The following is a 54,771-nucleotide window of genomic DNA, read 5'->3' on the forward strand; positions in this document are numbered from 1 at the left end:
AAGAGCAAAGAATAGAAAATCAAAGAAAAGTAAATACAAATCACAAGATTAGATGCTAGAAATGAAGCAGCATCAGGGATTACAATACATTAAGATGGAATAAATTCTCAATTTAAAAGATAGATTTATAGATTTTTATATATTTATCAGAAACAAAGCAAAATTAAAACTTAAAACAGATTAAAATTTTAAAAGAACATACAGAGGTCAAAAGTTAGAGAGAGAGAAAAGATATATCAGATAAATACTAACCAATGGAAGGAATCATTCAAGCCTGCCACAGGTTTCCTATTTATTTGAAAGCCAGCTTGGTCTGCCACTTACTAGCTCTGCACTTGAGCAAAATATTTAATGTCCCAGAGCCTTAGTTCTCTCACCTGTGAAACAGACACAGACACAGACACAAGGTCCTCTCATAACATCATTTTGTTCAATGTCATTTAGTCTTAACACTGATGAGAAAAAATAAATCAATTCCTGGGTAGGGCCACTGTCTCTATGGAGTCTGCATGTTCCCCCCATATCTGCATGGATTTTCTCTGGGTACTCCAGATATTTGGGAACAAATATGTTTCCTAGTTTTATAGGTCCACAGATGGAAAATTTTCCCCAAGGCAATCATACCCAGGTTCTCACTCATACCTGCCTTAGATGATTAAGATGATGAGATATGGGACTTTTGAGCTGCTAAGATTTAGACTATATATTGGACTTTGAGCTGATACTGTAATAATTGAAACTTTAGAAGATATTGGGACAAGATAAGTGAATTTTACATGTGAGATAGATATAAATCTTTGGGAACAGATTAGCTGTGGAAGTTAATGCCCCCACCCGCCCCCCGCCCTGAAACATGTCCATGTCTTTCTCCCCAGAACCTATGAATGTTACTTATGTGGCGAAGGCACTTTGAAAATGTGATTAAGGATCTTGGGATGGGAGATTATCCTGGGTAGTCCAACATAATCACAGTGGTCCTCCTAACAGGCAGGATGGTCAGAAACAGAGACGTAAAGTAGAAGCAGAGGTTGCTGGATACAGGGCCATGAGCAGCCTCTGGAAGCTAGAAAAGGTAAGGAAATGGATTCTTCCCTAGATCCTCCCGATGAAACACAGCCCTGATGATACCTTGATTTTAGCCCACTAAAACTGATTTTGGACTTCCGCACTCTAGAGTTCTGAGAGAACAAATCTGTTTTGCTTTAAGGTGCAAAGTTTGTGGCACTTTGTTACAGCAGCAAAAGGAAATGAATTCAGGAATCGACATGAACATAAAGCACACACTACCTGCTGTGCTGTAATGAACTTCTTTTCTCTGACCCAAGGGTCTTCTGCCAGCACCCAGAAAGCTGTGCCAGGCTAACTTGTTAGCTTCAAGAGGGGTAAAATCCTAGATCCTTCACAGTTCTTGACATTTAGTTCATAAAAATGATATAGTCATGGGTGTTTTTCCAACTTTTAAATGTTCTTCAGTCTTGTAATAAATCTATTTCTAAATAAGTTACCATTTAAATAGCTTTGAATCTTAATAAGAAATAGCTCATGGGTTATATTTGGTTAGGTAAATTATGAATAATATTCATATTCGTAGAAGTTAATAAAATCAGCATTCTTCACTACTCTTGCTCTCTTTTCTGAAAATAGTCATAAAAACAGCAAGTTTTTTTTTTTTTGCAAAAATGTGTTAAAGCAGCTTTAATTACAAAAAATATTTCACTCCTTGCTTTGTTTAGTGTTAGAGTCTTAAAGGATGATATTTCCCTCCAAAGACATTATGGAAAAGGGATTTCTTTTGGTGGGATAATTACTAATTATAGAAGTTAGGAGGCATTATAAACAAGGAATAATTTTAAGAAGGAAATAAAAAACCTGGATGTATAAAAACAAAGAACCAGAGGAAATTCTTGTGCAATCAAATACATTTATTTTTTAGCAAGACAAGTGGTGAACAAATTCATAATGAAATGCCACCCAGAGATTAGCAGCTGGCCGGCCATGCATGCAACTGACAGAGTGAGAAACCAACCAATTGTTTCTGATACCAGTGTGCAGGTTTAACTCTATGTTGCACCAGGCCACTCTGAATATCTGTTGGCGGGGTATTTAGCACCCATTCACCATCTCAGCTCAAAGCCACATACTAGCCAGATGACCATCACCTACACATCTACCAAATAAATAGGCAGCATGCAAATGCACTTTTCTTGTTCAGTAGCCAGTGGCACAGCAGTGTGACCAGAGGCAGATACATCAACACAGAGATACACAAAAGTCACCCCCTTCACTCAGCTGATAATCTTTCCTACATTCCTTGGGGACAGAAGTGCCATGCGATGTAACATGAATTAGGACTCCTTGAGGGCAGGGGGTAGGGCCGACCCCAGGTTTGAGCCTGGGTGGCAGAGATTCTCAGAAAAGCTGTTTCAGCACAACCAACAGAAATGTTGCCCACAGTGACTGTGTGAGACGAGTCTCCTGATGTCCTAGTAGAAACTCAGGTTCCTAATGAAAGCTGCAATCAGTTAAGAGTGGAAGGTGCAGACATTTGGGGGATCCTACAGTAAGAGGTGGCAGCACCCTCATTTCTAATGCTTTATGTATATATCCCAGCCTTGTCTGGATACAAACTCATAAGTTCATAAAATATTAGAGGTGGGATAGATTACCTACTCCAGACTCCTCACCTTACAGTTAGAAATGTGGCAGCCCAGAGGTGTAAGGCAACTTGCTAAAGGTAGAGCATGGTAGCGGCAGGGCCAGAGTGGAATGCAGTATGATAACTGCCACCCCGAGGAATGCTGACACTGAGCATGTGGCCAAATTTTTCAACAAGATGAGACAGTGTACTTTATTCCCAAAAAAAGTCCCAAATATGTAAAGGCATAAAACATGGCTTAATCGGCTCTCTTCTGAGGGGCTCTCTGTCTTTCTCTCTCTCTGTCTCTGTCTCTTTGTCTCTTCTTTCTCTCACACACACAAGCATGCACACAATTTATTACCCTTGCTGAGTGGAGTTTTCTTGGTAGACACACACAGATCCAACATCTTCAGGAAGACACTTTACAGAGCATGTTTCTCAATCCAGGTCTTTGTGTGAGCTCTGGGAAACTGGCTTATTTTCTAGAACAATAGGCGGTTCTGATATCAGAAGATCATCATCTCCAAAGGAGGAGTTCTGGTCCGTGTTTACAAAGTTGGGGATGTCAAATTTCATGAGCCTATTCAGCTCCTCCTCTGGCCGCTCGCTGCTTCTGATGACTTCCTGGAGTTGAACGTCATTGTCAAGGGCTGTGGTCTGCTGACAAATTTTGGCCTTATCCAAGTGTTCTACTTCATTAATGTAGCAATGAAAGAGAGACCTGGATTCCTCATTGCCCTGTCGAAAAAACACCTTATCTGGCTCCAGTGGTCTTCCAAAGTCTGACACAAAGCTGTTCATTCTGAATCTCTTCTCTGAAGACTCTGCATTGCTGTGAAGAAAAGTGAAATAAAAGATGGCTTACACTCCAGCCCATTCTCCTACAGAATCCTGGTTGTCGGCATGTAGGTCAGGCTGGCATATTTCCACTGAGCATGTATTGAGTGCAAGTCCCTGTACAGAGCATGCAGACAGACATCAGAACTGAGAGACAGTATTTCTGAACATGTACAAATAAACCCAAGGCAAAAGCCTCAAGATGAGGGCCCATGGACCTTCCTGCAAAGAGACATCTTGCTGAGGGATCTCCTGATATTCTCCATCATACACCAGCATTTCTCAGCGGGACTCTTCAATCATCTGTATTGTCATTACTTGAAGTCCTTCTTAAAAGGTAGAATCCTGAGTTTCAGACCCTCAGAATTTCTGGAAGTAGAATCCAGTAATCTATATTTTTATAGAATCTCCAGGATCACTACTCATGCTCAAGTTTAGAGCAACTGACCTACATCAGGCCAGTCTAAACAATGACAATATTATCTCGCAGAGATGATTTCACGTTTCTCAAAGTACTGTCATATACATTTATCTCACTCGATTTTCAAAACTGACCAGTGCAGTCACTTAGGGCAAAAATTACTATACCAAATTTACAAATGCACAAGCTAAGGTAAGGAGCAATCAGATTGCCCACTTCAGTCTCACAACCAGTTAGTGACAGGAGTGGGAAGAGCATAGATTCAATCTACAGGTCTGGAAAATCCGATCATATTTACGAAACAATAAGTTATCAACTGTCACCTGCATTTCAGAGATCAATAACCCTAGAAATTTTGCAGTCCATCAGATCGATCTCCTACCGTGATTACCAGGGTGATATCACACAAGAAATTTCTCTCAGAAGCCTGAGATTTTCCTTTTAGTAATAAGTCTAGTGAACAAATCTCACTGCCCACTGAGCAGAAGTAATGTGAAGATCATTTATTTACACAAGAGTATGACATGCAGTAGGTCACGTGTTCAGAATTTAAAGAACAATCACTTTAGGAAGACTCTGAATGACTTCTGCTCTCATGCAAATTTAAGTGGTCTTACATTTTAGTGGGTGATTTTCTTTCCTTGTCACTTCACTCTTGTTTAAAAGATGTTTGAGAACAGAGATGAGGGTGCCAGCAACCCGTGACCTAATAAGCTAAAATGTTAGCTGGCAAAAAGAAGGGCTTAAAACATTTGGGGAAAAAAAGCATGAATAAGATTGCTGGGGCCCGCACCATTCCCCAATGGCAGGGCTAAGAAGCTCTGAGTAATAGCTTTTCTGCCTGTCTGGAGCATCAGCTGAGTGTGAACGCGGACCCAAAAAGCCATCTGTGTGCAGCAGCCCTTCCATCACACAGGCCACATTTTCTCAGGATTAAGAATTGGGTCCATTAATTACCCTTGCTGAAGAACAAAGGCACAGAGAGCTTTATCCCTCCCTGGGACATAGCCAAGACAGCACCCACCATGATCTCTTGGTGTGATGGCAATGCAATTGGTCTGATTCTCTCTCTCTGAGAACAAGAGAAAAGTTCATCTTTGTAGTCTTAGACTCTGGTAAGCATTAAATACTCAATAGATAGTCTTTTTATTCCTCTTTCCTTGCCTGATAAACTAAAAGACCTGTATGTGAAAACCCGTGACCACGGACACAGCTTGCTTCAATGCAGTTTCTAGTCATCCTACCACTGGGTAATATTTACATACTGAAACTCACAGATCACAAGTATAAAATTCAATATGTTTTTATTAATTTATATACCCATGTAACCACTACCCTCAATCAAGATATACTGAATATTTCCTTTATCCTTCCATTCCATGTCCACCCCCTTTAGGATACACTGCTCTGATTTCTTTTTCCATTAATCAGCTTTGCCTGTTCTTGACCTTCCAGTCCATTTCCACTTCCAACAGGCAATCTGTTTGGATTTTTATCACCGCAGATCAGTGTAGCCTGTTCTTGAAATTCATACAAGTGGAATCAATATATAGCTTTTTGTGCCTGTATTCTTTTCCTCAGTGTTTCTGAGGTTCATCTATGTTGTTGCACTTAACAAGTTTGTCCTTTTCCTTGCTCAGTATAATTCCATTGTATAAATACACTACAATTTCTTTATTCATTTTCCTGTTAAAGGCCATTTGAATTGTTTCCCATTTAAAGTTGTAAGTAAAACTGCTATGAACTTTCTTGAAGATTCTCTCTGTAAATATATGTTTTTATCGCTCTTGAGTACATGCCTAAGAGTAGAATTACTGGATCATTAGTACATGTGGGCTTAACTTTATAAGAAACCATGGAGAATTTTTCAAAGTGGTTGTGCTGTTTTATACTCTCACCACAGTATATAAGAATTAGAGTTGTTCTACATCCTTGTCAACATTTGGTGTTGTCAGTCTTTTTAATGTTAGCCATTCTCATGGGAGTGAAATGTCACCTCACTGTGATTTTAATGTGTACTTCTCTGATGTATAATAATATCAAGTATCCTTTCATGTCCTTATTGGCTATTGGTTTATCTTCTTTTATAAAGTGTCTGTATGAGTCTTTCGCCCATTTTTTAAATTGGATTGTTTTTAGTTATTGATTTGTAGAAGTCTGGTAATATATTCTGAATATAGGTCCTTTGTCAGAAATATATATTTATTCCAAACATTTTCTCTTGTAATATATCCTGAATAAAAGTCTTCTGTTAGATATATTTTTTGCAAACATTTTCTCTTGATCTGTGATTTATATTTTCATTTTCTTAAAAATGTCTTCTGATGAGCAGAAGCTCTAAGTTTCAGTTAAGTTCAATTTGTTAACTTTTATGTTTATTGCCTTTATATCCTCTCTAATAAATAATTGCCAACCCTAAAATCACGAAGATATTCTCTATGCTTTCTTCTAGAATAATAGTGTCCAATACAGTAAGTACCCACTTGCCACAGGTGCCTATTTAAATTTAAATTAAGTAAAATTAAGTAAACTTTAAAACTTGATTTCCTGGTATTCACATTTCAAGTGCTCAATAAGCACTTGTGACTAGTGGCTACCTGATTGGACAGCACAGAGAATGTTTCCATCGTCACAGAAAGTTCTATTGGAGCTTTCTGGGTATATGATCTATACTGAGATAGGGGACAAAGTTCATTTTTTCCTTATGTTTATCCCAGCACTATGGTTATAAATTGATCTTATATAAAATTCATTGTAGTATTTCTACATACTAACAAACAATAAGAAAACTAAAAAAATAATTCCATTTACAATAGCATCAAAAAAATAGAATACTTAGGAATAAATCTAATGAAGAATGTGCTTTGGTTATGCCTGTGAAAATTAGAAATTACAAAAACCAAACATCTTAAATTTCAGCTTGATTAAAATTGTGGTTGAAACCAGAAGCCACAAGCTTCAATAACTGCAACATTGAAATAATGAGAAACTTTGATATGTTGACTGAGCTAGCAATTAACACCTTGTTATAAGTATCATAAAAAAAAAAAAGAATGAAGAATATTTGTTCCAGAGATGAATGTATGTGTCCCTCCAAAATTCATAGATCAAAATTTAATACCCTATGGGATGGTATTGGAAGATAGGACCTTTGAGAGGTGATTAAGTCATAATGGTGGAGCTCTCATGAATGAGATTAATGCCCTTATAAAAGAGGCACCAGAGAGCTCCCTCACTCCTTCCTCCATATGAAGACACAGTGAGAAGATCGCCATCTATGAACCAGGAAACAGGTTCTCAACAGACACTGAACCTGCCAGCACTCTGATCTTGGACTTCTCAGCTCCAAATTATGAGAAATAATTTGTTACTTATAAACCACCTTGTCTATGGCATTCTGTGATGGCAGACTAAACAGACGAAGACAATTTTTAGACAATTTAGAATCACCAAGAATTTTAGTGCCTTTATTTTTGTCTCAGTCCTACCTATTCTATATCCTGTTATCATGAAATTGAAATCTAGCTGATGTATTCAGGAGTACTCCTGTGCCAACCTAACCTTTAAAAAGTTACAATTGTTTATTTTGATAGAAACTTGAACCTTAAAATTGTTTGTTTCACTTATTTGTTTTAAGAATTTATACCCCTCGTTTTCAGTTTGTTATAAGAAATGCAATTTGAACTTAACCAATGATTGCAACATCACTGAACTGCAGCAGCCAGAACAAAAAGACTCTTCAGACCGTTCTGATTCTTAGTCTTTTCTTTTTCTCACCACGGGTTGTGTCATGTATCCTCTCTCCCTGTGGAATAATCTGAACCTGAGCAGAGAGCCTTTAATGTGAGGATCCATCCTGTTCTCTGACAGTGACTTTCATTCACTTCCATGGAATTCTCCTTCTCACAAACTCTGACTCCCCAAACTCTTCTGCCTTATATTTCAGACCCTCCACCCTCATATCCGCTGGCCTTTCCAGTGTTCTCTTTCACCAGTCCTCTCAGGTCCCAGCCACATGGGACCTGACTGTCCCCTGAGGCACTCAGGACTGTCCCTCTGTGTGCCTTTGCTTGTGCTGTTCATTCTACTCCTCTTTGTCTGCCAAAATCAAACACCTTCTTCACTGTCCAATTCAAACATCACTGCCTCATGGAGACTCTCTGATTTCCATGGAGGCAGCAATCTGTCTCTCCCCTGTGCCGCTTCTGTATTTTTACTGACCTTCTCTTAGAGATTGTATCCCTTCCTGGCTCCTGTCAGAGCTATCTGTATGCAGTCTTTTCTCTCCTATCTGCTAGTCTGTATTTTATTTATCTTTGCATCTCTCAAAGGGCCTTGCAGCCATTAGATCCCCAATCGGTGTTCTGAATGGCTTATCTGCAGGGTGGTCTGAAGCCCTGATTCCCATGAGAGACACAGCCACCTCCAGTGTTTAGTGAAGTGTACCTTCCTCTGTGACACAAAGACGAATCAGATCAGGAGGACAGACTCCTCCCACTTCTATTGGCAGAGGAAAAAAAAATCCCATAATGTTCTGGGTTATTCCCCTTAGGATTTTCCAGATTTATGACTAGTTTTTAAAAATGAAGTATCTGCTGCTATACAAAGAGTCTTAGCAAGCCCACAACTCTCCTTAGGTTTGCCCTGCTCGTGAAAAGCGGTGGGCAGACCAGCTGCGGGAGTCTGGTATTTCCCGTGGACTTTTAAAAATGCGTAAGATAAACGAAGACCTAATAAGAGTGAAAGTTTCTGTACTTAACAACCTGAGAAAATAGTAATAACCACTAACATTTATGGAGCCATAGCCTATGCTAAGAGCTTTATCTCATGTAATTAGCCCAAGTAGAGGCTCCAACCAAACACTTCTCTGTGTGTAGAAGCACCATTTGGTTGCATTAGCAGTCAGTGGAACTTAGCAGGAAGATGTCAGCCTCTCTGGGGCATGGAAGATTGTGCTTCCTTAGGATGACCTTTGGCATAGCCTTGGGCAAGCCCGCAGCTGTGCACTCAGTAAACACCTCTTAAGTGATGGGTAACTAAAAGTAACTCCTGAACGAAGGTGGATAAATGAAATCAGATACATAAAATAGTCGAATTTTCTGCCTGTTGGTAGTGATAGACTTCTAGACACCTCCAAATGACAGGACCTCCTCGGGAACTACTCACTGCATCTGCATTCTGCCAACTAGTTCCTATGACCTGGGTCACTATAAACACCTTGAAAGCTGACACTTTCCTGCTATTAGCTTTTAGTTGTACTATATTCATCTTTTAGTGAATGCCATATTCAGGTAAATTGCAACTCAAGGTAAAATGTAATTTCCATTTTTACAAAGTCATGAGCCCCTAATGAAGAACACCTTCCTCCCGTCCCCACACACACACACACCTGGACAAAGTGCACTTAGCAAAGGCTACGAAGGAGGGTATATGAGATATATGACGTCTGGGCTTGATATATATTTTTTAAGAATTCCAAAATATTCAACATAAAAATGCGATCTAAGCCTTTCCTGTAACTCTCTCTCTCTGGCAGATTTATGATAATGGGGCTATAATGCTTTAACAAGACAGCAAAGAGAATAAATGGCTCTTTAGCTGAGAAAGTAGGGGAAAATGGTTCTTTAATCATCACTATCCATAAAGAATCCAGATAAGAGGTCCCCCCCCCCACTCACCCCCGTCACAGAATAGCAAATATTCCATGAGGAAAATAATCCCCATTAAAGCTACATCTTGGGCCTAAAAGCTTTTAAGAAAGGTGATGTCAGCTTTGTGATAGCATTTATCCCTCTGCGGTGTACTTCACTAGTGAGCACCAATATCTGGTTGGCTTCTCCTTCTGGATTCACAGTTTACCCTTCTGAGCCTGGGCTCAGGTGGGTGTGGCTAGTTCTGACCAATGAGCTATGAGAGGAAGGGATGAAGAACAGGGAGCAGGGGTGAGATCACCAGGCTTTTCTTGCCCCTCACAGTAATCAAGAAAGCTGGGAAGTGGGGACAATGTATCTACAAGTGGAGAAGCTCGTGCCAACCCCTGGAAGATATGTAACTTGAGCAAGAAATGAGTCTGGGTTGTGTTATACTGAGATTTGGGAGTTGGTACTGTCTCATAACCTAGTCTGATTGCTGCACATTTCCTCCCTTAACAGAAGTCACTCCGTAGTCATTGATCCCAGAACTGAAATTATTAATCTAATATGATCCCAAGACGAAAACTTCAAGGGGAAAACTTGCCCATTTTATTGTAGTGTCATTGGCTCTGCGTAGTTGAATTGATCTCAGCCCTGCAATCCAAAGCTAATAAATGAAGGTCCATCCACGGATGTCAAATATATGTTCTTTCTCAGGTAAACAGTGATTTTTCCTGATGGCTGCCTGGAGTGGTGGTTTGAAAATGATTCTGAAGCAAAGTATTAGCTATGCAGGGAAGATAACACAATTGATTAGTGATGTCTGTTGAAGGAATGGGCACACGAAGCTGGGGCAGGGGTGGTGGTCTCTGCCATCTTTGGGCCTCACCACTGTCAAAGGGATGCACATACTCTTCCCAGATGTCAGTAGTGATGAGATCTTCGTAAGCCACTCAGCCCTGCCCTGAGTTGCCTCCATGGGGAAAAAGATAGAGTTAAGTTGTAGATTCAGCACTAGTTCATTTTGAGCTTGCAGACTTGATCAGGTATCTTAAACAGAACACCGGAGTCACATTCTAAAAGTGTGCTACCTGATATCCTACTTGAGGAAGTTATCAAAGATATCCTTGGTAACTACCAAGAGAGCTTGATATATAAAACAGTCAGAATTCCGACATGTCGGTCCCTTCTGACCCATCACCATGGTCCTCCACTGAGCCTCCTTTCCAAATTCATCTTACTGTTTTACTGAGAGACACACTCAAGCTGAAGCTGGGGTTGAATGAGGCAACGTTTTGACAAGTGTAGCTGCTGCATGAATGCTTAGGACCTGGCTGTCGCAGGGGAAGATGAGCTTCTTCTCTCTCCTGCTCTTTGCATAGACATTTCAGCTCTCACCAGGACTTCCACTAACACTGAAGGGGTGAACTAATCTTCACTGAGTGCCACTGTGAGCCCAGGGTACGCCAGCAGCTCTACAGGCGTTAGCTCGCTTAATCTTTCCCAAATCCTAGGAGGCAGATACTATTTATTTTTACAGATGACGAATCTCAAACATAAAGAGGTTAAAAATCCAGCCCAAAGTTTCAGTAAGTAAATCTGGAAATGTATGACTCTGGGGCCCATGCTTGGTCCAGTATGTGATAAAAGAAAACAAATCTAATTGCTTACTAATATCTTTCATTCGATAGAAAGGGGAGGTTAAAAATTACTGATATGAAATAATTTAATGTAGTGGTTCATAACAAGAATTTCAGAGTCAAAGAGTCTTTAGTTTGAGGACTCGCTCCACAGTTTTGTTTTGTTTTGTTTTGTTTTTGTTAGTTTGTTTGTTTTTACCTGTGAGACCTCAGACAAGTGGTTCAGCCTCATTTTTCTCATCTGTAAAGTGAGAATACTTAAAAGGTTTACTACTTCATCTTCCCATGAGTACTTAATGAGATTATACATATAAAGTGAATAGCAGACCTTGGCATATGGTAATTTTTTTTTTTAAAAGCTCTCATTATTCTCAATGATTTTTAATTCTTTCCTCAATGCCTAATTATCACAGGCAAATTTAAAATTGGTTGTTTTACATTAAAGTTGGCTGAATGAAAAAAATAATATTCATTTTAGAGAAAATTTCTGCCAAATAAATGTCAAGTTTACTAAGATCTAAAAGCTTGTTTAACTGATCCATATAGGGATTTTTCCACACGTCTGTTTCTTTCAGTTTTCTATTATGATAGACTGCAACCAAATGCCATGTCTTACACTGCCTCAGACTCAAAAAAAGTATTTAAGGTGTGGCCCGAGGGCTGATCCATTATTTTACTAAAAGTAAAAAAAGTTTAGATTTTCTCCTAAACCTCATTAATAGCATGTAGAGTTACAATGACCCCTGTTCTTTGATTGAGATTTTTCAAAACCACTGTCAAAAGAGAAACCATTTGCAGTAGGCCTGAACTGCCAATTGGAAGAATGGAAATGCAAGTCACTGAGATCACCAAGGTCATCAAGACATATTAAGGAAACGTAGCAGTCAGGATTCTCCAGAAAACAGAAGCAATAGGTGAATGAGTGAGTGAGTGAGTGTGTGTGTGTGTGTGTGTGTGTGTGTGTGTGTGTGTATGTATGTATGTATCTTTCTATCTACCTATCATCTTTCATCTATCTATCTATCTATCATCTATCTGTCTTTCTATCTGTCTACAGAGAGAAGGGGAGACAGATTTATTTTAAGGAATTGGTCTATGTGGTTGTGGAGATTGGCAAGTCCAAAATCTGCAGGAAGGCCAAAGGGCTGTACACCTAGGGCAGAGTTGCAGTTCGAGTCTGAAAACAGTCTTTTGCCAGATTCCTTTTTGCTAGAGGCAGGTCAGTCTGTCTCTAGAAAAGCCTTCTGTTGATTGGATAAGGACTACCCACATTATAGAAGATGATCTGCTTTACTCAAAGAATATTGATTTAAATAATCTAATTTAAAAAAATAACCGCAAAACATCTAGAATAATGTTTGACCAAATACCTGGGTACCATGGCCTAGCCAAGTTGACATATAAAATTAACCATTGCAGGAGGTCATGTTCTATTTTGGGCTAGTGTTTTCATCTATAAAATTGCCTGCATCCTACATCAAATAAATCCGTCTCAATAGCCCTGCAAAAATCCATCTGTCCCTCAGAGGAAAAGGAAGATAATAGGGTATTATTATTCCCTGACCACTCTATGAGATGTGCCCTAATCTGAGTTTGTTCTTGGCTTCTCTTACTACTGTTGCAATTGACACCACATTTTCAAATCCCGTGGACCAATATAAGAGAAGCAAAGGCATGTGCAGATGTCTATGAGGACATGGAAAGAGAAAGGGAGAGTTCATATGTCTTTAGCGGCTTTTCAGTGGCTGTTAAAGAGATTCTCAACCATATGTCTTCATATGCTTCAATAACATGGCATTTTCCTTTCATTTAAAATGTGTTTAATCTTTTTCCAGACCCTGATGTCTGGAAATAGCTGAGTTGTAGGCAGAACTGTTCCCTTTACCCAGGCATTTGCTATAGCTCAAGTGCAGGCTGGAGACTAAACAACAGACACTGGAGACTGAGTAATGAAATACAATAACAAGAATACTGCTGCCAGGCTGTAGAGATTACGTGAGATAGTGGATGTAAAAGTTAGGATTTGTGCTAACTTTCTTCAGTTTACTCCCCAGCTCCCTTTCTACCCTTCCCCATCTTTGATGGCAGGTCTGGCTGCTGGTTGTGCTGTGTTCAGCCAATGGGAGCAATCGTGCGAGAGGAGGAAGGGGGAGGAAAGTAAGATCTCTGAGAGGTCTCATTGGGTTAGCTGTGTTCTTAGACCCAAAGTCACAGCTCCTCTCAGTTGCCCTTTCTGCAGAACTCCTGGGTTCCAGTCAGTCCCCCTTCAGACTGGGGTGGTATCTACTCAGTGTTGCGAGCCCTGGGGTGCCACCTATCCTGTAGGGTTGTCCTCCTCCCTGGCCACAACTTGTGAATAGTCTCTCCAACAAAAGCTCTTCTAATTACCTAATTTGACTATGCTACCTGTGCCTGCTGGGGTCAAGTATAAAGGGATTCAACATGTTATTTTTCTCTTTTTAAAAAGAGTTGGAATAAAAAAAATTCTCTAAAACATTTCTGAGATTTTTGCAAACCATAACTAAATGAATACCTTCTGATGTTACTCAGTGTTCTTTAAGCGCCCATGTAATAAGTTCCTTCTTAAATCTAAAGCCTAAAACAAATAGTCTTTATCCTGCTATGAGAAATCACATAATCCTTAGCATTTGCCTTTTTATCCTAATTTCAAGGAAACTCAAGTGTTCAACTCAGTGTTTATCGTCAATGATTCAGTCTAATACTCTGTAACAACTATTTCTCTGCTCCTTAAAATGTTTTTAAAAACTAGTTTTCATCTTGCTTCGCTGTTGTCTTTTTTCACTGTTTTCAGTCTGGTGAGTCACCTATTTGGGGACAAAGGAGAAATACATCTTAACAAATAAATATTTCAATATAAAAATCATGCCTGTATCAGTATTAAGACTATGCAAAAGAACAAAGAAACCCAGGTTAATAAGGGTCCACTTGAAAACAAGCTCCAGAGGCAAGCAGCAAAATGCCAGGAGAAGGCAGATCCCACCCATAAGTACCTGAGTCCAGGCAGCAAATCCATAACCAGGCCCATCTCTCCATCAACTGGAAGTAACCCCAGCCCTGGATACTATTTCGGTTTCTTCAGTTTCCTGTGGGTCTTAACAGTCATTTAGGAACGGCCCAAACTTACTCTTGGTGTGGAGCTCCTGTCTTGGTCAGCAAGGTCAGCACAAAAAACATGAAAATTACGAAGACTGCAAGACCAACCCAAAATCCAATCACAATGGAATCTGCAAGACAGTTAATATTGGGATTAGTATTTCACAGCAGCTGAAAACTTGAACATTCAAGGGATCTGAGCTTTCTGGTACATAAAATGAGAGAAGACATCAATAATCTTATGATGCGATCTTTTCTCTTTTTTTTTTTTGGTAGAAGCTTTATTCATAATAGCCACTCCCTCCCCCGCCACTCCCTCCCCCACCCCTAACCTCCCCCCACAAAAAAAAACCTGGAAACAATGTAAATCAGTATGCGAAGGGATGAACAAATGCGGTCTACTCATACAGTGAAATACTACATTGTAGTATAAATGGAAGAACTGCTATACATGACTTTATGAGACAATCTTGACCCATCCCTCATCTGAGGACATATGAGATATACGGAATGAGAGAGAGTGAAGTATCTGTCACCGCTGGGTTTCTGTCTCAGATAACACTAAGAGACTTTGGCCTTACTGACTCTTGGTTTCCACATCCCGGTGAAGGAACCTAGGCTGTGTAGGTCTTTAAGATTTCACTGAAGTGCCTTGAGCTAGCGAATACAGTTTTTAGTAGAGATTGCATTTCCATTTAATTTGAAAATGCAAAATTAAATACAATATGAAGTTTTAAAAGAATTCTTATTCAAAACAACCCAATTTTGTAATTTCACTTCTGTTCACACTGGAATAGCTCAGGTCTTCATTATCTTTTGCTAACACGTGAATGGCGTCCTGCGGGCTCTGTCTTCTATCTTTCTGTGTGTTTCATCTCTGTATGAACCTCCTTTATCACAGCTCTGATATCTCTTTTATGAAAAATTCTTCAACAAAGATGAAATTGACCTTTTCCAGATTAAAAAGGATTCCATACATAAAGCGCTTTATACAATGTTTGTCATCTGAGAAGATGGTATCCCACATTTTCCAGCTATTATTATTAAAATTATCATTTTCTTCCAGCTCACCCCTACTTTAAATCCTATGTTTCCCATCAGACTTAGGGACATTGTGTCCCTGTATTTACCTTAACTCTTAGCCACAGCTTCCTAAGACCCAAGCCTTTTCAGGGGCTCTTACCTTTACCTGGCTGGAAAACCCTGCCCCCACCTAGAGCTGATAAAAGTCCATCCATCCTTCCAAGCCCATTCCTTACGCCACCTCCTTCACCAAGGACTAATTTCCCCACCTGAGGACTCTCTCCTTCCTCTGAGTCTCATGACATTTTGGTCATGTGCTTCTCTCCATGGCCCTTCCTTGGCTAATAGTCACAAGTGTATGTCTCTGGGATAGGAATGAGACTGGACTATCTACAGAACCTGGCATATACATAATAGGGTCACAAATCTGGGGGAGACAACAGAGTTGAATCATTTTATATTTTCTGACCTATTCTAATAAGTTTATCTACATAGAAATACAGTGGGGATGCTTACCGGTTGAAAAAATTGGAGCTTATATACTAAATGTGATTAAATGCAAAACATTCTCTGTATACATAACATTTTTCCTAAAGTGAAGAAATCAGATTAGAAATTTACTCTGCATATTCATATTTTTATTCTCCACATACTATTGCTTGGAGGTTAACAACTTTTATTTAACAACATTTATTCATTACTCTGGATGCAAAATGAATATATCTTTCCTGGAGTTAAGCGTGCCAAAAAATAGAAACTGTAGACTTTGTCTTATAATGGAAACGAGGCCTAAAAAGTTCATAAGGTCAAATATCAAGAACACATGTATACAAGTGCAACTAACATATAACAGTAACATCTCAATTATGGGGGTACTGCTCATTTATTGTACAGATAAATGAGAGCACACTGTATTTCAACTGCTTGCATAGCAAAAACAAATTCTAAAGTAATACACCAGCATTAAATTCTCAATTGAGGATTTAATCTAGTCGTTTTGATTCATTTTTTAAATGTTTACTAGGAAGGACATCTTTCACGCTGCAAATGATGCCTGCATCCCCTCCACTTCCTAAATCCAAGGTGGGCAGAGGTGGAGAAAAGGTGCCTTTAACCCAGCCCAGTTCCCTCCCCTTGCCCTGCTAGTGCCCCAAAGCAACAATAATGTGGGACATGGGAGGTTCGCAGCCCTCAGGGAGTTGGGGGAGCAGAGTGCAGATGAGGAGGACTGTGGTTAGAATTTGAGAATCCCCATGATCCAACATTTCCAAATGTTTTCTTGATAATGCGGTATCTGTTTCTCATCACGTTTCATTTAACTTTGCTTATATGTGTTGCTTTGCTTATTCACATTCCCCCTCAAATGAAATTCTGCTTCTTTAAATTATTTCTATTACTTCTCTTCTGCTCATCCTCTGCCAAGTGGCCCAACCCCAGGGTACTTTCTCACCCTGAGCCCCTTTCCAATATCATGGGAGATTCCCCATCTCATCCCAGGAACATCCAAACTCTCTTGAAATTTTATTTATATGCCAAGTTTCATGAGCATGGGCACTGTAGTAAAATAGGAACATGCAGCCCCTGGTCTTCCTCAAAACACCCTTTCTTGGAAGGAAGTCAGAATAGCAGTTTACATAGAGAGAAGCTCCAATGAGGCCAGTGGTTAAGGATGCCAAGAGAAGCCTTCCATAGAGGGTTCTAATGGAGCCAAGCGGCCACCCTGTCCTGTCTAGAAAATGAGCTACTCTGAGAGCATTATAGTAAGGGAGTAGAGTACATTGCTCAGGGAATTCCAAATGGGATGTGTCATAATAAAATAACTTCCCCTTAACCTGACCTCTAATGAATGGAACGAAATGAGAGCTGAAAGCTCACAGCTGCACGTCTTTGACTGGTACGGTCTTTTCTCCATGTAGTATCTTTTCTACTCTAAGGTAGGACTATAGCAACTACCTCATCTTTCACCACTTCCTCTCCACTTCCTAAGAATAAATTGTGATCTTTCCTTCTCATGGTTGTGTGTAAAACAAAGGTTAATATTTAATTTGAAAGACAGGGTTCAGGATACCAGAGCCAGCAATGTCCTCACACCACTTCTGGTTCCTAAGGTGTCAGGGTCAGTTCTATGGTATGAATTCCTGGCAAGGGGCCAACAATGATGCTCCAGGATTTCTCTCTACTATGCCCACAATGTCCTGTCTTATTCCCAGCCTTCACAAGCTCTCACTCTGCTTCTCAGCTTGCGAACCTAGCTTCTTACTGACACATCCATGCACGTATCTGGCGTTATCTGTAAGCTGGCATATGATAAAAGCATGGAATGTCACCACCACTGATGGCTCAAAATAAGAGGATGCTCCTTCAGTCTTTCCTCAGTGCAGAAGCTAGAGTGGTCCTGCTAAGATGTAACCATGTCCACTCATTGACTTATAGGCTTTTGCTTCTGCTTCTCAAAGAACACCCTGTCTCACCCCGCTAAGCCCTGCATAAATGTCCCATTTCTCTTCTTTATAGCAAAATTCTTGAGAGATCTGTCTGTACGTACCGTCTCCAATTCCTCTCCTCCTGTTTTTCTTGAACCAAGTCCATCAGCCTTCCCCTCCCAACACTTTACTAAAATGCTTTTAAAATCATTGCCACAAACTTCTACATTGTAAATCCAACAGTTAAGTCTTAGTCCTCACCTAACTTGACACAGACCATCGTTTCATCCTTGAAATCCTTTCTTCACTTGACTTCCAGGAAACCACAATTGCCCAGTTTTCTTCCTCTCTTTCTGGAAATTCCACTCAGGTTCCTTTGCTGCTGTCTTCTCAACACACCTCAATTTCTAAATACGAGCATGTCCCAGGGCTCAATGCTTGGACCTCTTTTGTTTACCTACACTCATTCATCCAGTATCTTGAGTTTGAATACCACTTATATGCTGATGACTCTCAAATTTCACTGCACACCTCCCCCCTCTGTGTCTTCTTGGATGTCTGATAAGTCTCAATTTAACACATCCAAAACTGAGCTCATGAACTTCTTGCTTCTTCCACAGTCTTAGTTAATGGCAAATCATCCTGCCAATTAGTGAGATCATAAATCTTCAAATCATCCTTGGCCCTTCTCTGTCTCTTCCACCCCTTTGCCAATCTATTGACAAATCCTTCTTCATCTATCTTCAAAAAGTATCCAAAATTTATATACTTCTCACCACTCCACTGCCCCCAACATAGTCTAAGCCACTATCGCCAGCTGCCTGGACCACCGCAATAGCTCCCTGACCGGCTCTGCTTCCAATCTTATTGCCCTCCTTCTCCTGCTGCAGAGTGGTTTTATTGAAGCCAGGTACCATACCACTCCTTTTCTCCAAACCCTGAAATGACTTCTCAAAAAAAAAAAAATAGAATAGAATCAAAGTCATTAGCGTGACTTCTAGGGCCCCTGTGCCCTCTTCCCCATTCCCTGACTTCATCTCCTGCTGTTCTGCCTCTTACTCACTCCCTTGTGCCATGCTGGCCTCACTGTTGATCCTTAAAGGTTCCAGTTCATTCCTGCCATGGAACATTTTCTGGAATGTTCTTCCCCAGATGTCTTATAGCTCAATCTCTCACTTCCTTGAGGCCTTTTCTCAAATTTTTCCTTCTCAGTAAAGCCTTCCATAGCCACTCTGTCTATACTTTCACCTACATACTTCACATCATCTTCTTCTCTTTTATTTATTCTTTTTTATTTATTTTTTTAAATCACCATCTGGCATGGTTTAATTATTTAACTTATCTATTGTCTTTCTCTTCCACTGGAATTCAAGACCGACATGAGGAGGTATTTTTGTCTTTTATGTTCACTGTTTTATCTCCAGTGCTTAAAACAGTACTGCACATACAGGCACAATAAATATGTGCTGAATGAATGAAAGTTAATTCCACTGGTACCAAATATATGTCACATATATATCTACTTCTGATACATTATAAGGTTTAAAACCAGATTAAAAGCTGAGAGCAAAAGGAAAATTCAAATGGCCATGAGAGGTTGTTTCTCAGATGAAAGACCCTTTGAAGGTAGGAATCTTAATTTCAGCAGCCAGAAGAACCTAGTCTAACTCAAGATGTAGCTATTGTTGCCGAGTATGACTCATTACAGGTAAAAGAAACGAAGATAACTGCTACGGTCATTCCTATCCTGACCTTGAAATGTATTGCTGCTATTCTTTTGTACCTGTACCCAAACGGCTTTGAATTTTGCTCAGCAAAACAAAGGGCTACACTTGAAGGTCAGAATCACAGCATTTTAAAATGAAAGAGCCTACCTCAATGTACATAGCACAATAGTGACCATCTTTTTTATTTTCCTGTATGTATGGGGGATTTAAAAAAATTTTTAATTCTTTTCTGTCTCATATATTGTCAAGCTAAGGGCCTCTTCTTTAATCAGATCTCTTACATCAGAACAGTAAAGACTCACCTAGAGATTTTTGGTTTTTTCCTGATGTGAATGTTAAAACTCACAAAAGCATTCTTTATTAGTGGTACAGTAGGTAAAGTAAGTCTGTGATGTGTCACACTTCTGCCTGTCTTTTGCAGAAATTTTTTCAAGTTATAATCATTTCCAGAATATAATGTACTTCTAAAAGATTTTTCAAGCAAACAAAAACTCATAGACACAGACAACAGTTTAGTGGCTACCAGAAGGAAAGGGGGTTTGGGGGGAGGAGGTAGATAAGGGTAAAGGGGGCAAATATATGGTGTCAGAAAATGTGATGTTGGGTGGTGAACACACAATGCAATATATAGAAGATATATTATTGAATTGTGCACTTTAAAACTATATGATTTTATCAACCAATGTCACTCCAATAAATTTAATTTTTAAAGTTTTAAAATAAATAAGTAAATAAAATGCTTTTTTAAAAAAAGATTTTAAATTGTCTCTGGAAATGTTCCAACCAAAATTACAATAGCATGTATGTCTTCTTTGCCACTTAAACTAAGGAAAAGGGGCAAAAGCAAACTGACACAAAAAATAAAATGTGTTTCCAAGGTGTAAAAGCCTATATTAAAGGGAAATACATGGCAATTTGCCCAGCCATTTTGATTTCCACTAAAATTATTAATAAGCAGTGTCTTTACTTAAATTGTCCTAGAAAAAGAGCAGATCAAAGAATTAAATTAAAGAGAGTAATTTTACATTCTGTCCGTAACAGTCTTCCATCAGATAATCAATGATAGCATATCCTTATGGATCCCGTGTGCCTTTTTTTTTATTTCCACAAAGTACCGAGCAGACATGAATAAAGGAATAAGTGAAAGCATTTAATTATTACTATTCACTTCCGAGGTAAAGGATATGCAGCTTAATTAATGGTTTTTTAAGGCACAAAAATAGAAAGTCCTCTATAGAAGAAATAAGTAATTCCAAAGCCCTTTACAGACCCATTGGTAGAGACCAGAAGGTAGGAACCAGCAGGAGTATCCCTGCCTCCATCCCTCTAATTTCCTAGTCAAATGTTCTAATACAGCCACCAGCAAAAAGTGGCATCTGAGCCCTTAGGACCCACACATGATGCCTGGGCTGTTATGACCTTTCCTACAACAGGGAAGTGAGACAAAGGCTAAACCACTTAAGTAACTGAAATGGGGAGTTGACCAAGAGAGAAATTTAGGAGTCTCCTGAGTTCCATTTCTCCTATGGACACAACAAATATATGGCTGTATGTGGAACGATTCCCTCTGAAAGAGATCCAGGCACAAGCTGAGTGACTCCTATGTATCTGGCAAATGAGAAAATATCCACATCTAAATGAGTGGGAAAGGCTGAGACATACTCTTGCCATAAACCTGCTCCCAGCACAGCAATATACAATTGGGAGGGAACCCCCAACTTCCATCTTCTCCCTGAGGAGGAAAGGGTTTGGATTGTACATCTAGAGCCCCAATTTTTAAGACTCCCACTTGAGAGGTGGGGCCCCAAAACATCTAGCTCTGAAAATCAACAGGGCTTGCATCCATGAGAACTCCAAGATTATATAGCAAACAAAGAAGTAGTTCTTAATGGGGTTACAAGTCCTTACCATGGCTAGCCCCTCAGGGCTCAGTGCAGAGGGAACAGGCAAAAACACCATTCTCCCAGTCTTTCTTTAAAAAGATTTATCTGCTTACCTTAAAAGATGCTGCCTGAAGGCCAGGCTTCTAATTTAGCAGGCATTTAGGGGCTGGTGATCCTTTCCAGAGATCAGTGAAGCTATTGGACATCTCCCCGGCCTTCTCCCTTCACCCCACTCCAATAATAAAACCAAGTCACCGGTATCTCCCTGAAAGGAGGTTGTACACAAGTCAGGTGGCCTAGCTTTTGCAGCGGCTACCCAAGGGACAGGCCTCCCAGCTCCTGCCTCTGATATGCGATGGGGTTTATATTCATGAGTCCCACAGGACTGTAATAAACAAAGAAGCAGTTCTTAACAAGCACAGGAACACCCCTTCATGGCTACTCACCAGGCCCAGCACAGAGGGAGTAGACAAAAAGCCCGTCCCCCAGTTTCTCCCTGGAAGGGGTTTAACTACATACTTTTCAGCTGCTCTCTGAGGATCTGGCTTCTAATAAGACTGTATCTAGGTGCTGATCATGAACCTCCTCTTTGGGACATGGACAGTCTTTACATATCATCAACTACTGAGAACCACTAAGAACAAAGATGGTTGCTTGGAAAATCATAACAATATGAGAGACAACAAGGAGCTCAGGCCTGGCTGAGTGTCAAGGTCCATCTCCTACACAAGCCCACTCTGTCAAGACTAGGAACAGTGGCTGTTTTATCTAATGCACAGAAACCAACACAGAGAGTCAAGGAAAACAAAGAAAAGGAGGAATGTGTTTCAAACAAAGGAACAAGATAAATCTCCAGAAACAGATCTTATTGAAATAAAAATAAGTTGCTGATAGAATTCAAAACAGTGGTCATAAACATAGGGGTAAGCTCATTGACATAAGTCTTAGAGGTTATTTTTTGGATTTGACACCAAAAGCAAAGGCAACAAAAGCAAAAACAAACAAATGGGACTACATCAAATTAAAAGACTTCTGCACAGCAAAGTAAACCATCGACAAAATGAAAGACAACCTGTGGAATGGAAGAAAATATTGGCAAACCACATATCTGATAAAGGGTTAATATCCAAAATATTCAAGGAACTCATACAATTCAATAGCAAAAAAATACAATTAAAAAATGGGCAAAAGACCTGAATAGACATTTTCCCAAAGGCATCCAAATGGCCAACAGGCACATGGAAAGGTGCTCAACACCACTAATTATCAGGGAAACACAAATGAAAACCACAATGAGATTATCACTTCATACCTATTAGAATATCTATTATCAAAAACACGAGCAATAACAAATGTTGGTGAGGATAGAGAGAAAAGGGAACCCTCGTCCACTGTTGGTGTTGGTAGGAATGTAAACTGGTACAGGCACTGGGAAAACCAGTATGGAGTTTCCTCGAGAAATTACAAACAGAACTACTATGTGATCAGAATTCTACTTCTGGGCATATATCCAAAGGAAACCACTATCTTGAAGAGGATATTCATATTTTCATGTTCATTGCAGCATTATTCACAATAGCCGAAGTAGGAAAACAACCTGAAGTGTCCATCAATGGGTGAATGAATCAAGAAAATGTGATACACATACAATATGAAATATTATTCAGAAGAAGGAAATGATGTCCTTTATAACAACATGGATGAGCCTGTGTTGGGCATTATACCAAGTGAAATAAGCCAGACAGAAAAAGACAAATATAGCATGGTATCACTTATACGTGAAATCTAAAAAAAAAAAAATTGAACTTGTAGTAACAGACTAGAAAATTGTTTACCAGGGGCTGAGGGGTGGGGGAAATAGGGAGATGTTGGTAAAAGGGTACAAACTTTCAGTTATAAAAATGAATAAAGTCTAAGGACCTAGTGTATAACATGGTGAGTATAGTACAATACTATACTGTATAATTGAAATTTGCAAGAGAGTAGAACTTACATGTTCTCACCAATAAATAAGTAAAGGAACAGAAATACCTGACGTGATCAATATGTTAATTAATCCTTTCATAATGTATACATACATCAAATCCTCACTTTGTATACTTTAAATATATTCCAATTTTGTCAATTATACCTCAATAAACTTGAAAGAAATAAAAGAAAGTCCTCTTTGCAAGGAAGCAGCAAGTGGATGTGAAGGACTGTGAAATCCAAGACAAGTCAGAGTGGTAGCGGCCAGGGGATACTAAAAGAGCAAAAGCATTTCCTTTGTCGCATCTGCATCTCCAGTTCTAATCTCTCCTATATTTCCTAATGTGTCCCCTTAACCTGAACCAGTTACGAACCTCAAGTCTTGGTAGTGCTGAGGATACTCACTTTGAAACAACCAAGCCTCTCTGAAATATTTATGGGGTAGCCATGACAGGACCTGGGAGCGGCCAGCAGTCCCTGCTTATTATGTCAATTCTACTTAAGAAAACAAAGATGCTTCATGCTAGCCAGTCACTATTCAGTTATGACTGGAGTTGAACGCTGACCTTTCACAGAATTATATTTCCTTGCTCTGTGCCAGATCATTAATCCCTCCAATAACATGAAACACAATTCATGCCTCTGCCACACAGTTAGGAATAATCATGGGCTCTTCTTGTCAATCATTATGACACACACAGACAGACCGCTCTCCGCAGTTTCAGAAAACCAATGGAGCTGAAAGGATGCTGCTGAGTGTGTGCTACAAAAGAAGGTTCTTCAGTTAATAGTTCCAGATTATACTTCTGTCACATTTTTGATAGTCCAAATGTTCACACAATTTGGGAGAGCTGGAATTGTCAATGCTTTAACAAAATATCTCAATTTGAGAATGACATTGATTCATGTTCCCCCACTAAGGGAAGCTTTCAAACCCTTTGTCACCCAGAATCACCAAGGCCCTCATGTAACACCATCCCTGAACAATCAGCCTATGTTTGGAGTGGGCGTTTTCTGGGGTTTGCAGGGGTCAAGGACAGAGTTCCGTAAAAAGAACGTTCAGGAAAAGTAATTCCTGGGGATTTTACAGGTCAAGACAAATACATATTATGCTTACAATGAAGAATTGTATAAGACTTACATTTATGAGCCTTCAGTCCTTCAAAGGAAACTGGTCCAATCTCATAATACTCATATTCCCAGGTGTAATCGGAATTAGGTACAGATTGATGAAATGTTCTGTTAGAAATTAACCTCTCGGCAGACATCTCCACCCTGCACAAATGGAGAAAGGCAAGTGCAGAACTTGTTAACTCATCCACGACTGCACAGATGCTCTAGTAAAAAAAAATTCAGCAGGCAATGGCCTCGGAAAGGTCCTAGATCTACCAAGTCAGGGAGAGATCCTCACTGGCTGCCTACACCTCATACCAAGTGTCCACTATTTCCTTTTATTTCTCCACTAGACTGAAATGTATTTGAAACCAGATACTGTATCTTCCTTTGTCGTTGTCCTCTAGAACTTAACCCAGTGCCTGACACATAATCAATATTTAATAACTATTGAATAAAGGAAGAGGAGGGAGAGAGTGCATCAAAATCTGTGAACTTTCAACTTCAGCCTCACCCCTAATACCTGCATGAGTACGTAAAGGGCCTATGGAGAATAAATAAAATCAGTATCAGAATTAGCTCAGTATATATCTATTGATATATGCAACAATAAAGACATGTAACTAATCTAATGAAATGGGGTGAAGAAAAGAAGTGGGCAACAAAAGTTGCATAATGGGAGAAGATCCTCAGTGGAAGTCCAGTTCTCACCCACTGCTTACTCCTAAAATTTGTCCTATTTTCAGGAGGTCTCAAGTGTCTTCTTTATGATGATGTTAGATTAGCAAATTCTGATGAGAGAAGAGGTCGCACTGTGCAGTATGGATGCCTAAGGTGACAAGTCAACAGAGCCAATATTCAATACCGAGGACCTACTATGTGCAATACACTGTATATTGTGGGATAGGAGGAGATGCCTGAGACACAGACCCAGACCTCACAGACCTTCCTTTATAATGAGAAAGGAATATAAAGTGACAAATAACAGTAATATTAGAGAATATCTGAATGATACACCAGAAGATTCGCTGAGCAGTTACCATCATTGGATCCCACAAACCAAAATCTTTCTGCAGTTCTCCTTCTCCTATCCCAACCAAGGGTCAATATACCCACCACTGCCTCTGGGGCTCAGGCAAAATCATCATCATCCCTCTACCCCAAGGCATGAGTCTTGCCTTCCCCTCCTCCTCACTTCCCCATCCCCAGTCCTGGACCCCATAGAAACAGACTCCAATCCTTCATCATCATATTGTTCAAAAGATGGCGTGCTTTGGTCCAGAGATGCATGCCAGTGTCAGAATCAGAGCTTGACTCTGAGTACCCAGGCAGATAAATCATTCCTCCAAAGGTAGAAGAGAAGGTACCAATTCTTATTTGGGAAAGAGGGCTACACAAATTTTAAGAAATGCTGTGTATTAAGTATTCAGCAACCGTTTTAATGCCAGCACAAAAATAGCATAAAACCATTACTACAGTATCATCTTTGGCCTTTTTATTACTTGAACAAGGGGTTATTTCCCTAAACAACAAAATTAATTTCCCCAGGAAATGAAAATTAACAATTCAAATCCAAGGAGCACTATCCTCATATACGAGCATTTTATGAGAGAGAGAGGGGAGTAGCTCTTCAGTTGTTGGATTCAGAGATAAATGGTAAATTAGGATAAACATAATTTTCATTTGAGAATGTTAAGAATGCCACCAGGGTCTTCATCTTTGCTCTACCCACATTTGCTATGTAGCCAGACAAGACATTCATCTCTCGCAGCCACATTTTCCTCATATGCAAAAGTGATCATCCTGGCTGCTAGAAAATGTCAGGAAATGGTCTGGCTATAGTCACCAATAGCCACCATCAACACCAGCCTGGCCCACATCTCAAAACTATTTTTTCTGCTTCTACTCTCAATAACCCACTGAGATCCTTTCTCCATACATCAGCCAATGATCTTTTAAAAGGACAAACTAACCTCGTCATTCTTTAATACTTTTAATGCCTTCCCACTAATACTAAAATCCTTAAAATGTCCTATAAGCTCATGACCTGGGCTGTGCTGTCTCCTCTTATCTTGCTACGTAGTGTATCAAACTACTTGCATTGATTGCATTTATTCTTATACTTCATGCTCTCTGCTACTTGCACACATGCTGTTCCCTCTGGCAGAAGTGTCCTTTCTACCACCCCATCCTAACCCATTCCTCCTCTCCGGCATATTCTATCGTCCGCATCAGGAGATTGGCAAATCTGGCCCACCACCTGTTTTTGTACAGCCTGAAATCAAAGAATGATTTTAACACTTTTTAATGCTTGAAAAATATCAAAAGAATAATTTATGACATTCAAGTATCAGTGTCTATAAATAAAGTTTTATTGGTACACAGCCACCCTCATTTGTTTTTATACTTTCGATTGTTTCTCTAACTTTACAACAGAGCTGAGTATTTGTGAAAGAGATAGCGTGGCCTGAAGATTATTATATTTACTTTCTTGTCTTCTATGGAAAGAGTTTGCCACGCCCTCCTCTAGAGCCATGAAAGAAAGAAAAGATCTGAGCTTCAGTTTTCACATCAGAAAAATGAAGATGATATCGGTACCTGCTACATGGAATTACTTTGATGTTGCATGAACTGTAAGTAGATTAACTGTGATGTTGCATAAAATGAAGTAGCCAGAACCCAGGCTAAGATTGATAAATAATAGTGCTATTATTACTAGCTAAGAAACGCTAGTCTGGAATAGAAAAGCCTAGGTTTGTTCTTCAGACATCACCAACACTCCTGTCAGCCAATTACTATCAAATTTACCATGTAATTAATTGATCTATGTGCTCCAGACAAATGAATAAAATTATAATAAAAGTAACTCAAAGGCATTCATTTAGGTGGTTTAAAAGTTATAATGAGAAACATGTACACTGTATAATTCATGCTGTTCTATCAAGACAAAAATATGGTAATAATACCTCTCCTTTCCCTTTTCTCTCTCTCTAAGGGAAATAAGATGAAATCTGGTTTGATCATATCATTTTTATTACAATTCAGCATTGCAGACAATGTAATAAGCAGAACAGAGAGAACCACGAGGCTTCATTCAATGTCAAAATGGTTAACAGAAAAATAGCAAAAAGTACATAAAACAATGAAGAAAATACAGCTGGGAGAGTGTCTTTCATGGTCTGTCCAAGCAGCTCCCCCCACAGCTGTGCTCTTCTCCACACCTGTGCACCGTGGTGGCCCCCACCTGTGGCTGCCCAAGCCCACCAGACCCGCAGGTTTTCCTGCTATTCCCTCAGGTCAAAAAGAAGCATCAATGCCACTTCAGAGGGTTGGCCAGGAACTAGCAAATAAAATACATCTCTAAAAGAGTCAGATATCAAGGAATATCAACCACTTTCCTACCATAGAGAAAGTGCTTTTTCATTCCTTCTTTTACTCCCTCTTATGTCATTCTTATTCATCACAACAAACCATTTAGGGATAGATAGAGACCAAAAGATAATGAAAGTCACATGGACAAAGGCCCTGAAAGTGAAAAGGCTGTCCTTTAAGAGAGGAAGAAAGCCTTGACAAATACCTGGAGACAAGAGTAAGTGAATCAGAGAGCCAGCGTATCAGAGGTTCTCCAGGGAAGCAGAATGAAATGCTGTACAGTCTCTCCCAGAGCAGCCACCATTTTGATAGCCTCCAGAGAAAAGGGGGGCTTTTGTTTCCACTGCTTTTTCCTGTCAGTTCTTAACTCCCAAAGATAGGTTTGGAGGATAGACTCTCTGGACTCTCCTTTAAAGTAGTCACCTGGCACCCTTGAAAAAGTCCAATAGGCAATACTTTTTCATCCAAGTCTCAAATTAATCGGCTTGGGCCATCAAATGCCCAATGACAAACAATAAGCAGAAGGCTGTAGTAAGGCGGTATTTTATATAACATCCATTATCGAAGACCTAGGTTGCCTTTCTGAGCTTTGCAGTAACATAAGCTGTCACTGTTTCACCTTTTGGCAAATGCCAGCATGTCTGGATAGCAGCCCCCAGAGTCTGATATTCTCATCACAGTGAGGAACATCTAGGTCATAACTGGCAGGGAGGGAGTGGCTGTCTGGCACTGGCTTACTCACAGGTGGGGGTGGCGGGGCAGAGTGCTAAAAAGCAAGCAGCTGCTCTCTTCTGAACACAGCGAACAGGAAACACAGTGCTTGGAGGAACAGCTGCCTTCTGTGCCTCTGCTGCTCCTGAGCATCTCCCCCCACCCACCCCCAGACTTTCTTAATGTTGGATTTCTTCATGATATCAACATCATCAAAAATAACTTCTTCCAGAGGAAACATCCTAACCAAGCTTCCTAAAGCAGTATTAAGAGACTAATTGCTCTTTCTGAGCAGCTGAAAGCACTCTTGCCAACAATGAAAATTTATGACCACACCTCAAAGCCATACCTGAAAAGTTTACCTTTACATTAGTAGTTTAGGCCAGCTTACAGAGGGAGAGGGGGCAAAGATATCTCAAAGCCAAAAAGAAAAAGCATCATCAGCAAGCCCCAGACACCTTTCACAGCTGTCTAAACATCACTCCTTCTCCCATCCACATTCCCAACACTTTCATCCCTTCTTCCTACTAGCCAAGCTTTCCTCCTCTGACCCAGGTTCCCACATCACTCCTGGGCACTCTCTTTCCTTCTTAAAAACAGGTCAGGCATTCTCTTCACCTCCAGAGTTCGGGAGATGGCCTGGGACATAGAACGTTCTGCAGAGTGAATAAAGACTCTTCATCGACATCTTCGGGGGGTTATGATGGGTATACACACTAAAGGGACTGTTTCCTTGGAACTGGACAACTTTTATTTTCATGTTAAGGGGTAAAAATCAGCAGATAAATTTTCCACGTGACTGCCAACTTGGGCACAGGACTAGCACATTAAGGAAAGAACCAAAAAATGCCTATAAACCCTTAAAAATGAGTATGTGCACACACACACACACACACACACACACACACACAAATAGCACAGCCTAAAAGGCACTCCAGAAGCTGCCAGTCTATACCACAGATGCAAAGACTCTCAGTGACCAGCTTGTACAGAGGAACATCTAATGATTGACTCAGATTTGAGATCAAAATTCCCAATTGCAGTGATTCCTTTCTCCACAATCTGCAAACTCTGAAAGTGAGCATGCCACCCAGCATACCAACCTCCGCTCAGGCTTGGGGCATAAAGGTCTCATTACATGTTCTTATGTCTTTCTTCCTCCTCTTCCTAGGAACAACTATACCTAGCACAACACAGAAAAGTCACTCTCATGACCCATCACCCAATCTCTCTCCAGCAAAGACATCTGAGAAACCAAAGGTGAAGTCCCGCCAGGACACACTCTGGTGGCTGAAAAGCCCGAGGTTGGAACTTCAGAATCACAGCTTTAGAAGATTAATTCCCTCATTGCACAGAGATATGACCAGGCACCCAAATCAGAACTGACGGTGCACCCAGCTTACCCGCATCTAGGTGGGTAGGACAACACAGAGCTCAAATGAGAAACTGCGAGGTAATGAGTTTGGGTTTGCGGTTTGACCACAGCCAAGTGGATATTCCAAAAACATTTCTTTAGGGCAACACATCCCAGCAAAAAACCATGAACCAAAGAAACAAAGAACTCTAAAATCAGAGCTTCTGCAGTCTCCTCCCAAGGCAGTGCTTAAAAAATGTTGACATAATCTTCTTCTCTAGCTTACTTCTCCTTTTTATAGGTTCCATGTGAATCACCACCTTCTACTTGCACTTGTCACTTTAATTCTCAGGTTTGCAGATTCCCCTTCTGTGAATCCATTTGAAGTCAGCAACTCCTTTCACGGGGTGTGGAGTTTTATTTCCTCCAATTAAAGAGGTGATGCTTCCGGGACCCCAGCATCTTCTCCTGCTCCTGGCTTCTCTCTTTTGACCTGAGTATGCATCTTACTTTTGAAGTTTGACACCCTGGCCACACACACACTAGGTTCCTCCTCCCTTCTGAAATGGTCATGTTTTCCAAATATCTCTACACTACCAAGTGTCATGCTATTCTCTGATATTTCCTAGAAAGTACTCAGTAATCCAGCAAGTCTCAAAAACGTGGTGACTGACAGCTGGCTGAGCACTTCTGGGTATAGTTTCCTGTCTGTTCTCACTTCACTGCACAACAGCAATTTGCTTCTAGGTGCAAAACATGCAACAAGACGTGTTTCTAAGCCTGAAGATTTTCTGTCTTAAAATCAGAATCAACATCAATAGAAAGACAACTTTCAAAACCAGAAAAGGGATTTAATACTTTGCAGAGCTAGATGTTCATCCGACACCTGAAATGGAGAGATAATTAATTAAGGAGTGGGCATCCTTCTTCATTTTGAGCTGGTGCCACAAAGACAATAAGGGGTTTAGACTCTCAAATCCACTTTCTCCACTTATGCCCTAGGCACCTACACAGTAGTAAATAGGCTAGAAATTTTTAAAGTTAGCATTTCCTGGCTCTGCCATACACTCTGGTTCAAGGCAGCAAATGCTTCCTGCATGAACTACTAGGTGCTGGGACACGATGACTGTCTTTGAGCCCTTTGGAAATGTTTCCAGACAGTAATAGATCTTTGCAATACACCATAGTACAGACTATGATAGGACTGCACAGACCAATCCTCTATAGTCTTCTCTGTCTTCCTGCCCTCCTTCTGTAAGTACATTCAGGGCAGGGCCTCCCCTGCTTGCTCACTGCTGTATCTCCAGCAACCCTCACAAGGCCTGGCTCATAGCAGACATGCAATAAATACGTGTGGAGTCAATTTCTCATGATGTGGAAAAGCCACAGAATTATCTTCTATCATTCGTTATCCACCCTGAACCTAAGAGCAGAGCTCTTCCATTCTAACAGAGACTTCGGTTGGACATTGAGAAGAACGCCATGCCCACACAGGGCAAAAACACCCAGAAAGAAGCTGTAAAGCCTCTGTCTGGAAAGGATTTCCTGAGAAGAGACAGGACATGGCTCTGAGATATGTGTGGGGATGGCAGGTATACTGCCCCCAGTGACCGCACCTCGTCCCTAGCTCTGCAGATTTAAGAAACTGGGTTTTCACAGTCCTCCATGAGTGAGAAAGCCTTTGTGAACTGAGTCACACTGACCAAGCCTGGGAGAATGATTTACAACCAGAGCATCAATTTATTAAATTACAATAAGGAATAAAATGGCCAAGCATACCAGAGCACATATTTTACAAGTCTGGAAAACAAAATTTAAGATCAGAAGAATAGCTAGTGAATGTGGAATTAAGACAAAGTAATTACACAATGAAACAGGACCTTTGTCCTCTACCCTACTACATGTGTCAGGATGCTACAATGTTTGTCTTGTATCCCAACACAAATGTTCCATCATAGCCACAAATCGAAGTCATTCCCATGGTGGGGTTGGGATCCCCACCACATAAGTGTCATAGGGTTAACATTTGCCTTCTTCTGGACCTTGCTTTTCTTGGTCTGGACTTCAAATAACTCTAGGCATGTTGAAGACACCAGTGGAATCCCAAGCAGAGCACTCTATTATAGTTAAGTTTTCTGTGTTCCCAATACAGTCTGTTTATTTTTGTTCCATTCCTGAGCCTTCAGTAAAAGTATATTTAAAAGTACTAGGGTCAAGTCAAGAACCAACTATCAAAAAGCAGTGCTTCATAAGGAGAGACCACTTCACACCCATTAGGATGCTATTATTTAAAAAAAAAAAAAGACACAGAAAATAATAAGTGTTAGCAAAAATGTAGACAAATTAGAACCCTTGCGTGTTGCTGGAGGGAATGTAAAATGGTGCGGCTGCTATGAAAGACAGTATAGCGGTTCCTCAAAAATTTAAACATGGAATATCTTAGGATCCAGCAATTCCACCTCTGGGTATATGCCCCAAAGAATTGAAAGCAAGACTCCAACAATATTTGCACAAAAGTATCTACAGCAGCAATATTCTAAAAGGTGGAAAACAATAGCCAAAAGATGGAAACAATCCAAAGGCACATTGGCAAATGAATGGATAAACAAAATGTAGTATGTACGTGCAATGGAATACTATGCAGTCTTTAAAAGGAAGGAAATTCTAACATATGCTACAACATGGATGAACCTGCAAAACATTATGCTAATAAGTGAAATGAGTCAGACATGCAAGGACAAATATTACAAGAATCCACTTATACGAGGTACCTAGACTATTTGAATTCATAGAAACAGAAAGTAAAATGGTGGTCACCAAGGGCCGGGGGAGAGGGGTAATGGGAGTCATTGTTTAATGCATACAGAGTTTCAGTGCGGTATGTTAAAAGGTTCTGGAGATGGATAGCGGAGATGGTTGCATGACGACGTGAATGGATTTAATGCCACTGAGTTGTACACTTAAAAATGGTAAACTTTATGTTATGTATATTTTCCAAAATAAAAATTTTTTTTCTAACATTGTTTTCAATGAGAAAATTATAAAAATCAGTGCTCTCCAACCAATGTGCTTGGGGGAAAGGGTAATCAAGAGGTCCCCTAAGCAAAAGACCACCCAGGGGACAAAAGATGGTGCTGAGACACCCAGGTACCCCTCCTCGTCGTGTGGGTCCTTCCTCCACAGCCATCCTTCAAGAATCCAGCTTTGCTCTTTTCAAGAGCTCTTCTGGCGATTCCTTTCCATGTAAACAGAATACTCTGTCTAGGCTGTGAGGAATCACCGTTCTCCAAATCAGGAGAGCCCCAAACAGCTGGGAGAATATCTGTGCTGCGCCAGCCATGGTCTTCTCATCCTGACTAGTCCCAGCAATACACTGACTGCTTCCCGAACTCTCCTTTCGAAAAGCTTCACCTTCTGTTGTCCCTGTCACTAGCCCACTTCATTTCAGCAGAAGTCCATTGCAAGTTATCATTGCAAGAACATCCAGGGACTTCTCAAAGATTACATTTAGTTAGTTGCTTCCTGATGACAGAGAGGAAGCATCATAATCTCATAAAACTGGCTCCAGCCTCTGAGGAATGTCTTCTGGAGATCAGCTAGAATTCACAGACCTAGAACATAAATAGAGTTGCTGGCATTTTCATTTTGCCAAATAAGGAATTTAAAAAAAAAAAAAAAACGATCATTAATAATTACCATTTTGCAGACAAAAATTCATTTAAAATACCCTCCAAGTTGGGGAAATATAATCTCACAATAATGGCAGCCTTCTGCAAAAAAGGAGCGCCGGCAGTCTGACGTCAATATTTTCACAACAAGCAGGTGCTTCCATATGGGTCTGCATTACAGTGCCTCTGTCCACTGCATTTACACAAGAGCTACCTGAAATGGCTTACACATTCACCCACTCTGAAAGCAAAGGAAAATAACTGAAAGGGACGCAGTGAAATTCCCTTCCAGATCTTTGATTCTATAACTTAAAAAAATACCAGGTTGCTTTCCACTTGCATCACAAACTCAATGGTATGTGTCTATTTGTAAAAATTATGTTCGTGTGCAGATATGTATATGTCGGTGTGTGCGTTTATACATAGTGCAATATGGATACTGTGTCTCCCAAAATTCATATCGTGAAGTACTAATCCCCAGTACCTTAGAATATGACTATATTTGGAGACAGAGTCTTCAAAGAGGTGATAAAGTTAAAATGGGGCCTTTAGGGTGGGACCTAATCCATCATGACTGGTGTCCTTATTAGAAGAAATGATAAGGTTACAGAGAGAGACATCGGGGTACTTCTGCACAACAGGACAATCATGTGAAGAGACAGCCAGAGGACAGCCATCTGCAAGCCAAGGAGAGAGACCTGGAACAGATCCTTCCCGTGGCCCTCAGAGAAAATCAACTCTGCTGACACCTTGATCTTGGACTTCCAGTCTTCAGAATAATGAGAAAATAATTTTTTGTTGCTTAAGCCACTCAATCTTTGGTATTTCATTATGGAAGTACTGCAAAACTAATATAGTTGCTGAGATTAATTTTTAAAAAATGATGTTCTCTTTGATTAATGATATAAATTGTCTTAGAAAGTCCATTAAAAACAATTTACTTTATACCAATCGTTATTACTGTAACTAAACAACAATTATATTTTTGTAACAAAAACCAGTTTCAAAATGCCATTAATCTATCCCAGTATATGCCACCTTCAACAAATACATTTATTACATTCTCATCAACATGTCCTTCAAGGAGAAAGAGCACTAATTTTGAACATGCTAAAATTAGTATGCGTCTATTCAGCCCAACAAAAATATTCTAAACACTATGAGCTTGACTATGAAAGATTTAGTAGAGGTTGAAAAATCAAGGCCTATAACCTCGAAGAATTCAGGCTCATATTTAGAACCATCCTGTCTTTCCCCCCCTTGAAATTCATCCTCTCAAATACATACACGCACAAGTTAAGGAGCCGCACAAAAACCTGACCACACAAACGGACAACAGGTACAAAGGCTCATTGAGAAAAGGGGGGCTCGTTATGGCACAGGAAGCTGGGAGGGACCCTCAAAGATGGTCCCCTGAGTCCTTATGCACTCTAGTAGCACCTGCCAGCCTGGACTGCCATTGCCCGCCTCTCCAGGGTCCCACCTCTCTGAAGGTAGGGCTCAGTTCCCACTTCCTCCCACAGAGACCTGTCCAATTACTGGGCCCACAGGACTGTCTCCTTCCCTCAAATTCCATCGCATGGATGACTTGAATCTCTCACTGTAATAAGAAGCGAGTATAAATCAGACTCCCTGAGGATCAGACTTGGCCTCTCACTTAAACTTCCCACGAATTTACATAGCTGCTTTATAAAACATCAAGGCCAGGTGAATTAGCATTTTAATGGTACGAGGGAAACCACCACCCTTTCCATTTTAATTAGTGGAATTTTTTGAAGCACGTGGGACAGTAAGACTCAGGAGAGTGAGATCTGAGGTCTCTTGGATCGCTCAGATTTGAGGATGATTTGGCAAACAAGCCTACTTTGTAGTTTTGCTCATGGTATCTGTCTCCAAGCAGCACACACTGTTCTTTATAGCCCTGAGTGAAATCATTCTTTTGACAACCAAAAAGAAAAAAAAAAGAAAGAAAGAAAGAAAAGGAGAGAAACTGGGTATTTCCATCTCTGTTCCACAGAAAAAGGAATTTAAACCAATGCAGTGGTTTATTTAAGAGGTAGAAACAGAGCAGCAAGAAAGAGACATTTTCTAATGATCATTTTATCCTCCTGGGTGTGGGATTCTTCACCTAGGAGGTGTGCCTTTCCAGTTTCTCCACCTACCTCACCCACTGCCACCTTAGTACAAGCCCCGATTACAAGAAAACCAGAGCAAATGCAGTCAGGCTCCAGGCACCCTGGAGCCCCCTCAACTTGCACAGAAGGGTCCAGCCAGAAGAGAGCCAAAGAGGGCCTGGTAAAGTAAGGGGCAGAAAGCAGATTCCCCCATCTGCTTGCCTGAGTCACAGAATGCCAAATAAACCTCAGAGCCTCAGGTATACCTGGTACTCTTGGAGCATCAATTTTAAGAGAAGACTTGGAGAGTTACTTTTGTATTAAACAAGTACAGATAATGTTACAGAGCGAACTGCAAATATCAAATGAATGTTCAAGATAAACACACACTTGCTTCTGGAAGCTTTGGCCACTGCTTTCGACTCCCAGAAATATGGGTTAACTCTCTTCTCCTGTTGAGGTAATTTAGTGGAAACTTTAAAAAAAAAAACTTTGGTAGGAATATATGTAGGCTTACATGATATAGTTTCCAGATCTTTATCTTAAATGTTTCTTTTTATTCCTTTTTTACACAAGACAGAATTATACTTTCTGGGAAAATCTATACAAAGATGTACAGAAAGACAGGTGATGTTTACAACCACGTATCCTCCCTCATCTCCTAATTTTTCTTCCCTCATCAACCAGGCAACTTCAGAGCTAACCTGTCAGAAACTGCTCCCTCGGCCTGCTCCGCTTTTGCTTTTGATTGTTGCTTTTTCTGTTACCAAGGACATGCACGAGAAAAACAAATGCACCTTTGAGGAGAATAATTATTTGAAGCTGGTAAGTTATTTTTACTTTTAGCATTATGAAACTTAGCAATGTTCTCTAGTCAGGCAAATATTGCATAAATCTTAGTAACACAAACACAAGCAACAATTAAACTCAGACTTTAACATTCCTAATTTTAGCATCATAGATTCTCAGTTTCTGCTTTTTTACTTCACATCTCAGCAGCATCATAATGAAGAATCACGTTCGCAAAAAAGGAAAAGCAAAAATGCATACTTCCCTCTTTCCAACAGGATTAAGCACTTCTCGTACTCCAGTCATGAAAAAAAAATCACTTTGCACCCCGAAATAAACCAGAAATAACATGATCATCCTGTCTTAAAGCTGGTCTCCAAAATAATAAAACCTTGAACATGTCCCATAAGCTTGATTCCCTACGAAAAAATAATTTTTTCCCTGATTGTTTGCTATGGGAATGTCTGAAGATATGTCGTGACTTTGGGGAAATATGATAATCATGTAAAAAAGTTTTCAACCATGAACAACAGGTTAATGTACACTTGAGAACCCTGGTAATTTTATGGGTTATTTTCTTTCCAGCGTTTATTGTGTTTTCATATGATGAGCCAGTTTTCTGAAGCCTGACTCTCTGCACTCCCAGCAAGTAAATATTTCCTTCCCTTTTCTCAATACTCCTACCTCTAATTCTTCCATTGTCTGAAGTTTACGTAATATCAAGCAAACAGACTGCTACTCTTTACTATTTCAACCAAATCATATATAAGCCATATGCTGAACTGGCAGAACTTGTGGGACCTGATCAAACAATTTTAATTTTCTCTTCCGCTGCCTCTTAAAAGGCATTCAGCAGATTCATCCTCTCTGCCTCAGATAAACATGTGAGCGGTCCCAGACTTTTCTGCTCAGACAACCACTTCTAAGTCTCAGAAGAATGAACACGTGCAGTCTTGAAACAAAAGAAACTCCAGCCTGGTTATAACACTAAATCTCCTGCCCTAAGTTGTCTAGGTCCTTCTGTATGCTGGTCTCCTACAGGGACTGGGGGGCAATTGACCTCTTTTCTCTTTCTCCAGCTTATGTTCAATTGTTGAACAGTTTCTCCCTCCTCCAAGATCAAAGCAAGAAGACAGGACTGTCTTAATTATCTTTAAAAACTCTGTATGGGTGCTTCACTGATATTCCTTTTCCTTCAACTGACTGTTCACTCCTGCATTAATTAGCCTCTGGATTTCTGGAAACTCTAGCTGCTGCTGTGCTCTCACTATTGGGCTAAATTTAGAGTGGCCTGGGTCAGCCCTGTTGCCCACACGGCCCCATCTAGTCCTCAGGACATCCTCAGCCATCTTTCACCCTGACAAACTCTGGGAAAGTGGGTGATCCTGTAGTCCCAATGCAGGAAATACATGTATAGCTCAACTAGTAGTCCCACAAAAGGCCCCCCAAACTAGGTTTGGGACAAAGGAAATGAAAATAGAAATCTCTTTAACAAAGTCTCCACTCTCAATCTTTACATTCTTAAAGTGACCAGTGTTTCGTGAGTTATGGAAAAGTCCTCAAACATCTACATTGAATTTTCTTCTTCATGGTCAGTCTGGCACTTTTCTATGGAATTTCACATAAGAATGTTTGTCTCAGTCAAAACTTTGATTTAATACCCTGTTTTATACACACACATAAGTGTTTAGGATACACTTTTAATTTCCAGTTATTTTTTAAAGTTCATTTTACTCTTAAATATCTAATAAAATTAAGGAATTTGAACACTGAAAGGGGGCATTCAGACACACAAAATTCAACACCCCTCTCACCCAGCATAGAATCTCCTCATTCCTGACAGAAGACCACCCAGCTTTGGTGTGATCTTCCTATGAGACCAAGCCTACTTCCCTTCTTCAGATATCTGAGGACTGACATCATAGCTGGCCAAGGCTCCTTTTTACCAAGTTAAATGCTTCCCGTTCCTTATTCAGACCCTTGTCATCCAGGTCGCCTTCCTCAGGATATCTTGAAGTTGGTCTCTGTCTTCCACAAAGGGGCAACCCAAAATGAGACACTGAGTGGACGTGGGCTCCTTTGACCCAAATGCCAAAGTAGTGAAGGGCTCAAGTTGTATTCGTAGCACTACTGCTTATTGGTTATGTAATCTTAGGAAAATTACTTAATCCCTCTGTGCCTCAGCCTTTTCATCTGAGAAATGGGAATGGTGATAATTACATTCACTACTCATGGGGTTATTACAGGGACTGAGATCAAATTGTGAAACAAGCATAACCGTGCCTGGCACATAATAAGCTCCATACAAATATCTATTTAAAAATGCCTGTCCTAATCAATATAACCCAAGTTTGCTATGGAACAGCAACTTCACACTGTGGTTCCATGAAAACTTGGTGTGCCATTGAAACTCCCATGTTTTTTTCTCTCACATAAAGTGCTAATCAGAGGGGCCACTCCATCCTTTACTTTTTAAATTTACTCTTTGAACCTAAATGCAGATCTAGACCTTCAACCCCACTATGAGCTCAACATTCTAATATTAGTATCTCTTATCCATATAAAAATGGATCTCATAGAGTATCCTCCCAGGTTTGTAGTTGCTACCTCTCTGAAGAGCTTTGGTTTATGTCTACTTTTCAATCCCATCTTATCCTTGGGAACAGTATAAGACTTTGTCAAATGTCTCTGCAAAGGTAGGACAAGCTTTAGATTATCCATGATGGAGAAGGGTGTCAGGGACTGAATCGTTTGTAGGTCCCTAACTTTGGGAACCGCCATTTGTGAAATGTAAATAACAACAGCTATCTAGCTGTGAGGACCAATGGGGACTATACATTAGAAAAAACTAGCCAAGATGCTGTCAAACCAAGACATTAAAACGTCATCAATAAAGGATTTGGAGATGAATTCTGATAGCAAAATACCTCAACATCTGGGGGCCTAGGAAAACGGGGAGGAGGAGGCTATATTTTCCAGAAGGTGCTGATGAAATAATCTGCAAGGAAAAAGTGATCCCTACTCTGAGCAGAGTGGGGTTAGCCTGAAAGAACAAATGAAGGCAGCCAGGGATAGGTATGTATGCCCAAGCAGAAGCAGCAGGATAAACAATGCAAAACAACACACACACACACACACACACACGCACACTCGGTTCACAAAACGATACTTAGCCTGGCACAGACAATGAACTCAGATGTCTTCTCTTCCCTTCTACTGATTCTATGTTTTAAAAGTGCTGATGTAATTCACTACACTGATATCATCACCTTACCGAATGATAACACACATTAGAAAAATAATAGATTTGGCATGCCCCAATCTACAGACCAGCAGTTTGCTAGAAAAGAGAAATAAGTTAGTTTGGCATAAATTGTCTTCAGAAATTCCTTCTAAGGTGATCTCTAGCTATCTTTAATAATTTATTTTGGAATGCTGCCAGGATTTAATGTTTCCCTCTTTTGAAAAGTCTCCTGGCTCTACTCTCATCTCTCAAGCCTGCTCAAAGGTTACTGCGAACACTTTCATGCTCTAGATGTCTATTATTTGGGCCTTGAACAACTCAGACCAGTTCTAGTCTTCAAGACCCTTTTAAAGAGGTTTGGCTGGCCTTCCCGTTTTGAAAAGAAAGAAGTAGACTTGGGAGCGATGCTGTCTTCTGTCACCTGTTAGTATCACCTCATCTTCTGTAAACCTTGAATTATCTTGCTGACCAGAACAAAACTCCCCTGTTGTGGGCACTCCAGCTCATGGTGGCCTCTTGCCTTCTGGACCTTACCCTTGCAGGCCCAGACCACCTTCCTGCTTTCCCGGTGATGTGCCCTGTGTGATGCACCTAAGGGACACTAGACTCACTGTTCTGGTTTCCAGACCCCTGCTCGCCACTGTTAACTGGGGGATTCAGCTGGAAATTTTATTTAATATCTCGACCTAATTTTCTTCACGTATAAATTGGAAATACTGCTGCTTGCCTTTGCGATTTTCTAAAGAATTTATTTATGGGTGTTCCTTTCTATTCCCTGGAATAGCACAGAAACTTCCCCCAAGCTCCCTTTGCTTTCAGAAGACCACGGAGTGTTATATTGTCGTCAGATTAAATCCAGGGTAACAACAGATTCCTCCAGTCATCTAAACTGCTGCGGAAACCACAAAACCTCAAAACAAGTCTCTAATGAGGCGATTCTTTGTCTTCCTTAACTAATTACAAGGAAAGAACTTTTCAATCCCATCTTATCCTTGGGAACAGTATAAGACTTTGTCAAATGTCTCTGCAAAGGTAGGACAAGCTTTAGATTATCCATGATGGAGAAGGGTGTCAGGGACTGAATCGTTTGTAGGTCCCTAACTTTGGGAACCGCCATTTGTGAAATGTAAATAACAACAGCTATCTAGCTGTGAGGACCAATGGGGACTATACATTAGAAAAAACTAGCCAAGATGCTGTCAAACCAAGACATTAAAACGTCATCAATAAAGGATTTGGAGATGAATTCTGATAGCAAAATACCTCAACATCTGGGGGCCTAGGAAAACGGGGAGGAGGAGGCTATATTTTCCAGAAGGTTGCTGATGAATAATCTGCAAGGAAAAAGTGATCCCTACTCTGAGCAGAGTGGGGTTAGCCTGAAAGAACAAATGAAGGCAGCCAGGGATAGGTATGTATGCCCAAGCAGAAGCAGCAGGATAAACAATGCAAAACAACACACACACACACACACACACACACACGCACACTCGGTTCACAAAACGATACTTAGCCTGGCACAGACAATGAACTCAGATGTCTTCTCTTCCCTTCTACTGATTCTATGTTTTAAAAGTGCTGATGTAATTCACTACACTGATATCATCACCTTACCGAATGATAACACACATTAGAAAAATAATAGATTTGGCATGCCCCAATCTACAGACCAGCAGTTTGCTAGAAAAGAGAAATAAGTTAGTTTGGCATAAATTGTCTTCAGAAATTCCTTCTAAGGTGATCTCTAGCTATCTTTAATAATTTATTTTGGAATGCTGCCAGGATTTAATGTTTCCCTCTTTTGAAAAGTCTCCTGGCTCTACTCTCATCTCTCAAGCCTGCTCAAAGGTTACTGCGAACACTTTCATGCTCTAGATGTCTATTATTTGGGCCTTGAACAACTCAGACCAGTTCTAGTCTTCAAGACCCTTTTAAAGAGGTTTGGCTGGCCTTCCCGTTTTGAAAAGAAAGAAGTAGACTTGGGAGCGATGCTGTCTTCTGTCACCTGTTAGTATCACCTCATCTTCTGTAAACCTTGAATTATCTTGCTGACCAGAACAAAACTCCCCTGTTGTGGGCACTCCAGCTCATGGTGGCCTCTTGCCTTCTGGACCTTACCCTTGCAGGCCCAGACCACCTTCCTGCTTTCCCGGTGATGTGCCCTGTGTGATGCACCTAAGGGACACTAGACTCACTGTTCTGGTTTCCAGACCCCTGCTCGCCACTATTAACTGGGGGATTCAGCTGGAAATTTTATTTAATATCTCGACCTAATTTTCTTCACGTATAAATTGGAAATACTGCTGCTTGCCTTTGCGATTTTCTAAAGAATTTATTTATGGGTGTTCCTTTCTATTCCCTGGAATAGCACAGAAACTTCCCCCAAGCTCCCTTTGCTTTCAGAAGACCACGGAGTGTTATATTGTCGTCAGATTAAATCCAGGGTAACAACAGATTCCTCCATTCATCTAAACTGCTGCGGAAACCACAAAACCTCAAAACAAGTCTCTAATGAGGCGATTCTTTGTCTTCCTTAACTAATTACAAGGAAAGAATGCAAAAGGGAGAAAAACAAACCCAATATTTCTCTCTAATCAGTAAAACGAACGGGACGCAGGCTCCCCAGTACAAACAAAATGAATGCACTGTCAAGCAGGGTTCATTCTGAGAACCCTGCCCACTGCAGGGACACGCACCCCGGGTCAGAGAACAGAGCGTTCATTTCGCCTTGACCCGCAGGGACCCCGCACTGAAAGGGTTTCTCAGTTGCAGAACACAAAGGGGCAAGCGGGCAGGGCATGGAAAGTTTTCTTACCTTCAGGTGTGACTCGACCCTCCTCAGCAGAGAGGAGGAAACCCACCCAAGCCCCTAGCGCCCCTGTCTCCAGTCTTTTGCAACGCTCGCCGACGGGAAACACATTGCCTGGCTCAGAAGAAAGGTTTTAAACTTGGCTGCTCTCCACGGGGACCCCACTCTTCCCCTGGGCACCCTCAAACCCCAGTTCTCTTCATCCCACTCCCATCCTCCCCACCCCCCCCCAAAAAAAATCCCAAACTAAAACCACCCCAAACCTGATCGAGCCCGACTGCCTTCGGCGAGACCTCACGCACCCTGCGCCCTAGCTTTGCGCGTCCCTGGGCGCCCCCTCCCGCTCGCGGTTACCGGCTGGTCCGCCCCGGCCCACGGGCGCCGCTGCTCTGAGCACCGTCCGGCGCTGCCTCCTCTGGTAGCCCAGGTCTGGGCTAGTCGTTCCCGGCGCTGCGGTGCTCGGGGCGGGAATGCGCGCTCCCGACCGGGGGCGGTGCGGGGTGCAGGGGCCGCCTCCCCGGCTCGAGGACGCCAAGACCAAGAGGAAACGAGCTTTGCAGGACTGTCTTCTGATAACGCTGCCCTCCACTCACAGTGTGGGTAAGACCCTGCCAGGAGGAAAGAGAACAGGAATATGAGAATATTCTTTATACTCCACCTTCCCCAAGCTCTGCAGTGGGTCCCTCGAGCCAAGTTTGAATTACACAGGAGTGGGACAGCATGAGTGAGATTCATGAAAAAAAATTAGCATTGAGTTCAAGTTCAGTCCGGCTGGAGCCTCCATCACTATTTAAATTACTACCTCAATTTTAGTACCTCCTCCTGCTGCCTGGTACATACAGATGCCAACAGTCAGTCAAATGTCTCCCCAAACAGGGCCCCCAAAGAATAGGACTGGGCTGGGAGTAGTTTCAAGTTACCAGATGTGGCTCATTCCTCACACCCAGTAAATATTTATCGAGTCCATATTCTATACCGGACACTGATCTGGGCACTAGGTGTATGGCCTCCTGGAGCTTATATTCTAGTGAAGAGACAGGCAATAAATATAGGTAAAATATATAGTATGTAAAATAGCGATACGTGCTGTAGAGAAAAATGATACCTTTTGAGTACAGAACTTAAGATGAGCCAACAAGTTACGCAGGTATCTGGAGAGAACGTATTCCACGCCCTGATGTTCTTTATCGTATGGGTCACTTCTTTTACAGCTCACAGTTACTTTATCAGGTAGTGTTATTACCATTCCCAATCACAGATGAGGAAACTGTAGTTTAAAGAGATTAAATGAACTGCCCAGTCACATAATAGCAAACAGAGGAACTTGCCTTCAATCTCAGGAAGCCTGGTACCCAGCTTAAGCAGACCATACTGCAGTAGGGGAAATGCAGCAGAAGCAGCACCCATACAGGCTTGCAGTTATATGATTAACTCAGTCTCCTGGTGCCAGAAAAGGATTCCTGGAAATGACATCAGATTCATTGATTTTTTTTTTTAAAGCTAGTTTCATTATTACATGTAAAATAAAATATTTTGCAAACCATCTTTACAGCTGTATGCATACTCCTCAGCTGCATCCACAGGCAGTTTAATTCTAGGTGACATAATTTAACCATCTTTGATGAAACTCATTAGTCCTTTCCTAATTCTCCACATTGATTTCATTGCACATTCCTGTTCATGGGAATGTAATTCATCACCAAGGCAGTAGAACCTATACTGCATGTCAGCAGAGTGTGGTAAAGCTGGTCAGAGAGCAGAGCAATAGAAGGAAGAAAGGAAGGAAGGAAGGAACAGAATGAAAGCTTGCCATTTGCGACAATACGGAGGAGCCTAGAGGGTATTATGCTAAGTGAAATAAGTGAGACGGAAAAAGACAAGTACTGCATGATTTTACTTACATGTAGAATCTAAAATAAATAAATAAATAAAAATGATCAAACGACATAAAACAGAAACAGAGCCATAGATAGAGGTAACAAGTTGATGGCCGCCAAAGGGGAAAGGGGCGGGGGCATAAGAATTTCAGGAGAGAAGAAGAGAGAGGAAGAGAGGTGGGGGGAGAGAGAGAACATGCAGAGCGACAGAGCTGCTGCTGCTAAAAGGCAGCAGTGCAGACAGGCCAGTCTTTGCCTTAGCAGTCAGAATCAGATGGCCTTTTGGGGGCAGAGTGCCAACGGCCCTTGAGGCAGAGAACAAGGGCACGTTGTACTATGTAGAAAGGCCACTAACCATCAGTTGCAGAGGCTGAAACTGCAGCACCCGGTGGGAGAAACATCAACAGGGTGGCAGAGCTCCCATTTCTCTCCTAAGTATCTGTGCCTCTCCATGGCTGCATTCATTCCCTCACCCCACCGTGCCCAGTGCCAGCAATAGCTTCCGGCCTTACCTTCAAGGGCCATCTCAAATGTCACTTCTTCCAGGAAGCCTTCCTCATTGCCTCAGTTACAAAAAAACTCTTACTCTAAAATCTGATACCTTACTTATAGCCCCTGTCATTTTAGAGTTAACTCTAAAATAGTCTCCTCTTATTCCTCCCTAGGTCAGCTTTATATTTAATTTCTCCACACCAGTGGATATTTCATGAGTAGTTTCTGGTTCATAAATGAAACTACAAGAACACACCTTCACTGTTCCTTAATTTCATCTTTTCATTCAAAAATAACTTTCAAGCTCACAGAATTTTACTGATAGGACTGAGTTATATGTAGTCATAGTTGTTGCTTGTCAATATAAATTGACAACTGTTTACTGTGAGGTAAGTTCTACTTATCCCATTCCGAAATTGGAAAAGTGAGGGTTAAGAGTAATTTCCCCAAGGTCACAATACTAGTCAAGGATAGAGCCAAGATTTAAACCCGGGACTGTTTGATTCACCACAACTTCATGCTGCTCCTCATTCAATCATTCATTCATGCATGCATTCATTTGAGCTTTCAACAAATATTTATATTTACTGTGTTCAGCTCTGCACCAACCACTGTGAAAATAACAATGATAAAACACAGTTCTTGAGGGGATTGGATGAAGGTGGTCAAAAGGTACAAACTTCAAGTTGTAAGATAAATAAGTTTAAGGGTTGTAACATACGGCATGGTAATGATAGTTAATGCTACTGTATGATATATAGGAAAGTTGTTAGGAGAGCAAGTCTTGAGTTCTTTTAACAATGAAAAACTTTTTTTTTCTTTTTTAATTGTATCTCTGTGAAATAATGGACGCCAACTAAACTTACTGTGGTCATCATTTTAGGATATATGTAAGTAAAACCATTATGCTGTACAACTTAAACTTTTACAGTGGTCTATGTCAATTGTATGTCAATAAAATTGGAAAAAACCCCACAGTTCTTGCCCTCAAAGCTGCTTTCACTATAGTAAAAGGGACAGATAAGTTAGGAATAGTCAGACTTTAGTGTTATGCACCTTACGAAAGAGATGCATAGAAACCCTAAGGAATACTTTGTTTTACATTAGGTGACGGGAAAGTAGAAATGACACTAAGGATTCACTGAGAAGATGGAATGTAATTTTAATTCTGAAGGAGATATAGTAGTTTGTTATAATGGTAATGAAGACAAGTGAATGGTAGCCAGAGTAAAGATCATATGCAAAGATATGAAAGAAAGAAAGAAAAGAAATGCATTCAGAGAAGATTACAATAACTCAAAAAGGCTGCAGGATAGTAAGAGTGGTATTGAGATGAGGCTGGAAAGGTAAGAAGAGCCAAACCTCGAGGGGTCCATAAATTAGCTTCACGGAGTCCATTACACCCTGAAAATGTATAAAATCATGGATGTCTATGAACGTGAACTTTTTACAGGAGAGGTTTGATAGCTTTAGTCAAATTCTCAAAAGTGCTAACTGACCCGGGACTGGGGCGTGGGGAGTATGTTTCCCTTGCCACGGCCACTGCCCAAGCCATGGGCCACAGGTAACCTCCAAGGGATTGCAATATACACTAGATACCTGGCAGTGGGTACAAGGCTTGCCTCTGCTAAATCACCTCCAAACGTGCAGTCACGCTGCCAGATCTGGACAAGGATGGCTAGATCCCGACCTTCCAAACATCTACACTCAGGTTCCCTGTGAGGATAGAAGGAGTGGGTAACTGGGCAGCTGGCAGGCCAGGAGGCAGGGAGCTGGCAACTGAGACCATGTCCCAGAGAGGCAGCGGAAAGCAGAACCACAGTGAGCCAAGACTCTTAGTGCTCAGGGCATGCTCCATGGCCCCGCCAGACTTCACTTACTGTTATAGGCTGAATTGTGTTCCCGAAATTCCTATGTTGAACTCCTAACTCCAAGTACCTCATAATGTGACTATATTTAGAAACAGGACTTCTAGAGGTAATTAAGATGAAATGAGGTCATATAGGTGACCCCTAATCTAATCCGACTGATGTTTTATAAAAAGAGGAGATTAGGACACAGACACCAAGGGCACTCATGCACAGAGGACACCCATGTGAAGAGGCAGCAAGAGGACAGCCATCTGCAAGTTCAGGAGAGAGACCTGAAACAGATCCTTCCCTATGGCCCTCAGAGGAAACCAACTCAGCTGGAACCTTGATCTTGGACTTCCAGTCTCCAAAACTGTAATAAAGTAAACATCTGTAGTTTAAGCTACCCAGTCAGTCTATGGTATTTTGTTATGCCAGCACTAGCAAAGCAATAGGTTTACAAAACAGAAATTTAGAATTCAAAAAATAACATATTTAAGAAGTTCAATATGGTGACCACAGAGCATTAGATCTCAAATGAGGGCCCTTCTAAGCATGGAGTCTTGTGCCACTGCACTGGTCACATGCCCATGAGGTAGATCTCAGGAACGTGAGAATGGCCATCTGAAAACAACTTAGGATCCATCAGTGGAGAGATGTGCTTAAAGACGAGGCAATGGGTAAGATGGACCTGGGAACATGAAGTGAAGACAAGAGAAGAGGGCTGATATTAGAAGCTTGGAACACGAAACTGGCAGGAAGACAACTAGAGAAATAGGAGGTGAAGAAGAGAAGGTGGAACCTCATGGAGAAATGGGCAAGAGTGTCCAAGGCCCAAGGTCATGATTAAGAACCAAAGCCCATTGGCCTCTGCATGGAGGTCATGTGGTGGGAACGGATGCCAGATTGCTGCTGGTTAAGGAGTAAGGCTGTTATTTCAGGCTACTCCTTTAAGGAGGCTGGGGAGAAGGTTTACAGAGGGACTGCTGAGGACATTTGTGCAAGTCTATGAAGGCCCAGGGGACCAGGAGACTGAAATCCAGCCCACACTCTGTCACTAAGGCCACATCAGCCCACAGATAGGGCTGATGGAAGATGTTCCAATGAAGGCACCAAATGTCCTAACCTTGAGTAACAGAGCTGCAGTAGCTTTTGTTGTTTGTATATTTATTATCTGAGTCCCCTCGCTAGCTCCTGCAGGGAAGCAACTGTTCTGTCTCCATCACCAGCAGCAAAAACTGGCACATAGGAGGTACAGGAACATATGTTGAATAAGTGAATGGGATGCACAGTTAAGGAAAAGGCTGCGTTTGTTTTGTTTTGTTTTGTTTTTATTCGTTTGTTTGTTTCAGATAAGAGAGATTTAAATGTTTTTACAGATTGAGAGAAAGGACCCAGAAGCAAGAGAGAAGTTGAAGACAGAGTTGAGAGAGGAAATAACTGATAAAATAAGATACCAGCAAATAGAATAAGAAAATAAATCAAAGTAAATGCTGGAGGCAAAAATAAATTATCTGAATCATCCTTTGGGAAATTTAGGCATTTATTCATTCAATGGTGAATACCTTGCTTTATCCTGGACCCTACCCAGAATGGGAAACTTTGGGGAAGGGGAGGATAGATACATGAAAAAACACAAGAAATACGCCCTTCCAGCTGTACAAGGTGAGGTCATCTAGTTAAAAAATTTCTCATGGAAAAGATAAACAATGAAACACAGCAAAGGTGTTACCAAGTAGATGAGTAATAAAGGTTTGGAAACAGAATGAACTGGGAAAAAACCTGGAGACATTAGGAAAATCTACTGCAGAGGTGGAGAGAAGATAGGTTAAAGGAGGTAGAGAGTGAATAAGGGACCGTGGGCTCGGGTATGGCTTGCTAGCGAGGGGCTGGCTGGCAGCTTTCAGGATCCAGAAGGCAGGGGCTCTATGTTGGCCCAAGACTTGGGACAGCTTAATTTATTTTCCAGTTGACTGGGACCCATGCCAGTGCGCCCAGCAGAAAGCAGTAAAATCTAGACCTGTCTCAGAGAAAGACACATCTCCAATAATTAATGTGTCTGGATGAGGAAAACTTGGCAGTGTTTCAGTGAGTCCAAAAATGAGGCAAGGATCAGCTGAAGAAAATGAGAAAGGAAAATGGACATCGTTTTCACATATAATTTGACACAGTTACCTGTCCAACTTGATAGTTTTTTTCAAAGAATAGGATAGTCTATTATCCATCCAAATCTAAGGCAAAATTACACACAACAAACACATATATACTTTACTATGCAAAGTTGTCCAAAGGAGCAGCACAACTCGATTCAATGAAACAGTTGCTCCATTAAGTTTCAGAAAATAAATAGGAGGTGAGTGTTCAGAAATCTGAACCTCTGAGATGTGAGATGCAGAGGCTGCAGATCCCTAATCGGGAATCTCTCCCAAGTCATTAATGGTAGAAGCTCTCCATTTTTCCTAGGGGATTTAAGGATTGTCACATCTTTCTTGCTCTTTGCATAAAGTGAGTTTCATTGCCTTGTCTTAGCTGTATACTGTTGCTCCTTTCAAATTAACAAATTATTCCTCAATATATGTAAACTGCTTTCCCTTGCCAACTATTCTCTCTTGTTTCATGGAGCAAGCATACACAAGGGAACACCATATGCATGCACATGCACACCCAGGGTCCCTCCTCGTGGTATCCATTCCATTCCCTCCCTTCCAGTGCTCGAGTATTTGCTGAGAACTTCCCTCTTATACCAATCCTATTGTTCCTCTGGCAGAACTGCACAGACTACCACCCACAGAGCGTGGCATCAGGCAGACAAAACATCAAATGTATTTTAGTTCATGTTTGGCATTCAGTCAAGAAGATGGAGCTGCCAGCCACTCTGAAATGTCAACTAGAATACATATTACACTACCAGAGAGAGACACAGTGCGCCAGGGAGAAACCGCAGTTTCAAGGCGATAACTTGTAGCCTGAAGCTCTAATACAAGAATATTTCTTTTCCTCAAAATCAAATTGTGCATTTGGGAGTGAATTTCTGGTGGCTTCTTATTTGTTTACTATCACGCAATAATGAGGAAGCTTCAGTGTATTGGTTCTGGGCTCATCGACTTTCCAACAGCAAATGGAAAAGAGAGAATAGCTTGTCCTGGCTCCTTGCTTCCTATTATTCCTTAAATCCTTAAATCGTTAAGTCCTTAAATCGTATCACAGCCAATATAAAGCATGCAGCAATAATTCCAAAATGGAAAAACACATTGACTCCAGCTCTGACATTGGAGGTTACAGCCGCATGAGTGTCCTGTACACACTCATGCCTCTCTCAGTCTTCAGGTCGACCTATCGGTGAGCAAGATAAAGTCCTGCAGCACTGCATGGCATCATCTTCCCATGGAGTCTACTTTCCTTCTACCTTTCTCTTCCCAGTCTCTTTGCCTCAGGGAAATTTTCTTTTCACCGTCTTTACATGAAGGACTTAATTCTCTGGTTTCAGTTCGTACCCAAGCCAATGTATCTCGGCCATCGTAGAACACAAGCTGCCCCAAACACACTCCCCAAAATGCCACTGCTTAAGTGGGAGTCCACTGCTACCTGAATTCTTGCAGATTCCTCAGCACTGCCGGTCTAAAACCTGTCCAGTATATTCCACACGCTCCTTGTTTCTGCCTCATCTCCCAGGAGCATCAGGCAGTCAGGCCAGGAGACTAACTCTACCTCTCAGCCACAGCCCTGTCACCACTGGTCCCTTCCCCTCCAGCCTTCCTGGACAACTCACATTTCTATACATATACACACACATGCACAATTTCAATGCATTGGAATTTTGCAATTATCTCAGAGTGGAAGTCAATAATCCTCAGAGCACATACTTCATGCCATGCCAAGTGCCTTGTAGACATCACATCTGATCCTCACAGCAATCCTATGAAATAGACATTATTATCCTCATTTTACAGATGAGGAAACCAATGCTTAACAAGAATGGAATGTGCCCCATGTGCTAAAAGCATTCGGCATACTTCTGCCTCTCCTCAAATTCTAAAATATGCTTAATATTTCCAATTCCACCAAAATACGTGTCTCTTTTTTGTAGAAAATGACTCAATGTGAAGAAGATGAAGAATGAGGAAGAAGAAGAAGAGAAAAAGAAGAGGAAAAAAGAAGTGTGTGCATGTGTATCTGGGTATGTGTGTTTGTGTATAAAAAAGCTCAGAAAGAAATAAATTTTTATTATTTTAATGTTTAAATTTTCATTATTTTAAAAGTAGCATCAGCACTTTATAAAAAGCTGAAAAGAAGAAAATGATCTATAACCTTACTGGCATAAAACTATCAATGATAGCATTTTGATTTTAGACTGTTGTAAAATATGTCTGTTTATGACTGTTTACCTAGTAATCATATGGTACTGATAAATTCATGTTTTTTTCACTTAATCCCATTATAAGCATTTTCTACTTTATTATATAATCTTTATAAGCATCAACTATTAATAGCTATAATATTTCATTGAGAGGTGCCACAATTTATCTATCTCATTATTGATAGACAAGTAGATTCCAGGTTTTTTTCTATAAGTAAGTTTTGCTGAAATTATATTTGCATTTATCTTATATAATGGCAGATGTGACAAAATTCACAGCAGTTTTTCTCTCTGTACTTTAATATTCGTTTTACATTTGCAGACATTTTTCAGATGTTTAGCAATTGGTGGGGCCAGAAAAGCCCACCTTCATAAGAGCCTGCATGGGTAACAGCAGTCATATAGTAGTAAAAGTTTTTGTTTTAAAATTCTCAATTTCTACTTATCTTTCTAACAAGAAATATAGTTATTAAATGCCCTAAGTATATAAATTATTTGATTGAGCCTAGACACAAGAAATCTGAAGGCGGGGAGATGGGATAACTGTCTTTAAATATTTGAGGATGGAAGAGCTGAGGCAGAATTGTTCTGTAGCCTCACGTGGAGGCAGGTTTCAGCTGAGTGAGGTGAACTTCTGCCAAGGGAGAGCTCCCTCTGTGGCTGTGATGTGGAACAGGCTGGACAAGCCCCCAGCAAAGACCGAGTCGGGAAATTCAAGTCAGCCAGCAAGGCTGGACTAGGTGCTCTGTAAGCTCTCTCCCAGTCCTGCTATGTGGTGACTCTAGAAGTTATACAAAATGAGGTTTGTTTCCTTTTGTAAAAAATATTCAATTATGAAAACTTTGAACTGTTTAAAGTGAAAAGGCAAGATCTTTTTGCTATTGTGTGCATTCATTTAATAAATGTATATTGTGCATATATTATGACTCAGTCATTGTTTTAGATGGTAAGAAGGTAAAAGGAGCAAAACAAACAAAAATCTATGCCTTCAAGTACTTGACACAGTCTTCAAAATGTTTATGTATTTTCTTATTTGCCCTCATGATGATGGCGTAAGATGAGCAGGGGAGGGGATTCTCTGTTATGCATGAGGAAGCTAAGGCTTAGAGTGGTTCAATGGCTTACCTAGGAGCACTCACTGAGCTGTACTCCTACGGTCTCACATCAGATTCGGGGAGTGGGCAACATGTCCTTAGTTCCCTAAAACTTACTGCATTTTTAATGCAGCAAAGATATTAAACCTCTGAAGCAGTGCTTCTTGCAAGCCTAATATATTCTAATTGCTAAGCTATCAGGTTCTCTAAGGCTAATGTTGCATTTGTTCATTTTTTAAAACTTTATGCCCGGCACATAGCATATGTTTTATCAGTATGTGTTAATGGAGAACCACAACTCATAAGAATCAAATGCTTTCCTTACATTGTGTTTTTAAAGTATGCTATTCTTGTGAAATTATAGTACCTAGGAAATTGAAAGCTACACCATTTCATATGACTTCGAAGAAACTTGGAAGAGTAAAATAAGGATCTGTGTATCAACAACAGAAATGGTTGGTGAAACATCTACAGGACCAATGCCTTAGCCAAACAGGGGTCTGGCTTAATCTTCATTTTAAGGCAGTGATAATTTTGAGTTTCCTGGTTATCTTTCAGGGCATCTCAGTACGTTCTGTTTAATCAAAGTCTAGCCTTTAATTTTCCAGTACTTTACCTAAATTCTTTGATATTATGCTATTTTATGTTTACCTAGAAGTAGAGTCATCTTGTGAAATCCATAGGCATTCTCTGCACTCAGAAATTAGGAAAAGTAAACACATCTTTTCATGGCAGGTTTCTAGCAGGTCTCTGTTTAGAGGGAGAAGTTAATGCTCCCTCTTCAAATTCTCATTAAGGACAAAGCCATATTAGACCAAGGTTCGAATCTTAGTTCTGCCGCTAACTTGTTCTGTGCCTCAAGTAGAGATGAATCCTGCCTTCAGGACTTTTCAACTAAAATGAAATCACTTATGCGAAGAGCTTCGGATGGAGTCTGTCATGGAGTAAATACTCATCACAGGGCAGCAGCTGTCATTCTTGGTTATGCATGATGTTGACGACAATCACATGGCCGCAGTCTCCACCTTGGATTAAAAATGAGATTTCGAGCCTGGACTTTTAAATTTGAGCCCCAAAGTAAATACTGTTGTACTCTGGGTATATCATTGAATCTGTTTTATGCTCCTTTTGGTGATAAAGCATCAGTCATCCAGTCCTCACCAGTAACAACTAATTTTGCTTCCATTCCAGAGTCACATAAAGAGTGTAATCAAAGATGGGCTACTTCAAATGAGCATCACTGCAAGATCTGAATGGATTTTGCCTCAAATAGGCTGTCCATAAAACTGGAACATCTCCCAGGGAGACGATGCAGCTGCTCTCTGTGGTTCACATTGCGGTTTTGCTCTGTGCCCAAGAGCATTTTCTAGAGCTGGATTCCTTCCTTCTCACAAGAAATGGTGATAGCTTGGTGAAATTAAGCAAAACATAATGAGGGAGGAAAAAATCACTGGGCTGAAGTATTCTCAACTCAAATAGAAAAAAAGTTTCTCACTACCTGCTGTTTTGGGAGGTCTCAGAACATGGATCTTTCTTATGACAAGTAGGCTCTGTAATGTTTGCTTTCAACGTGGATTCCCTAGACAGTGCTTCCCCAGCCTTTCCCAGTAAGCAGCCACTTTATTACTGGAGGACAAGATTAGTAGCAGATCTGTAGTTCATTCTCCCTGTTGTTCAGTGGGCAGGGAGAATGGGTTACAGGAAATAAAGGTGACCTGGATTAATCTCCTTGTGAAGATACTAATGACAGGTCTCCTGCCAAGCAAAATAATGGAATTGCTAGGAGGAGAGTTCTTCTCTAAGAAAAGGTTTAGTCATGTATACAAGATTGCCTACTATTGCTTCTGATAAGCAAAACTGGAATTTATGAATTTATGGGATCGAGCTCTCTGAAAAGTCATGTAAGCCATAGAACCAGCTGAGTATAAAGCGGAGAAATTTCAAAACCAAAATGGCCCTCTTCTGTGTAAGTTATCTGACCCACACACATCACTTAGAGACCTCACATATTTACTTGAGCCAGAAACAATCTCGTATTTTGAGAAAGGGCCTAGGGACCCGAGTTGACAGTCCTAGACAAGTCCCCGCTTACCTTATGCCCATTGATTACTTGTTTCCTTGAAATCATTAGTAAAGTTTGAGCCTGGGTAAGATCTCTGTGTAAGTCTGATTTGACAGTTCCATCCTTGGGACCTGTCAGGAATCTGGTAAAGGAAGAGGGAAGGGTGTGTTCAAATTTTCAGTAGCAGGCATCAGGCGGTGGTGGGAACTTCGTGCTTTTTTAGGAGGGTCCATAAACTAAAGACAGGTACCCATTATGAATTGCCTTTGAGATCTGCCATATGTAAGGATTTGGGACTTGGTCCTCGAAGAAGAGATAGTCTATATGAGTATTAAGAGGAATAAAGAATGGAATTTGGAAACACAAGTATATGTCATTCCAAGCCCACAGATTTCTCTCAAATTCAAAATAAAGGGTTTTCACTGTTATAAACAGTTTCTTTGACTCTGAATTCAGCTCAGCCCATAATGTCAGAGCAGGGATGGTGATACTGAACATTGTTAAATCTTGCCAGATGGATGGAATGTTTGAATTAAAGTAGTCATTCAAACAAGACAA

At 40.7% G+C, this 54,771-nt stretch overlaps 1 protein-coding gene across 1 annotated transcript; it reads right to left on the minus strand.

Moving 5' to 3' along the window:
- Positions 1-2,541: 2,541 nt before the first annotated feature.
- Positions 2,542-43,002, minus strand: MRAP2 (melanocortin 2 receptor accessory protein 2). Its single transcript, XM_006926343.3, has 4 exons — positions 42,836-43,002; positions 24,449-24,582; positions 14,315-14,414; positions 2,542-3,470 (listed from the first exon to the last, which is right to left on the minus strand). Exons 2-4 carry the CDS (start codon positions 24,573-24,575, stop codon positions 3,077-3,079), a joined length of 621 nt encoding a protein of 206 aa, XP_006926405.1. The 5' UTR covers positions 24,576-24,582; positions 42,836-43,002; the 3' UTR covers positions 2,542-3,076.
- Positions 43,003-54,771: the final 11,769 nt, after the last annotated feature.

Source organism: Pteropus alecto, unplaced genomic scaffold, assembly GCF_000325575.1.
Source record: "Pteropus alecto unplaced genomic scaffold, ASM32557v1 scaffold7, whole genome shotgun sequence".
NCBI classification, from domain to species: Eukaryota; Metazoa; Chordata; class Mammalia; order Chiroptera; family Pteropodidae; genus Pteropus; species Pteropus alecto.

Excerpts from the sequence above, each read along its gene's own strand:
- MRAP2 (XM_006926343.3), bottom strand. The coding sequence starts at position 24,575 with ATGTCTGCCGAGAGGTTAATTTCTAACAGAACATTTCATCAATCTGTA. Across the intron at positions 14,415-24,448 it reads AGGACTGAAGGCTCATAAAT|ATTCCATTGTGATTGGATTT; the intron begins GTAAGTCTTATA and ends ACTGTCTTGCAG. Across the intron at positions 3,471-14,314 it reads ACAGGAGCTCCACACCAAGA|CAATGCAGAGTCTTCAGAGA; the intron begins GTAAGTTTGGGC and ends TTTTCTTCACAG.